Genomic DNA, 71,139 nt, shown 5'->3' with positions numbered 1-71,139 from the left:
AGACACTGGTTTCTGTCCTGTAAGATTATCCTGGGTTTCTCCTCTTACATTTTATGTAGATGGCCAAGTGGGTGGAAGTTCCCTAGAGAAAGTCCTGGACTCCCTCCCAGGTTGAAGTTGCCCGGGCCGTCCTCTGATGCGCAATGATCGTGTCATCTCCTAGCACTCTGCCGATTCCACCTTGGCAGGTCCCATGTTTTCCTTCCTTCTTCCTCTGGGGAAGTGTACCAGAGGCGTTCATGGATTGTAAAAGCCTCACGGTTCTTTTTCTGGTGCGTATTGATAACGTGACCCCACCATTGCTACTTAGTTTATGATCCCTGTCCGCACTGTACCATGAAATCCGTATTTCCTAACACTGCTAATGTGATCTGCACCCGTGATGTGAAACAGTGAGGCCTGGTCCGGCCAAGCGGAACGTGGGCACTTACCCGCTCTGCCACAGGGCCGGCCCTCAATTGGACTTTTGGACCAACCTTTTGCTTGAGCTTGGGAACACGTGGGCCTGTTTGGATTATTCGTGAAGGTGACTAGTAGTAACATGCTGGACGGTAACCTTTTCCGTGGGTGCATGGGTTTAGCAGGCAGCATGTTCTGTGGGTAGTATTCCTCTTCATCTATTTGGAATGGTCTACCTTTCTGTAGCATCAGTACGCATTTTGAGGTGACTTTCCAGCCTTGGAAGTTCACCTTCTCTAATCTCTTTCAGCCCCAATGCTTTATGCCGTCATTCTGGACCCCATTTTGGATTTTTTTTGCTTTTAGGTGAATTTATTGCCGCAACCCTGCATTAGAACATCCTATATCTTTCCGATTTGCATCCTCATCGATGTAGACTTCCGTGTAGCTGACATCATCTTCCCCTGCGTAAGCCTAATAGCAGGCCCTCACCACACACTTGTGCCTCATCATCTGTTTCACCCTCTCACACCTCCCCGCTTTGTCTCTGGGAACCCCCAATCAAATGTCCCGTGCCACCTGTTCCTGACCGCTTGTTTTTGCTTCTCCTACTCTTAAGTGAGGTCCTACGGTACTTGCCTTGCTCCCTGGGGCTTGTTTCACTTCCCTAAAACCCTCACAGCCATTCTGGTGGTCACAAATGGCTGGATTGCATCCTTGGTTCCGGCTGACTGGTATGCCATTGCGTGGCTATAGCCCATCATCCTTCTGCACTCGTCCCTTGCTGGGCTCCAGGGAGGCTTCCAAGCCTTGGGTCGTGGGAGCGACGCTGTGGTGAACTCAGCGGTGCACATGTCTTTATGCAGGAGTGTTTCCGAGTTCTTTGGATCAACACGCCGCAGAGGAATAGCTGGATCATATGGGACATGGATTCTTCAAGTTCTGAGGCAGTTCCACACCGCTTGGCGTAGTGGCTGCACCGGTCTGCACTCCCACCAACGGTGCAGGAGGCTTCCCTTCTCTCCACCTCCTCTCTGACACTTGTGGCTTCCTGTCTGCTTCCTTATAGCCATTCTGACCACAGTGAGCTGCTGTGCCCTTGCAGTTTGCATTTGCATTGGCCTGAGACTTCATGACGGTGAACAAGTGTTCATGCACCCGTTGGCCCTCTTTCCATCTTCTTGGCAGAAATCTCTGTTTCCATCTTCTGCCCAGGGTTTCATTGGCTTGTTGTGTTTTTTTTTCTTGTGGGGACGTGCGAGTTGATTACATCTTTGGGCTTTTCACCCCTTGTCCGATGTGTGGTTTGCAAACATCCTCCCCCAGTCGTTGTGCTATCTTTGCATTCAGTCGATGGTTTCCTTCACTAGGCAGAAGCGTCCGCATTTGACGTGGTCCCGTTGGTTTCTTGTTGACTTGGTTGCCCTGGCCCAGTCGGACTTGCTTCTTCCAAACAGGCGGCTCAGACAGATGGCAAAGAGCACTCTGCCTAGGTCTTCGGCTACAAGGTTCACGGTTTCAAGTCTGCCATTCAAGGCTTTGATCCATTTCAGGTGGTGTGTGTGCCAGGTGTAACATCATGGTGTACTCTCGTTGTGTTCCATGTGGCTGTGCAGGCTTCCCAGCACCGTTTATGGTAGAGGCTCTCCTTTCTCCGCTGTCTCCTCTTGGCTCCCTGGTCGAAAATGGGCTGTCCATGTAGGTTTGAGTTGGGCTCTGGGTTCTCGATTCTGTTGCATGGGTCTGTGTGCCTGGTTTGGGGCCCAGACTGTGCCGTCTCGGTACCTAGTGCTTCGTCCTATATGTTGAAATCGGAAAGTGTGCCACGTCCTGCTTTTTTCGTTTTCCTGAGGATTCCTTTGCCTAGTCAGGGTCTCTTGTTGCTGGCTAGAAACTTTAGGATTCCCTCTTCTGTCTCTGTCGGAAACATTGCTGCAACTTTGACTGGGATTGCATGGAATCCAGAGATTCCTTGCTCTGGTAGGGACGTTTCCAGTGTGTTGATGCTTCCACTCCTACATCCTGGAATCTCCTTCTTTCTCCTTGTGTCTTCTTGAATTTCTTTCCCCCAACGTTGGTTAGTTTTCCATTGCCATGGCTTTCACCTGTTTTGCTAAGTTTCTTCATAGAGATCTCAGCCTTCTCACTGGCATGCAGTTTTTCACTTTTTCTTTTCAGCTTCAGTTTCTCAATGCTTTGCAACTTGGAATCGGTTTTGTTCTGGCAGAAGTGCATCGCTGAGCTCACATCTGCTGGCAATGCTCCTGTCTTTGCTGTGGAAGTCTGGCCCTGTCTAACGTCCCTTCCCGTCTGCCTCTACACTACCTTGGACGCCTGCCCCAGAATGCCTGAAGCAGTGGTGAGCAGGCTCACCCGAGGGTCCACCCGGCCCACCCCGGGCCACCGACCCAGAAGGTGCGGACCTCACCGCTGCGCCACCGGCCGGCCCCTTTCATGTTCCGTTGGCAACCTGCAGTTGAGGGCAATGGGACTTGAATATGCTACTTGAGCCCAACTCTGGGACTGTGTAGATGAGGCCAGGTTGTTTTTCGGGTCCACTGCGATGTCAGAGGATTTGTCAGAATCGTGTCTCTGCTGTCCCGGCAAGCTTCACGGACACACGGTTTCCTGGCCCGCTTGGAGCAGTCTCATAACTCACCCTTCCCACTTAGCCCAGCCTTGACCTTCGCTGCCGTCTTTTGGCTTGTGAATTTCTCTGCCTTTCAAAGGTTCCAGCAGAGTCTGTCTAAAGACGGACATCATCTTTCATTGTGGATCATCCAGGTGTGATTTCTGTTCGAGTTCCATTTTCTGGGACCTTTGTCTCTTTTCCATAGGAGAATCGTCATGGTATTTCTCAGCTATCCCCCTTAGACATGCTTATCAGTCCGTTCCCCTTCCTTCCAAGTGATTCATTTTGCATTTCTGGAATCACCGTATGTTCTCTAGGCCGAGGTGTGAGTGCTTTCGTGACTCTTGGTTGTTGTCTTTGAATTTGCACCGGTCACTTGAAGGAGTCTTTGCTGTCCTAGCCTGGGTCAAACTAAGCACTGGGAACACGTGGTCATCTGGGTTGGTTTGACATCCTGAGGTCAGAAACTCCAAACTCGAGGTGGTCCTGGCATCCCCCTTCACGGACACAATGTTTCCAGGACAAATTAGACGAGTCTGATGAATCCCTCTCTCCAGGAAAGATATTTTTCTGTCTCCTTTCCGGATTTGGGAAGTTTCGAACTTCACCCCTGATCCTGGAACGTTCCCCCAGGTGCCGTCTAGATACGGGCTTCCTTTATTTCTATAGGCTGTGCCATTTGTTTGCCTTACATCCTCAGCCCTGGCCTGTTTATTTTTCTTGAAACAGAATTGTAATGTTCTCATTTTCAGCCCACTTCCTTACATGTGGTGTCAAAACACATAATCCATAATCCTTCTACGGCAAGAGGTAGGGGGAGAGAATTTCGATGGAGGCAAACTGAGCACACTAGCCTGGGAGGGCAGCCTTCACGAAGGAACGAAGCCCTGTGGAAAAGGGTGCTTTTCAGCACCCTTGTAGAGCACTTCCAAACAAAGAGACATAGCCCAAGCGTGACGGGGCTCCATTCCTTCAAGGCTCCCAAGACATCTCTTGGGACACATTAGCATGTACCCGGTGGGCCCCCGTGACGCCAGAGCTATGGAAAGTGAGACTGATCTGCAAAGAATGCCAGGGGCCAAGGAAAGGAGGCATCGAGTCTTCTCTTCAACGTCCTCAAGACCTCATTCTTGACTTTGGCTTATGCTTAAGGCAGAAGGACCACGTAGGTCTGATAAGGCCCAAGTCCGGCCTCTTGCTTCCAATCAAGTTGCAAGCTTGAATCAGCATGGCCTCCCCATACACTTGAATAGATGACAACGTTCTCCTCTCGGGGCTTGTCCCTCTATTCTCGCTTCTTGCCAAGGATTCCTTTCTTACCCCTCGAATCAGCGTCTGTTACATGTCTTCCAGTTTCTGTGTCCGCTTTCTGTTTCTCAAAGCTGTTTCTGGGTATCCCTCCCTTTAATAGCCTAGCCTAGGCCAATCCTCAGTCTGTAACCGTGTGGCCATCTTGGCGGACATGATCCTCGTGATGTCATAAACAACCTCAAAATTCGAAGTTGTCCTGACAACCTGCGTGCACACAGAGTTTCAGAGCCATCTCAGGCCAGTCTGACTCCTCACCCTTTCCTGGTAGGATAGTTTTCCTTTTTCTCGATTTCTTGTCGGTTTCTGTCTTGCCCCTCGAACTTTGGAAGGCCTGCTACATTCTCTCTAGACACTGGTTTCTGTCCTGTAAGATTATCCTGGGTTTCACCTCTTACATTTTATGTAGATGGCCAAGTGGGTGGACGTTCCCCAGAGGAAGTCCTGGACTCCCTCCCAGGTTGAAGTTGCCCGGGCCGTCCTCTGATGCGCAATGATCGTGTCATCTCCTAGCACTCTGCCGATTCCACCTTGGCAGGTCCCATGTTTTCCTTCCTTCTTCCTCTGGGGAAGTGTACCAGAGGCGTTCATGGAATGTAAAAGACTCACGGTTCTTTTTCTGGTGCATATTGATAACGATACCTCACCATTGCTACTTAGTTTATGATCCCTGTCCGCACCGTACCATGAAATCTGTATTTCCTAACACTGCTAATGTGATCTGCACCCGTGATGTGAAACAGTGAGGCCTGGGCCGGCCAAGCGGAACGTGGGCGCTTACCCGCTCCGCCACAGGGCCGGCCCTGAATTGGACTTTTGGACCAACCTTTTGCCTGAGCTTGGGAACACGTGGGCCTGTTTGGATTATTCGTGAAGGTGATTAGTAGTAACATCCTGGACGGTAACCTTTTCCGTGGGTGCATGGGTTTAGCAGGCAGCATGTTCTGTGGCTAGTATTCCTCTTCATCTATTCGGAATCGTCTACCTTTCTGTAGCATCAGTACGCATTTTGAGGTGATTTTCCAGCCTTGGAAGTTCACCTTCTCTAATCTCTTTCAGCCCCAAAGCTTTATGCCGTCATTCTGGACCCCATTTTGGATTTTTTTTTCTTTTAGGTGAATTTATTGCCGCATCCCTGCATTAGAACATCCTATATCTTTCCGATTTGCATCCTCATCGATGTAGACTTCCGTGTAGCTGACATCATCTTCCCCTGCGTAAGCCTAATAGCAGGCCCTCACCACAAACTTGTGCCTCATCATCTGTTTCACCCTCTCACACCTCCCCGCTTTGTCTCTGGGAACCCCCAATCAAATGTCCCGTGCCACCTGTTCCTGACCGCTTGTTTTTGCTTCTCCTACTCTTAAGTGAGGTCCTACGGTACTTGCCTTGCTCCCTGGGGCTTGTTTCACTTCCCTAAAACCCTCACAGCCATTCTGGTGGTCACAAATGGCTGGATTGCATCCTTGGTTCCGGCTGACTGGTATGCCATTGCGTGGCTATAGCCCATCTTCCTTCTGCACTCGTCCCTTGCTGGGCTCCAGGGAGGCTTCCAAGTCTTGGGTAGTAGGAGTGACGCTGTGGTGAACTCAGCGGTGCACATGTCTTTATGCAGGAGTGTTTCCGAGTTCTTTGGATCAACACGCCGCAGAGGAATAGCTGGATCATATGGGACATGGATTCTTCAAGTTCTGAGGCAGTTCCACACTGCTTGGCGTAGTGGCTGCACCGGTCTGCACTCCCACCAACGGTGCAGGAGGCTTCCCTTCTCTCCACCTCCTCTCTGACACTTGTGGCTTCCTGTCTGCTTCCTTATAGCCATTCTGACCACAGTGAGCTGCTGTACCCTTGCAGTTTGCATTTGCATTGGCCTGAGACTTCATGACGGTGAACAAGTGTTCATGCACCCGTTGGCCCTCTTTCCATCTTCTTGGCAGAAATCTCTGTTTCCATCTTCTGCCCAGGTTTTCATTGGCTTGTTGTTTTTTTTTTTCTTCCTGTGGGGACGTGCGAGTTGATTGCATCTTTGGGCTTTTCACCCCTTGTCCGATGTGTGGTTTGCAAACATCCTCCCCCAGTCGTTGTGCTATCTTTGCATTCAGTCGATGGTTTCCTTCACTGGGCAGAAGCGTCCGCATTTGACGTGGTCCCGTTGGTTTCTTGTTGACTTGGTTGCCCTGGCCCAGTCAGACTTGCTTCTTCCAAACAGGCGGCTCAGACAGATGGCAAAGAGCACTCTGCCTAGGTCTTCTGCTACAAGGTTCACGGTTTCAAGTCTGCCATTCAAGGCTTTGATCCATTTCAGGTGGTGTGTGTGCCAGGTGTAACATCATGGTGTACTCTCGTTGTGTTCCATGTGGCTGTGCAGGCTTCCCAGCACCGTTTATGGTAGAGACTCTCCTTTCTCCGCTGTCTCCTCTTGGCTCCCTGGTCGAAAATGGGCTGTCCATGTAGGTTTGAGTTGGGCTCTGGGTTCTCGATTCTGTTGCATGGGTCTGTGTGCCTGTTTTGGGGCCCAGACTGTGCCGTCTCGGTACCTAGTGCTTCGTCCTATATGTTGAAATCGGAAAGTGTGCCACGTCCTGCTTTTTTCGTTTTCCTGAGGATTCCTTTGCCTAGTCAGGGTCTCTTGTTGCTGGCTAGAAACTTTAGGATTCCCTCTTCTGTCTCTGTGGGAAACATTGCTGCAACTTTGACTGGGATTGCATGGAATCCAGAGATTCCTTGCTCTGGTAGGGACGTTTCCAGTGTGTTGATGCTTCCACTCCTACATCCTGGAATCTCCTTCTTTCTCCTTGTGTCTTCTTGAATTTCTTTTCCCCAACGTTGGTTAGTTTTCCATTGCCATGGCTTTCACCTGTTTTGATAAGTTTCTTCATAGAGATCTCATCCTTCTCACCGGCATGCAGTTTTTCACTTTTTCTTTTCAGCTTCAGTTTCTCTATGCTTTGCAACTTGGAATCGGTTTTGTTCTGGCAGAAGTGCATCGCTGAGCTCACATCTGCTGGCAATGCTCCTGTCTTTGCTGTGGAAGTCTGGCCCTGTCTAAGGTCCCTTCCCGTCTGCCTCTACACTACCTCGGACGCCTGCCCCAGAATGCCTGAAGCAGTGGTGAGCAGGCTCACCCGAGGGTCCACCCGGCCCACCCCGGGCCACCGACCCAGAAGGTGCGGACCTCACCGCTGCGCCACCGGCCGGCCCCTTTCATGTTCCGTTGGCAACCTGCAGTTGAGGGCAATGGGACTTGAATATGCTACTTGAGCCCAACTCTGGCACTGTGTAGATGAGGCCAGGTTGTTTTTCGGGTCCACTGCGATGTCAGATGATTTGTCATAATCGTCTCTCTGCTGTCCCGGCAAGCTTCACGGACACACGGTTTCCTGGCCCGCTTGGAGCAGTCTCATAACTCACCCTTCCCACTTAGCCCAGCCTTGACCTTCGCTGCCGTCTTTTGGCTTGTGAATTTCTCTGCCTTTCAAAGGTTCCAGCAGAGTCTGTCTAAAGACGGACATCATCTTTCATTGTGGATCATCCAGGTGTGATTTCTGTTCGAGTTCCATTTTCTGGGACCTTTGTCTCTTTTCCATAGGAGAATCGTCATGGTATTTCTCAGCTATCCCCCTTAGACATGCTTATCAGTCCGTTCCCCTTCCTTCCAAGTGATTCATTTTGCATTTCTGGAATCACCGTATGTTCTCTAGGCCGAGGTGTGAGTGCTTTCGTGACTCTTGGTTGTTGTCTTTGAATTTGCACCGGTCACTTGAAGGAGTCTTTGCTGTCCTAGCCTGGGTCAAACTAAGCACTGGGAACACGTGGTCATCTGGGTTGGTTTGACATCCTGAGGTCAGAAACTCCAAACTCGAGGTGGTCCTGGCATCCCCCTTCACAGACACAATGTTTCCAGGACAAATTAGACGAGTCTGATGAATCCCTCTCTCCAGGAAAGATATTTTTCTGTCTCCTTTCCGGATTTGGGAAGTTTCGAACTTCACCCCTGATCCTGGAACGTGCCCCCACGTGCCGTCTAGATACGGGCTTACTTTATTACTATAGGCTGTGCCATTTGTTTGCCTTACATCCTCAGCCCTGGCCTGTTTATTTTTCTTGAAACAGAATTGTAATGTTCTCATTTTCAGCCCACTTCCTTACATGTGGTGTCAAAACACATAATCCATAATCCTTCTACGGCAAGAGGTAGGGGGAGAGAATTTCGATGGAGGCAAACTGAGCACACTAGCCTGGGTGGGCAGCCTTCACGAAGGAACGGATCCCTGTGGAAAAGGGTGCTTTTCAGCACCCTTGTAGAGCACTTCCAAACAAAGAGACATAGCCCAAGCGTGACGGGGCTCCATTCCTTCAAGGCTTCCAAGACATCTCTTGGGACACATTAGACTGTACCCGGTGGGCCCCCGTGATGCCAGAGCTATGGAAAGTGAGACTGATCTGCAAAGAATGCCAGGGGCCAAGGAAAGGAGGCATCGAGTCTTCTCTTCAACGTCCTCAAGACCTCATTCTTGACTTTGGCTTATGCTTAAGGCAGAAGGACCACGTAGGTCTGATAAGGCCCAAGTCCGGCCTCTTGCTTCCAATCAAGTTGCAAGCTTGAATCAGCATGGCCTCCCCATACACTTGAATAGAGGACAACGTTCTCCTCTCGGGGCTTGTCCCTCTATTCTCGCTTCTTGCCAAGGATTCCTTTCTTACCCCTCGAATCAGCGTCTGTTACACGTCTTCCAGTTCTGTGTCCGCTTTCTGTTTCTGAAAGCTGTTTCTGGGTATCCCTCCCTTTAATAGCCTAGCCTAGGCCAATCCTCAGTCTGTAACCGTACGGCCATCTTGGCGGACATGATCCTCGTGATGTCATAAACAACCTCAAAATTCGAAGTTGTCCTGACAACCTGCGTGCACACAGAGTTTCAGAGCCATCTCAGGCCAGTCTGACTCCTCACCCTTTCCTGGTAGGATAGTTTTCCTTTTTCTCGATTTCTTGTCAGTTTCTGTCTTGCCCCTCGAACTTTGGAAGGCCTGCTACATTCTCTCTAGACACTGGTTTCTGTCCTGTAAGATTATCCTGGGTTTCTCCTCTTACATTTTATGTAGATGGCCAAGTGGGTGGAAGTTCCCTAGAGAAAGTCCTGGACTCCCTCCCAGGTTGAAGTTGCCCGGGCCGTCCTCTGATGCGCAATGATCGTGTCATCTCCTAGCACTCTGCCGATTCCACCTTGGCAGGTCCCATGTTTTCCTTCCTTCTTCCTCTGGGGAAGTGTACCAGAGGCGTTCATGGATTGTAAAAGCCTCACGGTTCTTTTTCTGGTGCGTATTGATAACGTGACCCCACCATTGCTACTTAGTTTATGATCCCTGTCCGCACCGTACCATGAAATCCGTATTTCCTAACACTGCTAATGTGATCTGCACCCGTGATGTGAAACAGTGAGGCCTGGTCCGGCCAAGCGGAACGTGGGCACTTACCCGCTCTGCCACAGGGCCGGCCCTCAATTGGACTTTTGGACCAACCTTTTTCTTGAGCTTGGGAACACGTGGGCCTGTTTGGATTATTCGTGAAGGTGACTAGTAGTAACATCCTGGACGGTAACCTTTTCCGTGGGTGCATGGGTTTAGCAGGCAGCATGTTCTGTGGGTAGTATTCCTCTTCATCTATTTGGAATGGTCTACCTTTCTGTAGCATCAGTACGCATTTTGAGGTGACTTTCCAGCCTTGGAAGTTCACCTTCTCTAATCTCTTTCAGCCCCAAAGCTTTATGCCGTCATTCTGGACCCCATTTTGGATTTTTTTTGCTTTTAGGTGAATTTATTGCCGCAACCCTGCATTAGAACATCCTATATCTTTCCGATTTGCATCCTCATCGATGGAGACTTCCGTGTAGCTGACATCATCTTCCCCTGCGTAAGCCTAATAGCAGGCCCTCACCACACACTTGTGCCTCATCATCTGTTTCACCCTCTCACACCTCCCCGCTTTGTCTCTGGGAACCCCCAATCAAATGTCCCGTGCCACCTGTTCCTCACCGCTTGTTTTTGCTTCTCCTACTCTTAAGTGAGGTCCTACGGTACTTGCCTTGCTCCCTGGGGCTTGTTTCACTTCCCTAAAACCCTCACAGCCATTCTGGTGGTCACAAATGGCTGGATTGCATCCTTGGTTCCGGCTGACTGGTATGCCATTGCGTGGCTATAGCCCATCTTCCTTCTGCACTCGTCCCTTGCTGGGCTCCAGGGAGGCTTCCAAGCCTTGGGTCGTGGGAGCGACGCTGTGGTGAACTCAGCGGTGCACATGTCTTTATGCAGGAGTGTTTCCGAGTTCTTTGGATCAACACGCCGCAGAGGAATAGCTGGATCATATGGGACATGGATTCTTCAAGTTCTGAGGCAGTTCCACACCGCTTGGCGTAGTGGCTGCACCGGTCTGCACTCCCACCAACGGTGCAGGAGGCTTCCCTTCTCTCCACCTCCTCTCTGACACTTGTGGCTTCCTGTCTGCTTCCTTATAGCCATTCTGACCACAGTGAGCTGCTGTGCCCTTGCAGTTTGCATTTGCATTGGCCTGAGACTTCATGACGGTGAACAAGTGTTCATGCACCCGTTGGCCCTCTTTCCATCTTCTTGGCAGAAATCTCTGTTTCCATCTTCTGCCCAGGGTTTCATTGGCTTGTTGTGTTTTTTTTTCTTGTGGGGATGTGTGAGTTGATTACATCTTTGGGCTTTTCACCCCTTGTCTGATGTGTGGTTTGCAAACATCCTCCCCCAGTCGTTGTGCTATCTTTGCATTCAGTCGATGGTTTCCTTCACTGGGCAGAAGCGTCCGCATTTGACGTGGTCCCGTTGGTTTCTTGTTGACTTGGTTGCCCTGGCCCAGTCGGACTTGCTTCTTCCAAACAGGCGGCTCAGACAGATGGCAAAGAGCACTCTGCCTAGGTCTTCGGCTACAAGGTTCACGGTTTCAAGTCTGCCATTCAAGGCTTTGATCCATTTCAGGTGGTGTGTGTGCCAGGTGTAACATCATGGTGTACTCTCGTTGTGTTCCATGTGGCTGTGCAGGCTTCCCAGCACCGTTTATGGTAGAGGCTCTCCTTTCTCCGCTGTCTCCTCTTGGCTCCCTGGTCGAAAATGGGCTGTCCATGTAGGTTTGAGTTGGGCTCTGGGTTCTCGATTCTGTTGCATGGGTCTGTGTGCCTGTTTTGGGGCCCAGACTGTGCCGTCTCGGTACCTAGTGCTTCGTCCTATATGTTGAAATCGGAAAGTGTGCCACGTCCTGCTTTTTTCGTTTTCCTGAGGATTCCTTTGCCTAGTCAGGGTCTCTTGTTGCTGGCTAGAAACTTTAGGATTCCCTCTTCTGTCTCTGTGGGAAACATTGCTGCAACTTTGACTGGGATTGCATGGAATCCAGAGATTCCTTGCTCTGGTAGGGACGTTTCCAGTGTGTTGATGCTTCCACTCCTACATCCTGGAATCTCCTTCTTTCTCCTTGTGTCTTCTTGAATTTCTTTCCCCCAACGTTGGTTAGTTTTCCATTGCCATGGCTTTCACCTGTTCTGCTAAGTTTCTTCATAGAGATCTCAGCCTTCTCACTGGCATGCAGTTTTTCACTTTTTCTTTTCAGCTTCAGTTTCTCTATGCTTTGCAACTTGGAATCGGTTTTGTTCTGGCAGAAGTGCATCGCTGAGCTCACATCTGCTGGCAATGCTCCTGTCTTTGCTGTGGAAGTCTGGCCCTGTCTAACGTCCCTTCCCGTCTGCCTCTACACTACCTCGGACGCCTGCCCCAGAATGCCTGAAGCAGTGGTGAGCAGGCTCACCCGAGGGTCCACCCGGCCCAACCCGGGCCACCGACCCAGAAGGTGCGGACCTCACCGCTGCGCCAGCGGCCAGCCCCTTTCATGTTCCGATGGCAACCTGCAGTTGAGGGCAATGGGACTTGAATATGCTACTTGAGCCCAACTCTGGCACTGTGTAGATGAGGCCAGGTTGTTTTTCGGGTCCACTGCGATGTCAGAGGATTTGTCATAATCGTGTCTCTGCTGTCCCGGCAAGCTTCACGGACACACGGTTTCTTGGCCCGCTTGGAGCAGTCTCATAACTCACCCTTCCCTCTTAGCCCAGCCTTGACCTTCGCTGCCGTCTTTTGGCTTGTGAATTTCACTGCCTTTCAAACGTTCCAGCAGAGTCTGTCTAAAGACGGACATCATCTTTCATTGTGGATCATCCAGGTGTGATTTCTGTTCGAGTTCCATTTTCTGGGACCTTTGTCTCTTTTCCATAGGAGAATCGTCATGGTATTTCTCAGCTATCCTCCTTAGACATGCTTATCAGTCCGTTCCCCTTCTTTCCAAGTGATTCATTTTGCATTTCTGGAATCACCGTATGTTCTCTAGGCCGAGGTGTGAGTGCTTTCGTGACTCTTGGTTGTTGTCTTTGAATTTGCACCGGTCACTTAGAGGAGTCTTTGCTGTCCTAGCCTGGGTCAAACTAAGCACTGGGAACACGTGGTCATCTGGGTTGGTTTGACATCCTGAGGTCAGAAACTCCAAACTCGAGGTGGTCCTGGCATCCCCCTTCACAGACACAATGTTTCCAGGACAAATTAGACGAGTCTGATGAATCCCTCTCTCCAGGAAAGATATTTTTCTGTCTCCTTTCCGGATTTGGGAAGTTTCGAACTTCACCCCTGATCCTGGAACGTGCCCCCACGTGCCGTCTAGATACGGGCTTACTTTATTACTATAGGCTGTGCCATTTGTTTGCCTTACATCCTCAGCCCTGGCCTGTTTATTTTTCTTGAAACAGAATTGTAATGTTCTCATTTTCAGCCCACTTCCTTACATGTGGTGTCAAAACACATAATCCATAATCCTTCTACGGCAAGAGGTAGGGGGAGAGAATTTCGATGGAGGCAAACTGAGCACACTAGCCTGGGTGGGCAGCCTTCACGAAGGAATGGATCCCTGTGGAAAAGGGTGCTTTTCAGCACCCTTGTAGAGCACTTCCAAACAAAGAGACATAGCCCAAGCGTGACGGGGCTCCATTCCTTCAAGGCTTCCAAGACATCTCTTGGGACACATTAGACTGTACCCGGTGGGCCCCCGTGATGCCAGAGCTATGGAAAGTGAGACTGATCTGCAAAGAATGCCAGGGGCCAAGGAAAGGAGGCATCGAGTCTTCTCTTCAACGTCCTCAAGACCTCATTCTTGACTTTGGCTTATGCTTAAGGCAGAAGGACCACGTAGGTCTGATAAGGCCCAAGTCCGGCCTCTTGCTTCCAATCAAGTTGCAAGCTTGAATCAGCATGGCCTCCCCATACACTTGAATAGAGGACAACGTTCTCCTCTCGGGGCTTGTCCCTCTATTCTCGCTTCTTGCCAAGGATTCCTTTCTTACCCCTCGAATCAGCGTCTGTTACACGTCTTCCAGTTCTGTGTCCGCTTTCTGTTTCTCAAAGCTGTTTCTGGGTATCCCTCCCTTTAATAGCCTAGCCTAGGCCAATCCTCAGTCTGTAACCGTACGGCCATCTTGGCGGACATGATCCTCGTGATGTCATAAACAACCTCAAAATTCGAAGTTGTCCTGACAACCTGCGTGCACACAGAGTTTCAGAGCCATCTCAGGCCAGTCTGACTCCTCACCCTTTCCTGGTAGGATAGTTTTCCTTTTTCTCGATTTCTTGTCAGTTTCTGTCTTGCCCCTCGAACTTTGGAAGGCCTGCTACATTCTCTCTAGACACTGGTTTCTGTCCTGTAAGATTATCCTGGGTTTCTCCTCTTACATTTTATGTAGATGGCCAAGTGGGTGGAAGTTCCCCAGAGAAAGTCCTGGACTCCCTCCCAGGTTGAAGTTGCCCGGGCCGTCCTCTGATGCGCAATGATCGTGTCATCTCCTAGCACTCTGCCAATTCCACCTTGGCAGGTCCCATGTTTTCCTTCCTTCTTCCTCTGGGGAAGTGTACCAGAGGCGTTCATGGATTGTAAAAGCCTCACGGTTCTTTTTCTGGTGCGTATTGATAACGTGACCCCACCATTGCTACTTAGTTTATGATCCCTGTCCGCACCGTACCATGAAATCCGTATTTCCTAACACTGCTAATGTGATCTGCACCCGTGATGTGAAACAGTGAGGCCTGGTCCGGCCAAGCGGAACGTGGGCACTTACCCGCTCTGCCACAGGGCCGGCCCTCAATTGGACTTTTGGACCAACCTTTTTCTTGAGCTTGGGAACACGTGGGCCTGTTTGGATTATTCGTGAAGGTGACTAGTAGTAACATCCTGGACGGTAACCTTTTCCGTGGGTGCATGGGTTTAGCAGGCAGCATGTTCTGTGGGTAGTATTCCTCTTCATCTATTTGGAATGGTCTACCTTTCTGTAGCATCAGTACGCATTTTGAGGTGACTTTCCAGCCTTGGAAGTTCACCTTCTCTAATCTCTTTCAGCCCCAAAGCTTTATGCCGTCATTCTGGACCCCATTTTGGATTTTTTTTGCTTTTAGGTGAATTTATTGCCGCAACCCTGCATTAGAACATCCTATATCTTTCCGATTTGCATCCTCATCGATGGAGACTTCCGTGTAGCTGACATCATCTTCCCCTGCGTAAGCCTAATAGCAGGCCCTCACCACACACTTGTGCCTCATCATCTGTTTCACCCTCTCACACCTCCCCGCTTTGTCTCTGGGAACCCCCAATCAAATGTCCTGTGCCACCTGTTCCTGACCGCTTGTTTTGGCTTCTCCTACTCTTAAGTGAGGTCCTACGGTACTTGCCTTGCTCCCTGGGGCTTGTTTCACTGCCCTAAAACCCTCACAGCCATTCTGGTGGTCACAAATGGCTGGATTGCATCCTTGGTTCCGGCTGACTGGTATGCCATTGCGTGGCTATAGCCCATCTTCCTTCTGCACTCGTCCCTTGCTGGGCTCCAGGGAGGCTTCCAAGTCTTGGGTAGTGGGAGCGACGCTGTGGTGAACTCAGCGGTGCACATGTCTTTATGCAGGAGTGTTTCCGAGTTCTTTGGATCGACACGCCGCAGAGGAATAGCTGGAGCATATGGGACATGGATTCTTCAAGTTCTGAGGCAGTTCCACACCGCTTGGCGTAGTGGCTGCACCGGTCTGCACTCCCACCAACGGTGCAGGAGGCTTCCCTTCTCTCCACCTCCTCTCTGACACTTGTGGCTTCCTGCCTGCTTCCTTATAGCCATTCTGACCACAGTGAGCTGCTGTGCCCTTGCAGTTTGCATTTGCATTGGCCTGAGACTTCATGACGGTGAACAAGTGTTCATGCACCCGTTGGCCCTCTTTCCATCTTCTTGGCAGAAATCTCTGTTTCCATCTTCTGCCCAGGTTTTCATTGGCTTGTTGTGTTTTTTTTTCTTGTGGGGATGTGTGAGTTGATTACATCTTTGGGCTTTTCACCCCTTGTCTGATGTGTGGTTTGCAAACATCCTCCCCCAGTCGTTGTGCTATCTTTGCATTCAGTCGATGGTTTCCTTCACTGGGCAGAAGCGTCCGCATTTGACGTGGTCCCGTTGGTTTCTTGTTGACTTGGTTGCCCTGGCCCAGTCGGACTTGCTTCTTCCAAACAGGCGGCTCAGACAGATGGCAAAGAGCACTCTGCCTAGGTCTTCGGCTACAAGGTTCACGGTTTCAAGTCTGCCATTCAAGGCTTTGATCCATTTCAGGTGGTGTTTGTGCCAGGTGTAACATCATGGTGTACTCTCGTTGTGTTCCATGTGGCTGTGCAGGCTTCCCAGCACCGTTTATGGTAGAGGCTCTCCTTTCTCCGCTGTCTCCTCTTGGCTCCCTGGTCGAAAATGGGCTGTCCATGTAGGTTTGAGTTGGGCTCTGGGTTCTCGATTCTGTTGCATGGGTCTGTGTGCCTGTTTTGGGGCCCAGACTGTGCCGTCTCGGTACCTAGTGCTTCGTCCTATATGTTGAAATCGGAAAGTGTGCCACGTCCTGCTTTTTTCGTTTTCCTGAGGATTCCTTTGCCTAGTCAGGGTCTCTTGTTGCTGGCTAGAAACTTTAGGATTCCCTCTTCTGTCTCTGTGGGAAACATTGCTGCAACTTTGACTGGGATTGCATGGAATCCAGAGATTCCTTGCTCTGGTAGGGACGTTTCCAGTGTGTTGATGCTTCCACTCCTACATCCTGGAATCTCCTTCTTTCTCCTTGTGTCTTCTTGAATTTCTTTCCCCCAACGTTGGTTAGTTTTCCATTGCCATGGCTTTCACCTGTTCTGCTAAGTTTCTTCATAGAGATCTCAGCCTTCTCACTGGCATGCAGTTTTTCACTTTTTCTTTTCAGCTTCAGTTTCTCTATGCTTTGCAACTTGGAATCGGTTTTGTTCTGGCAGAAGTGCATCGCTGAGCTCACATCTGCTGGCAATGCTCCTGTCTTTGCTGTGGAAGTCTGGCCCTGTCTAACGTCCCTTCCCGTCTGCCTCTACACTACCTCGGACGCCTGCCCCAGAATGCCTGAAGCAGTGGTGAGCAGGCTCACCCGAGGGTCCACCCGGCCCAACCCGGGCCACCGACCCAGAAGGTGCGGACCTCACCGCTGCGCCACCGGCCGGCCCCTTTCATGTTCCGTTGGCAACCTGCAGTTGAGGGCAATGGGACTTGAATATGCTACTTGAGCCCAACTCTGGCACTGTGTAGATGAGGCCAGGTTGTTTTTCGGGTCCACTGCGATGTCAGAGGATTTGTCATAATCGTGTCTCTGCTGTCCCGGCAAGCTTCACGGACACACGGTTTCTTGGCCCGCTTGGAGCAGTCTCATAACTCACCCTTCCCTCTTAGCCCAGCCTTGACCTTCGCTGCCGTCTTTTGGCTTGTGAATTTCACTGCCTTTCAAAGGTTCCAGCAGAGTCTGTCTAAAGACGGACATCATCTTTCATTGTGGATCATCCAGGTGTGATTTCTGTTCGAGTTCCATTTTCTGGGACCTTTGTCTCTTTTCCATAGGAGAATCGTCATGGTATTTCTCAGCTATCCTCCTTAGACATGCTTATCAGTCCGTTCCCCTTCTTTCCAAGTGATTCATTTTGCATTTCTGGAATCACCGTATGTTCTCTAGGCCGAGGTGTGAGTGCTTTCGTGACTCTTGGTTGTTGTCTTTGAATTTGCACCGGTCACTTGAAGGAGTCTTTGCTGTCCTAGCCTGGGTCAAACTAAGCACTGGGAACACGTGGTCATCTGGGTTGGTTTGACATCCTGAGGTCAGAAACTCCAAACTCGAGGTGGTCCTGGCATCCCCCTTCACGGACACAATGTTTCCAGGACAAATTAGACGAGTCTGATGAATCCCTCTCTCCAGGAAAGATATTTTTCTGTCTCCTTTCCGGATTTGGGAAGTTTCGAACTTCACCCCTGATCCTGGAACGTGCCCCCAGGTGCCGTCTAGATACGGGCTTCCTTTATTTCTATAGGCTGTGCCATTTGTTTGCCTTACATCCTCAGCCCTGGCCTGTTTATTTTTCTTGAAACAGAATTGTAATGTTCTCATTTTCAGCCCACTTCCTTACATGTGGTGTCAAAACACATAATCCATAATCCTTCTACGGCAAGAGGTAGGGGGAGAGAATTTCGATGGAGGCAAACTGAGCACACTAGCCTGGGTGGGCAGCCTTCACGAAGGAACGGATCCCTGTGGAAAAGGGTGCTTTTCAGCACCCTTGTAGAGCACTTCCAAACAAAGAGACATAGCCCAAGCGTGACGGGGCTCCATTCCTTCAAGGCTTCCAAGACATCTCTTGGGACACATTAGCCTGTACCCGGTGGGCCCCCGTGACGCCAGAGCTATGGAAAGTGAGACTGATCTGCAAAGAATGCCAGGGGCCTAGGAAAGGAGGCATCGAGTCTTCTCTTCAACGTCCTCAAGACCTCATTCTTGACTTTGGCTTATGCTTAAGGCAGAAGGACCACGTAGGTCTGATAAGGCCCAAGTCCGGCCTCTTGCTTCCAATCAAGTTGCAAGCTTGAATCAGCATGGCCTCCCCATACACTTGAATAGATGACAACGTTCTCCTCTCGGGGCTTGTCCCTCTATTCTCGCTTCTTGCCAAGGATTCCTTTCTTACCCCTCGAATCAGCGTCTGTTACATGTCTTCCAGTTTCTGTGTCCGCTTTCTGTTTCTCAAAGCTGTTTCTGGGTATCCCTCCCTTTAATAGCCTAGCCTAGGCCAATCCTCAGTCTGTAACCGTGCGGCCATCTTGGCGGACATGATCCTCGTGATGTCATAAACAACCTCAAAATTCGAAGTTTTCCTGACAACCTGCGTGCACACAGAGTATCAGAGCCATCTCAGGCCAGTCTGACTCCTCACCCTTTCCTGGTAGGATAGTTTTCCTTTTTCTCGATTTCTTGTCGGTTTCTGTCTTGCCCCTCGAACTTTGGAAGGCCTGTTACATTCTCTCTAGACACTGGTTTCTGTCCTGTAAGATTATCCTGGGTTTCACCTCTTACATTTTATGTAGATGGCCAAGTGGGTGGACGTTCCCCAGAGAAAGTCCTGGACTCCCTCCCAGGTTGAAGTTGCCCGGGCCATCCTCTGATGCGCAATGATCGTGTGGTCTCCTAGCACTCTGCCGATTCCACCTTGGCAGGTCCCATGTTTTCCTTCCTTGTTCCTCTGGGGAAGTGTACCAGAGGCGTTCATGGATTGTAAAAGCCTCACGGTTCTTTTTCTGGTGCGTATTGGTAAGGTGACCTCACAATTGCTACTTAGTTTATGATCCCTGTCCGCACCGTACCATGAAATCCATATTTCCTAACACTGCTAATGTGATCTGCACCCGTGATGTGAAACAGTGAGGCCTGGGCCGGCCAAGCGGAACGTGGGCACTTACCCGCTCCGCCACAGGGCCGGCCCTGAATTGGACTTTTGGACCAACCTTTTGCCTGAGCTTGGGAACACGTGGGCCTGTTTGGATTATTTGTGAAGGTGATTAGTAGTAACATCCTGGACGGTAACCTTTTCCGTGGGTGCATGGGTTTAGCAGGCAGCATGTTCTGTGGGTAGTATTCCTCTTCATCTATTTGGAATGGTCTACCTTTCTGTAGCATCAGTACGCATTTTGAGGTGACTTTCCAGCCTTGGAAGTTCACCTTCTCTAATCTCTTTCAGCCCCAAAGCTTTATGCCGTCATTCTGGACCCCATTTTGGATTTTTTTTGCTTTCAGGTGAATTTATTGCCGCAACCCTGCATTAGAACATCCTATATCTTTCCGATTTGCATCCTCATCGATGTAGACTTCCGTGTAGCTGACATCATCTTCCCCTGCATAAGCCTAATAGCAGGCCCTCACCACACACTTGTGCCTCATCATCTGTTTCACCCTCTCACACCTCCCCGCTTTGTCTCTGGGAACCCCCAATCAAATGTCCCGTGCCACCTGTTCCTGACCGCTTGTTTTTGCTTCTCCTACTCTTAAGTGAGGTCCTACGGTACTTGCCTTGCTCCCTGGGGCTTGTTTCACTTCCCTAAAACCCTCACAGGCATTCTGGTGGTCACAAATGGCTGGATTGCATCCTTGGTTCCGGCTGACTGGTATGCCATTGCGTGGCTATAGCCCATCTTCCTTCTGCACTCGTCCCTTGCTGGGCTCCAGGGAGGCTTCCAAGCCTTGGGTCGTGGGAGCGACGCTGTGGTGAACTCAGCGGTGCACATGTCTTTATGCAGGAGTGTTCCGAGTTCTTTGGATCAACACGCCGCAGAGGAATAGCTGGATCATATGGGACATGGATTCTTCAAGTTCTGAGGCAGTTCCACACTGCTTGGCGTAGTGGCTGCACCGGTCTGCACTCCCACCAACGGTGCAGGAGGCTTCCCTTCTCTCCACCTCCTCTCTGACACTTGTGGCTTCCTGTCTGCTTCCTTATAGCCATTCTGACCACAGTGAGCTGCTGTGCCCTTGCAGTTTGCATTTGCATTGGCCTGAAACTTCATGACGGTGAACAAGTGTTCATGCACCCGTTGGCCCTCTTTCCATCTTCTTGGCAGAAATCTCTGTTTCCATCTTCTGCCCAGGTTTTCATTGGCTTGTTGTGTTTTTTTTTCTTGTGGGGATGTGTGAGTTGATTACATCTTTGGGCTTTTCACCCCTTGTCCGATGTGTGGTTTGCAAACATCCTCCCCCAGTCGTTGTGCTATCTTTGCATTCAGTCGATGGTTTCCTTCACTGGGCAGAAGCATCAGCATTTGACGTGGTCCTGTTGGTTTCTTGTTGACTTGGTTGCCCTGGCCCAGTCGGACTTGCTTCTTCCAAACAGGCGGCTCAGACAGATGGCAAAGAGCACTCTGCCTAGGTCTTCGGCTACAAGGTTCACGGTTTCAAGTCTGCCATTCAAGGCTTTGATCCATTTCAGGTGGTGTGTGTGCCAGGTGTAACATCATGGTGTACTCTCGTTGTGTTCCATGTGGCTGTGCAGGCTTCCCAGCACCGTTTATGGTAGAGGCTCTCCTTTCTCCGCTGTCTCCTCTTGGCTCCCTGGTCGAAAATGGGCTGTCCATGTAGGTTTGAGTTGGGCTCTGGGTTCTCGATTCTGTTGCATGGGTCTGTGTGCCTGTTTTGGGGCCCAGACTGTGCCGTCTCGGTACCTAGTGCTTCGTCCTATATGTTGAAATCGGAAAGTGTGCCACGTCCTGCTTTTTCCGTTTTCCTGAGGATTCCTTTGCCTAGTCAGGGTCTCTTGTTGCTGGCTAGAAACTTTAGGATTCCCTCTTCTGTCTCTGTGGGAAACATTGCTGCAACTTTGACTGGGATTGCATGGAATCCAGAGATTCCTTGCTCTGGTAGGGACGTTTCCAGTGTGTTGATGCTTCCACTCCTAGATCCTGGTATCTCCTTCTTTCTCCTTGTGTCTTCTTGAATTTCTGTCCCCCAACGTTGGTTAGTTTTCCATTGCCATGGCTTTCACCTGTTCTGCTAAGTTTCTTCATAGAGATCTCAGCCTTCTCACTGGCATGCAGTTTTTCACTTTTTCTTTTCAGCTTCAGTTTCTCTATGCTTTGCAACTTGGAATCGGTTTTGTTCTGGCAGAAGTGCATCGCTGAGCTCACATCTGCTGGCAATGCTCCTGTCTTTGCTGTGGAAGTCTGGCCCTGTCTAACGTCCCTTCCCGTCTGCCTCTACACTACCTCGGACGCCTGCCCCAGAATGCCTGAAGCAGTGGTGAGCAGGCTCACCCGAGGGTCCACCCGGCCCACCCCGGGCCACCGACCCAGAAGGTGCGGACCTCACCGCTGCGCCACCGGCCGGCCCCTTTCATGTTCCGTTGGCAACCTGCAGTTGAGGGCAATGGGACTTGAATATGCTACTTGAGCCCAACTCTGGCACTGTGTAGATGAGGCCAGGTTGTTTTTCGGGTCCACTGCGATGTCAGAGGATTTGTCAGAATCGTGTCTCTGCTGTCCCGGCAAGCTTCACGGACACACGGTTTCTTGGCCCGCTTGGAGCAGTCTCATAACTCACCCTTCCCTCTTAGCCCAGCCTTGACCTTCGCTGCCGTCTTTTGGCTTGTGAATTTCACTGCCTTTCAAAGGTTCCAGCAGAGTCTGTCGAAAGACGGACATCATCTTTCATTGTGGATCATCCAGGTGTGATTTCTGTTCGAGTTCCATTTTCTGGGACCTTGGTCTCTTTTCCATAGGAGAATCGTCATGGTATTTCTCAGCTATCCCCCTTAGACATGCTTATCAGTCCGTTCCCCTTCCTTCCAAGTGATTCATTTTGCATTTCTGGAATCACCGTATGTTCTCTAGGCCGAGGTGTGAGTGCTTTCGTGACTCTTGGTTGTTGTCTTTGAATTTGCACCGGTCACTTAGAGGAGTCTTTGCTGTCCTAGCCTGGGTCAAACTAAGCACTGGGAACTCGTGGTCATCTGGGTTGGTTTGACATCCTGAGGTCAGAAACTCCAAACTCGAGGTGGTCCTGGCATCCCCCTTCACGGACACAATGTTTCCAGGACAAATTAGACGAGTCAGATGAATCCCTCTCTCCAGGAAAGATATTTTTCTGTCTCCTTTCCGGATTTGGGAAGTTTCGAACTTCACCCCTGATCCTGGAACGTGCCCCCAGGTGCCGTCTAGGTACGGGCTTACTTTATTTCTAAAGGCTGTGCCATTTGTTTGCCTTACATCCTCAGCCCTGGCCTGTTTATTTTTCTTGAAACAGAATTGTAATGTTCTCATTTTCAGCCCACTTCCTTACATGTGGTGTCAAAACACATAATCCATAATCCTTCTACGGCAAGAGGTAGGGGGAGAGAATTTCGATGGAGGCAAACTGAGCACACTAGCCTGGGAGGGCAGCCTTCACGAAGGAACGAAGCCCTGTGGAAAAGGGTGCTTTTCAGCACCCTTGTAGAGCACTTCCAAACAAAGAGACATAGCCCAAGCGTGACTGGACTCCATTCCTTCAAGGGTTCCAAGACATCTCTTGGGACACATTAGCATGAACCCGGTGGTCCCCCGTGACGCCAGAGCTATGGAAAGTGAGACTGATCTGCAAAGAATGCCAGGGGCCTAGGAAAGGAGGCATCGAGTCTTCTCTTCAACGTCCTCAAGACCTCATTCTTGACTTTGGCTTATGCTTAAGGCAGAAGGACCACGTAGGTCTGATAAGGCCTAAGTCCGGCCTCTTGCTTCCAATCAAGTTGCAAGCTTGAATCAGCATGGCCTCCCCATACACTTGAATAGATGACAGCGTTCTCCTCTCGGGGCTTGTCCCTCTGTTCTCGCTTCTTGCCAAGGATTCCTTTCTTACCCCTCGAATCAGCGTCTGTTACATGTCTTCCAGTTTCTGTGTCCGCTTTCTGTTTCTCAAAGCTGTTTCTGGGTATCCCTCCCTTTAATAGCCTAGCCTAGGCCAATCCTCAGTCTGTAACCGTGTGGCCATCTTGGCGGACATGATCCTCGTGATGTCATAAACAACCTCAAAATTCGAAGTTGTCCTGACAACCTGCGTGCACACAGAGTATCAGAGCCATCTCAGGCCAGTCTGACTCCTCACCCTTTCCTGGTAGGATAGTTTTCCTTTTTCTCGATTTCTTGTCGGTTTCTGTCTTGCCCCTCGAACTTTGGAAGGCCTGTTACATTCTCTCTAGACACTGGTTTCTGTCCTGTAAGATTATCCTGGGTTTCACCTCTTACATTTTATGTAGATGGCCAAGTGGGTGGACGTTCCCCAGAGAAAGTCCTGCACTCCCTCCCAGGTTGAAGTTGCCCGGGCCATCCTCTGATGCGCAATGATCGTGTGGTCTCCTAGCACTCTGCCGATTCCACCTTGGCAGGTCCCATGTTTTCCTTCCTTGTTCCTCTGGGGAAGTGTACCAGAGGCGTTCATGGATTGTAAAAGCCTCACGGTTCTTTTTCTGGTGCGTATTGGTAAGGTGACCTCACAATTGCTACTTAGTTTATGATCCCTGTCCGCACCGTACCATGAAATCCATATTTCCTAACACTGCTAATGTGATCTGCACCCGTGATGTGAAACAGTGAGGCCTGGGCCGGCCAAGCGGAACGTGGGCACTTACCCGCTCCGCCACAGGGCCGGCCCTGAATTGGACTTTTGGACCAACCTTTTGCCTGAGCTTGGGAACACGTGGGCCTGTTTGGATTATTCGTGAAGGTGATTAGTAGTAACATCCTGGACGGTAACCTTTTCCGTGGGTGCATGGGTTTAGCAGGCAGCATGTTCTGTGGGTAGTATTCCTCTTCATCTATTTGGAATGGTCTACCTTTCTGTAGCATCAGTACGCATTTTGAGGTGACTTTCCAGCCTTGGAAGTTCACCTTCTCTAATCTCTTTCAGCCCCAAAGCTTTATGCCGTCATTCTGGACCCCATTTTGGATTTTTTTTGCTTTTAGGTGAATTTATTGCCGCAACCCTGCATTAGAACATCCTATATCTTTCCGATTTGCATCCTCATCGACGTAGACTTCCGTGTAGCTGACATCATCATCCCCTGCGTAAGCCTAATAGCAGGCCCTCACCACACAATTGTGCCTCATCATCGGTTTCACCCTCTCACACCTCCCCGCTTTGTCTCTGGGAACCCCCAATCAAATGTCCCGTGCCACCTGTTCCTGACCGCTTGTTTTTGCTTCTCCTACTCTTAAGTGAGGACCTACGGTACTTGCCTTGCTCCCTGGGGCTTGTTTCACATCCCTAAGACCCTCACAGGCATTCTGGTGGTCACAAATGGCTGGATTGCATCCTTGGTTCCGGCTGACTGGTATGCCATTGCGTGGCTATAGCCCATCTTCCTTCTGCACTCGTCCCTTGCTGGGCTCCAGGGAGGCTTCCAAGCCTTGGGTCGTGGGAGCGACGCTGTGGTGAACTCAGCGGTGCACATGTCTTTATGCAGGAGTGTTCCGAGTTCTTTGGATCAACACGCCGCAGAGGAATAGCTGGATCATATGGGACATGGATTCTTCAAGTTCTGAGGCAGTTCCACACCGCTTGGCGTAGTGGCTGCACCGGTCTGCACTCCCACCAACGGTGCAGGAGGCTTCCCTTCTCTCCACCTCCTCTCTGACATTGTGGCTTCCTGTCTGCTTCCTTATAGCCATTCTGACCACAGTGAGCTGCTGTGCCCTTGCAGTTTGCATTTGCAGTGGCCTGAGACTTCATGACGGTGAACACGTGTTCATGCACCCGTTGGCCCTCTTTCCATCTTCTTGGCAGAAATCTCTGTTTCCATCTTCTGCCCAGGTTTTCATTGGCTTGTTGTGTTTTTTTTTCTTGTGGGGATGTGTGAGTTGATTACATCTTTGGGCTTTTCACCCCTTGTCCGATGTGTGGTTTGCAAACATCCTCCCCCAGTCGTTGTGCTATCTTTGCATTCAGTCGATGGTTTCCTTCACTGGGCAGAAGCGTCCGCATTTGACGTGGTCCCGTTGGTTTCTTGTTGACTTGGTTGCCCTGGCCCAGTCGGACTTGCTTCTTCCAAACAGGCGGCTCAGACAGATGGCAAAGAGCACTCTGCCTAGGTCTTCTGCTACAAGGTTCACGGTTTCAAGTCTGCCATTCAAGGCTTTGATCCATTTCAGGTGGTGTGTGTGCCAGGTGTAACATCATGGTGTACTCTCGTTGTGTTCCATGTGGCTGTGCAGGCTTCCCAGCACCGTTTATGGTAGAGGCTCTCCTTTCTCCGCTGTCTCCTCTTGGCTCCCTGGTCGAAAATGGGCTGTCCATGTAGGTTTGAGTTGGGCTCTGGGTTCTCGATTCTGTTGCATGGGTCTGTGTGCCTGTTTTGGGGCCCAGACTGTGCCGTCTCGGTACCTAGTGCTTCGTCCTATATGTTGAAATCGGAAAGTGTGCCACGTCCTGCTTTTTCCGTTTTCCTGAGGATTCCTTTGCCTAGTCAGGGTCTCTTGTTGCTGGCTAGAAACTTTAGGATTCCCTCTTCTGTCTCTGTGGGAAACATTGCTGCAACTTTGACTGGGATTGCATGGAATCCAGAGATTCCTTGCTCTGGTAGGGACGTTTCCAGTGTGTTGATGCTTCCACTCCTACATCCTGGAATCTCCTTCTTTCTCCTTGTGTCTTCTTGAATTTCTTTCCCCCAACGTTGGTTAGTTTTGCATTGCCATGGCTTTCACCTGTTTTGCTAAGTTTCTTCATAGAGATCTCATCCTTCTCACTGGCATGCAGTTTTTCACTTTTTCTTTTCAGCTTCAGTTTCTCTATGCTTTGCAACTTGGAATCGGTTTTGTTCTGGCAGAAGTGCATCGCTGAGCTCACATCTGCTGGCAATGCTCCTGTCTTTGCTGTGGAAGTCTGGCCCTGTCTAACGTCCCTTCCCGTCTGCCTCTACACTACCTCGGACGCCTGCCCAAGAATGCCTGAAGCAGTGGTGAGGAGGCTCACCCGAGGGTCCACCCGGCCCACCCCGGGCCACCGACCCAGAAGGTGCGGAACTCACCGCTGTGCCACCGGCCGGCCCCTTTCATGTTCCATTGGCAACCTGCAGTTGAGGGCAATGGGACTTGAATATGCTACTTGAGCCCAACTCTGGCACTGTGTAGATGAGGCCAGGTTGTTTTTCGGGTCCACTGCGATGTCAGAGGATTTGTCAGAATCGTGTCTCTGCTGTCCCGGCAAGCTTCACGGACACACGGTTTCCTGGCCCGCTTGGAGCAGTCTCATAACTCACCCTTCCCTCTTAGCCCAGCCTTGACCTTCGCTGCCGTCTTTTGGCTTGTGAATTTCACTGCCTTTCAAAGGTTCCAGCAGAGTCTGTCTAAAGACGGACATCATCTTTCATTGTGGATCATCCAGGTGTGATTTCTGTTCGAGTTCCATTTTCTGGGACCTTTGTCTCTTTTCCATAGGAGAATCGTCATGGTATTTCTCAGCTATCCTCCTTAGACATGCTTATCAGTCCGTTCCCCTTCCTTCCAAGTGATTCATTTTGCATTTCTGGAATCACCGTATGTTCTCTAGGCCGAGGTGTGAGTGCTTTCGTGACTCTTGGTTGTTGTCTTTGAATTTGCACCGGTCACTTGAAGGAGTCTTTGCTGTCCTAGCCTGGGTCAAACTAAGCACTGGGAACACGTGGTCATCTGGGTTGGTTTGACATCCTGAGGTCAGAAACTCCAAACTCGAGGTGGTCCTGGCATACCCCTTCACGGACACAATGTTTCCAGGACAAATTAGACGAGTCTGATGAATCCCTCTCTCCAGGAAAGATATTTTTCTGTCTCCTTTCTGGATTTGGGAAGGTTCGAACTTCACCCCTGATCCTGGAACGTGCCCCCAGGTGCCGTCTAGATACGGGCTTACTTTATTTCTATAGGCTGTGCCATTTGTTTGCCTTACATCCTCAGCCCTGGCCTGTTTATTTTTCTTGAAACAGAATTGTAATGTTCTCATTTTCAGCCCACTTCCTTACATGTGGTGTCAAAACACATAATCCATAATCCTTCTACGGCAAGAGGTAGGGGGAGAGAATTTCGATGGAGGCAAACTGAGCACACTAGCCTGGGAGGGCAGCCTTCACGAAGGAACGGATCCCTGTGGAAAAGGGTGCTTTTCAGCACCCTTGTAGAGCACTTCCAAACAAGAGACATAGCCCAAGCGTGACGGGGCTCCATTCCTTCAAGGCTTCCAAGACATCTCTTGGGACACATTAGCCTGTACCCGGTGGGCCCCCGTGACGCCAGAGCTATGGAAAGTGAGACTGATCTGCAAAGAATGCCAGGGGCCTAGGAAAGGAGGCATCGAGTCTTCTCTTCAACGTCCTCAAGACCTCATTCTTGACTTTGGCTTATGCTTAAGGCAGAAGGACCACGTAGGTCTGATAAGGCCCAAGTCCGGCCTCTTGCTTCCAATCAAGTTGCAAGCTTGAATCAGCATGGCCTCCCCATACACTTGAATAGATGACAACGTTCTCCTCTCGGGGCTTGTCCCTCTATTCTCGCTTCTTGCCAAGGATTCCTTTCTTACCCCTCGAATCAGCGTCTGTTTTATGTCTTCCAGTTTCTGTGTCCGCTTTCTGTTTCTCAAAGCTGTTTCTGGGTATCCCTCCCTTTAATAGCCTAGCCTAGGCCAATCCTCAGTCTGTAACCGTGCGGCCATCTTAGCGGACATGATCCTCGGGATGTCATAAACAACCTCAAAATTCGAAGTTGTCCTGACAACCTGCGTGCACACAGAGTTTCAGAGCCATCTCAGGCCAGTCTGACTCCTCACCCTTTCCTGGTAGGATAGTTTTCCTTTTTCTCGATTTCTTGTCGGTTTCTGTCTTGCCCCTCGATCTTTGGAAGGCCTGCTCCATTCTCTCTAGACACTGGTTTCTGTCCTGTAAGATTATCCTGGGTTTTACCTCTTACATTTTATGTAGATGGCCAAGTGGGTGGACGTTCCCCAGAGAAAGTCCTGCACTCCCTCCCAGGTTGAAGTTGCCCGGGCAGTCCTCTGATGTGCAATGATCGTGTCATCTCCTAGCACTCTGCCGATTCCACCTTGGCAGGTCCCATGTTTTCCTTCCTTCTTCCTCTGGGGAAGTGTACCAGAGGCGTTCATGGATTGTAAAAGCCTCACGGTTGTTTTTCTGGTGCGTATTGATAAGTTGACCTCACAATTGCTACTTAGTTTATGATCCCTGTCCGCACCGTACCATGAAATCTATATTTCCTAACACTGCTAATGTGATCTGCACCCGTGATGTGAAACAGTGAGGCCTGGGCCGGCCAAGCGGAACGTGGGCACTTACCCGCTCCGCCACAGGGCCGGCCCTGAATTGGACTTTTGGACCAACCTTTTGCCTGAGCTTGGGAACACGTGGGCCTGTTTGGATTATTCGTGAAGGTGATTAGTAGTAACATCCTGGACGGTAACCTTTTCCGTGGGTGCATGGGTTTAGCAGGCAGCATGTTCTGTGGGTAGTATTCCTCTTCATCTATTCGGAATCGTCTACCTTTCTGTAGCATCAGTACGCATTTTGAGGTGATTTTCCAGCCTTGGAAGTTCACCTTCTCTAATCTCTTTCAGCCCCAAAGCTTTATGCCGTCATTCTGGACCCCATTTTGGATTTTTTTTGCTTTCAGGTGAATTTATTGCCGCAACCCTGCATTAGAACATCCTATATCTTTCCGATTTGCATCCTCATCGACGTAGACATCCGTGTAGCTGACAGCATCTTCCCCTGCATAAGCCTAATAGCAGGCCCTCACCACACACTTGTGCCTCATCATCTGTTTCACCCTCTCACACCTCCCCGCTTTGTCTCTGGGAACCCCCAATCAAATGTCCCGTGCCACCTGTTCCTCACCGCTTGTTTTTGCTTCTCCTCTTAAGTGAGGTCCTACGGTACTTGCCTTGCTCCCTGGCGCTTGTTTCACTTCCATAAAACCCTCACAGCCATTCTGGTGGTCACAAATGGCTGGATTGCATCCTTGGTTCCGGCTGACTGGTATGCCATTGCGTGGCTATAGCCCATCTTCCTTCTGCACTCGTCCCTTGCTGGGCTCCAGGGAGGCTTCCAAGCCTTGGGTCGTGGGAGCGACGCTGTGGTGAACTCAGCGGTGCACATGTCTTTATGCAGGAGTGTTTCCGAGTTCTTTGGATCAACACGCCGCAGAGGAATAGCTGGATCATATGGGACATGGATTCTTCAAGTTCTGAGGCAGTTCCACACCGCTTGGCGTAATGGCTGCACCGGTCTGCACTCCCACCAACGGTGCAGGAGGCTTCCCTTCTCTCCACCTCCTCTCTGACACTTGTGGCTTCCTGTCTGCTTCCTTATAGCCATTCTGACCACAGTGAGCTGCTGTGCCCTTGCAGTTTGCATTTGCATTGGCCTGAGACTTCATGACGGTGAACAAGTGTTCATGCACCCGTTGGCCCTCTTTCGATCTTCTTGGCAGAAATCTCTGTTTCCATCTTCTGCCCAGGTTTTCATTGGCTTGTTGTGTTTTTTCTTCTTGTGGGGATGTGTGAGTTGATTGCATCTTTGGGCTTTTCACCCCTTGTCCGATGTGTGGTTTGCAAACATCCTCCCCCAGTCGTTGTGCTATCTTTGCATTCAGTCGATGGTTTCCTTCACTGGGCAGAAGCGTCCGCATTTGACGTGGTCCCGTTGGTTTCTTGTTGACTTGGTTGCCCTGGCCCAGTCGGACTTGCTTCTTCCAAACAGGCGGCTCACACAGATGGCAAAGAGCACTCTGCCTAGGTCTTCTGCTACAAGGTTCACGGTTTCAAGTCTGCCATTCAAGGCTTTGATCCATTTCAGGTGGTGTGTGTGCCAGGTGTAACATCATGGTGTACTCTCGTTGTGTTCCATGTGGCTGTGCAGGCTTCCCAGCACCGTTTATGGTTGAGGCTCTCCTTTCTCCGCTGTCTCCTCTTGGCTCCCTGGTCGAAAATGGGCTGTCCATGTAGGTTTGAGTTGGGCTCTGGGTTCTCGATTCTGTTGCATGGGTCTGTGTGCCTGTTTTGGGGCCCAGACTGTGCCGTCTCGGTACCTAGTGCTTCGTCCTATATGTTGAAATCGGAAAGTGTGCCACGTCCTGCTTTTTCCGTTTTCCTGAGGATTCCTTTGCCTAGTCAGGGTCTCTTGTTGCTGGCTAGAAACTTTAGGATTCCCTCTTCTGTCTCTGTGGGAAACATTGCTGCAACTTTGACTGGGATTGCATGGAATCCAGAGATTCCTTGCTCTGGTAGGGACGTTTCCAGTGTGTTGATGCTTCCACTCCTAGATCCTGGTATCTCCTTCTTTCTCCTTGTGTCTTCTTGAATTTCTGTCCCCCAACGTTGGTTAGTTTTCCATTGCCATGGCTTTCACCTGTTCTGCTAAGTTTCTTCATAGAGATCTCAGCCTTCTCACTGGCATGCAGTTTTTCACTTTTTCTTTTCAGCTTCAGTTTCTCTATGCTTTGCAACTTGGAATCGGTTTTGTTCTGGCAGAAGTGCATCGCTGAGCTCACATCTGCTGGCAATGCTCCTGTCTTTGCTGTGGAAGTCTGGCCCTGTCTAACGTCCCTTCCCGTCTGCCTCTACACTACCTCGGACGCCTGCCCCAGAATGCCTGAAGCAGTGGTGAGCAGGCTCACCCGAGGGTCCACCCGGCCCACCCCGGGCCACCGACCCAGAAGGTGCGGACCTCACCGCTGCGCCACCGGCCGGCCCCTTTCATGTTCCGTTGGCAACCTGCAGTTGAGGGCAATGGGACTTGAATATGCTACTTGAGCCCAACTCTGGCACTGTGTAGATGAGGCCAGGTTGTTTTTCGGGTCCACTGCGATGTCAGAGGATTTGTCAGAATCGTGTCTCTGCTGTCCCGGCAAGCTTCACGGACACACGGTTTCTTGGCCCGCTTGGAGCAGTCTCATAACTCACCCTTCCCTCTTAGCCCAGCCTTGACCTTCGCTGCCGTCTTTTGGCTTGTGAATTTCACTGCCTTTCAAAGGTTCCAGCAGAGTCTGTCGAAAGACGGACATCATCTTTCATTGTGGATCATCCAGGTGTGATTTCTGTTCGAGTTCCATTTTCTGGGACCTTTGTCTCTTTTCCATAGGAGAATCGTCATGGTATTTCTCAGCTATCCCCCTTAGACATGCTTATCAGTCCGTTCCCCTTCCTTCCAAGTGATTCATTTTGCATTTCTGGAATCACCGTATGTTCTCTAGGTCGAGGTGTGAGTGCTTTCGTGACTCTTGGTTGTTGTCTTTGAATTTGCACCGGTCACTTAGAGGAGTCTTTGCTGTCCTAGCCTGGGTCAAACTAAGCACTGGGAACACGTGGTCATCTGGGTTGGTTTGACATCCTGAGGTCAGAAACTCCAAACTCGAGGTGGTCCTGGCATCCCCCTTCACAGACACAATGTTTCCAGGACAAATTAGACGAGTCAGATGAATCCCTCTCTCCAGGAAAGATATTTTTCTGTCTCCTTTCCGGATTTGGGAAGTTTCGAACTTCACCCCTGATCCTGGAACGTGCCCCCAGGTGCCGTCTAGATACGGGCTTACTTTATTTCTAAAGGCTGTGCCATTTGTTTGCCTTACATCCTCAGCCCTGGCCTGTTTATTTTTCTTGAAACAGAATTGTAATGTTCTCATTTTCAGCCCACTTCCTTACATGTGGTGTCAAAACACATAATCCATAATCCTTCTACGGCAAGAGGTAGGGGGAGAGAATTTCGATGGAGGCAAACTGAGCACACTAGCCTGGGAGGGCAGCCTTCACGAAGGAACGAAGCCCTGTGGAAAAGGGTGCTTTTCAGCACCCTTGTAGAGCACTTCCAAACAAAGAGACATAGCCCAAGCGTGACTGGACTCCATTCCTTCAAGGCTTCCAAGACATCTCTTGGGACACATTAGCATGAACCCGGTGGTCCCCCGTGACGCCAGAGCTATGGAAAGTGAGACTGATCTGCAAAGAATGCCAGGGGCCTAGGAAAGGAGGCATCGAGTCTTCTCTTCAACGTCCTCAAGACCTCATTCTTGACTTTGGCTTATGCTTAAGGCAGAAGGACCACGTAGGTCTGATAAGGCCTAAGTCCGGCCTCTTGCTTCCAATCAAGTTGCAAGCTTGAATCAGCATGGCCTCCCCATACACTTGAATAGATGACAGCGTTCTCCTCTCGGGGCTTGTCCCTCTGTTCTCGCTTCTTGCCAAGGATTCCTTTCTTACCCCTCGAATCAGCGTCTGTTACATGTCTTCCAGTTTCTGTGTCCGCTTTCTGTTTCTCAAAGCTGTTTCTGGGTATCCCTCCCTTTAATAGCCTAGCCTAGGCCAATCCTCAGTCTGTAACCGTGTGGCCATCTTGGCGGACATGATCCTCGTGATGTCATAAACAACCTCAAAATTCGAAGTTGTCCTGACAACCTGCGTGCACACAGAGTATCAGAGCCATCTCAGGCCAGTCTGACTCCTCACCCTTTCCTGGTAGGATAGTTTTCCTTTTTCTCGATTTCTTGTCGGTTTCTGTCTTGCCCCTCGAACTTTGGAAGGCCTGTTACATTCTCTCTAGACACTGGTTTCTGTCCTGTAAGATTATCCTGGGTTTCACCTCTTACATTTTATGTAGATGGCCAAGTGGGTGGACGTTCCCCAGAGAAAGTCCTGGACTCCCTCCCAGGTTGAAGTTGCCTGGGCCATCCTCTGATGCGCAATGATCGTGTGGTCTCCTAGCACTCTGCCGATTCCACCTTGGCAGGTCCCATGTTTTCCTTCCTTGTTCCTCTGGGGAAGTGTACCAGAGGCGTTCATAGATTGTAAAAGCCTCACGGTTCTTTTTCTGGTGCGTATTGGTAAGGTGACCTCACAATTGCTACTTAGTTTATGATCCCTGTCCGCACCGTACCATGAAATCCATATTTCCTAACACTGCTAATGTGATCTGCACCCGTGATGTGAAACAGTGAGGCCTGGGCCGGCCAAGCGGAACGTGGGCACTTACCCGCTCCGCCACAGGGCCGGCCCTGAATTGGACTTTTGGACCAACCTTTTGCCTGAGCTTGGGAACACGTGGGCCTGTTTGGATTATTCGTGAAGGTGATTAGTAGTAACATCCTGGACGGTAACCTTTTCCGTGGGTGCATGGGTTTAGCAGGCAGCATGTTCTGTGGGTAGTATTCCTCTTCATCTATTTGGAATGGTCTACCTTTCTGTAGCATCAGTACGCATTTTGAGGTGACTTTCCAGCCTTGGAAGTTCACCTTCTCTAATCTCTTTCAGCCCCAAAGCTTTATGCCGTCATTCTGGACCCCATTTTGGATTTTTTTTGCTTTTAGGTGAATTTATTGCCGCAACCCTGCATTAGAACATCCTATATCTTTCCGATTTGCATCCTCATCGACGTAGACTTCCGTGTAGCTGACATCATCATCCCCTGCGTAAGCCTAATAGCAGGCCCTCACCACACAATTGTGCCTCATCATCGGTTTCACCCTCTCACACCTCCCCGCTTTGTCTCTGGGAACCCCCAATCAAATGTCCCGTGCCACCTGTTCCTGACCGCTTGTTTTTGCTTCTCCTACTCTTAAGTGAGGACCTACGGTACTTGCCTTGCTCCCTGGGGCTTGTTTCACATCCCTAAGACCCTCACAGGCATTCTGGTGGTGACAAATGGCTGGATTGCATCCTTGGTTCCGGCTGACTGGTATGCCATTGCGTGGCTATAGCCCATCTTCCTTCTGCACTCGTCCCTTGCTGGGCTCCAGGGAGGCTTCCAAGCCTTGGGTCGTGGGAGCGACGCTGTGGTGAACTCAGCGGTGCACATGTCTTTATGCAGGAGTGTTCCGAGTTCTTTGGATCAACACGCCGCAGAGGAATAGCTGGATCATATGGGACATGGATTCTTCAAGTTCTGAGGCAGTTCCACACCGCTTGGCGTAGTGGCTGCACCGGTCTGCACTCCCACCAACGGTGCAGGAGGCTTCCCTTCTCTCCACCTCCTCTCTGACATTGTGGCTTCCTGTCTGCTTCCTTATAGCCATTCTGACCACAGTGAGCTGCTGTGCCCTTGCAGTTTGCATTTGCAGTGGCCTGAGACTTCATGACGGTGAACACGTGTTCATGCACCCGTTGGCCCTCTTTCCATCTTCTTGGCAGAAATCTCTGTTTCCATCTTCTGCCCAGGTTTTCATTGGCTTGTTGTGTTTTTTTTTCTTGTGGGGATGTGTGAGTTGATTACATCTTTGGGCTTTTCACCCCTTGTCCGATGTGTGGTTTGCAAACATCCTCCCCCAGTCGTTGTGCTATCTTTGCATTCAGTCGATGGTTTCCTTCACTGGGCAGAAGCGTCCGCATTTGACGTGGTCCCGTTGGTTTCTTGTTGACTTGGTTGCCCTGGCCCAGTCGGACTTGCTTCTTCCAAACAGGCGGCTCAGACAGATGGCAAAGAGCACTCTGCCTAGGTCTTCTGCTACAAGGTTCACGGTTTCAAGTCTGCCATTCAAGGCTTTGATCCATTTCAGGTGGTGTGTGTGCCAGGTGTAACATCATGGTGTACTCTCGTTGTGTTCCATGTGGCTGTGCAGGCTTCCCAGCACCGTTTATGGTAGAGGCTCTCCTTTCTCCGCTGTCTCCTCTTGGCTCCCTGGTCGAAAATGGGCTGTCCATGTACGTTTGAGTTGGGCTCTGGGTTCTCGATTCTGTTGCATGGGTCTGTGTGCCTGTTTTGGGGCCCAGACTGTGCCGTCTCGGTACCTAGTGCTTCGTCCTATATGTTGAAATCGGAAAGTGTGCCACGTCCTGCTTTTTCCGTTTTCCTGAGGATTCCTTTGCCTAGTCAGGGTCTCTTGTTGCTGGCTAGAAACTTTAGGATTCCCTCTTCTGTCTCTGTGGGAAACATTGCTGCAACTTTGACTGGGATTGCATGGAATCCAGAGATTCCTTGCTCTGGTAGGGACGTTTCCAGTGTGTTGATGCTTCCACTCCTACATCCTGGAATCTCCTTCTTTCTCCTTGTGTCTTCTTGAATTTCTTTCCCCCAACGTTGGTTAGTTTTGCATTGCCATGGCTTTCACCTGTTTTGCTAAGTTTCTTCATAGAGATCTCATCCTTCTCACTGGCATGCAGTTTTTCACTTTTTCTTTTCAGCTTCAGTTTCTCTATGCTTTGCAACTTGGAATCGGTTTTGTTCTGGCAGAAGTGCATCGCTGAGCTCACATCTGCTGGCAATGCTCCTGTCTTTGCTGTGGAAGTCTGGCCCTGTCTAACGTCCCTTCCCGTCTGCCTCTACACTACCTCGGACGCCTGCCCAAGAATGCCTGAAGCAGTGGTGAGGAGGCTCACCCGAGGGTCCACCCGGCCCACCCCGGGCCACCGACCCAGAAGGTGCGGAACTCACCGCTGTGCCACCGGCCGGCCCCTTTCATGTTTCATTGGCAACCTGCAGTTGAGGGCAATGGGACTTGAATATGCTACTTGAGCCCAACTCTGGCACTGTGTAGATGAGGCCAGGTTGTTTTTCGGGTCCACTGCGATGTCAGAGGATTTGTCAGAATCGTGTCTCTGCTGTCCCGGCAAGCTTCACGGACACACGGTTTCCTGGCCCGCTTGGAGCAGTCTCATAACTCACCCTTCCCTCTTAGCCCAGCCTTGACCTTCGCTGCCGTCTTTTGGCTTGTGAATTTCACTGCCTTTCAAAGGTTCCAGCAGAGTCTGTCTAAAGACGGACATCATCTTTCATTGTGGATCATCCAGGTGTGATTTCTGTTCGAGTTCCATTTTCTGGGACCTTTGTCTCTTTTCCATAGGAGAATCGTCATGGTATTTCTCAGCTATCCCCCTTAGACATGCTTATCAGTCCGTTCCCCTTCATTCCAAGTGATTCATTTTGCATTTCTGGAATCACCGTATGTTCTCTAGGCCGAGGTGTGAGTGCTTTCGTGACTCTTGGTTGTTGTCTTTGAATTTGCACTGGTCACTTGAAGGAGTCTTTGCTGTCCTAGCCTGGGTCAAACTAAGCACTGGGAACACGTGGTCATCTGGGTTGGTTTGACATCCTGAGGTCAGAAACTCCAAACTCGAGGTGGTCCTGGCATACCCCTTCACGGACACAATGTTTCCAGGACAAATTAGACGAGTCTGATGAATCCCTCTCTCCAGGAAAGATATTTTTCTGTCTCCTTTCTGGATTTGGGAAGGTTCGAACTTCACCCCTGATCCTGGAACGTGCCCCCAGGTGCCGTCTAGATACGGGCTTACTTTATTTCTATAGGCTGTGCCATTTGTTTGCCTTACATCCTCAGCCCTGGCCTGTTTATTTTTCTTGAAACAGAATTGTAATGTTCTCATTTTCAGCCCACTTCCTTACATGTGGTGTCAAAACACATAATCCATAATCCTTCTACGGCAAGAGGTAGGGGGAGAGAATTTCGATGGAGGCAAACTGAGCACACTAGCCTGGGAGGGCAGCCTTCACGAAGGAACGGATCCCTGTGGAAAAGGGTGCTTTTCAGCACCCTTGTAGAGCACTTCCAAACAAGAGACATAGCCCAAGCGTGACGGGGCTCCATTCCTTCAAGGCTTCCAAGACATCTCTTGGGACACATTAGCCTGTACCCGGTGGGCCCCCGTGACGCCAGAGCTATGGAAAGTGAGACTGATCTGCAAAGAATGCCAGGGGCCTAGGAAAGGAGGCATCGAGTCTTCTCTTCAACGTCCTCAAGACCTCATTCTTGACTTTGGCTTATGCTTAAGGCAGAAGGACCACGTAGGTCTGATAAGGCCCAAGTCCGGCCTCTTGCTTCCAATCAAGTTGCAAGCTTGAATCAGCATGGCCTCCCCATACACTTGAATAGATGACAACGTTCTCCTCTCGGGGCTTGTCCCTCTATTCTCGCTTCTTGCCAAGGATTCCTTTCTTACCCCTCGAATCAGCGTCTGTTTTATGTCTTCCAGTTTCTGTGTCCGCTTTCTGTTTCTCAAAGCTGTTTCTGGGTATCCCTCCCTTTAATAGCCTAGCCTAGGCCAATCCTCAGTCTGTAACCGTGCGGCCATCTTAGCGGACATGATCCTCGGGATGTCATAAACAACCTCAAAATTCGAAGTTGTCCTGACAACCTGCGTGCACACAGAGTTTCAGAGCCATCTCAGGCCAGTCTGACTCCTCACCCTTTCCTGGTAGGATAGTTTTCCTTTTTCTCGATTTCTTGTCGGTTTCTGTCTTGCCCCTCGATCTTTGGAAGGCCTGCTACATTCTCTCTAGACACTGGTTTCTGTCCTGTAAGATTATCCTGGGTTTTACCTCTTACATTTTATGTAGATGGCCAAGTGGGTGGACGTTCCCCAGAGAAAGTCCTGCACTCCCTCCCAGGTTGAAGTTGCCCGGGCAGTCCTCTGATGTGCAATGATCGTGTCATCTCCTAGCACTCTGCCGATTCCACCTTGGCAGGTCCCATGTTTTCCTTCCTTCTTCCTCTGGGGAAGTGTACCAGAGGCGTTCATGGATTGTAAAAGCCTCACGGTTGTTTTTCTGGTGCGTATTGATAAGTTGACCTCACAATTGCTACTTAGTTTATGATCCCTGTCCGCACCGTACCATGAAATCTATATTTCCTAACACTGCTAATGTGATCTGCACCCGTGATGTGAAACAGTGAGGCCTGGGCCGGCCAAGCGGAACGTGGGCACTTACCCGCTCCGCCACAGGGCCGGCCCTGAATTGGACTTTTGGACCAACCTTTTGCCTGAGCTTGGGAACACGTGGGCCTGTTTGGATTATTCGTGAAGGTGATTAGTAGTAACATCCTGGACGGTAACCTTTTCCGTGGGTGCATGGGTTTAGCAGGCAGCATGTTCTGTGGGTAGTATTCCTCTTCATCTATTCGGAATCGTCTACCTTTCTGTAGCATCAGTACGCATTTTGAGGTGATTTTCCAGCCTTGGAAGTTCACCTTCTCTAATCTCTTTCAGCCCCAAAGCTTTATGCCGTCATTCTGGACCCCATTTTGGATTTTTTTTGCTTTCAGGTGAATTTATTGCCGCAACCCTGCATTAGAACATCCTATATCTTTCCGATTTGCATCCTCATCGATGTAGACTTCCGTGTAGCTGACATCATCTTCTCCTGCATAAGCCTAATAGCAGGCCCTCACCACACACTTGTGCCTCATCATCTGTTTCACCCTCTCACACCTCCCCGCTTTGTCTCTGGGAACCCCCAATCAAATGTCCCGTGCCACCTGTTCCTCACCGCTTGTTTTTGCTTCTCCTCTTAAGTGAGGTCCTACGGTACTTGCCTTGCTCCCTGGCGCTTGTTTCACTTCCCTAAAACCCTCACAGCCATTCTGGTGGTCACAAATGGCTGGATTGCATCCTTGGTTCCGGCTGACTGGTATGCCATTGAGTGGCTATAGCCCATCTTCCTTCTGCACTCGTCCCCTGCTGGGCTCCAGGGAGGCTTCCAAGCCTTGGGTCGTGGGAGCGACGCTGTGGTGAACTCAGCGGTGCACATGTCTTTATGCAGGAGTGTTTCCGAGTTCTTTGGATCAACACGCCGCAGAGGAATAGCTGGATCATATGGGACATGGATTCTTCAAGTTCTGAGGCAGTTCCACACCGCTTGGCGTAATGGCTGCACCGGTCTGCACTCCCACCAATGGTGCAGGAGGCTTCCCTTCTCTCCACCTCCTCTCTGACACTTGTGGCTTCCTGTCTGCTTCTTTATAGCCATTCTGACCACAGTGAGCTGCTGTGCCCTTGCAGTTTGCATTTGCATTGGCCTGAAACTTCATGACGGTGAACAAGTGTTCATGCACCCGTTGGCCCTCTTTCGATCTTCTTGGCAGAAATCTCTGTTTCCATCTTCTGCCCAGGTTTTCATTGGCTTGTTGTGTTTTTTCTTCTTGTGGGGATGTGTGAGTTGATTGCATCTTTGGGCTTTTCACCCCTTGTCCGATGTGTGGTTTGCAAACATCCTCCCCCAGTCGTTGTGCTATCTTTGCATTCAGTCGATGGTTTCCTTCACTGGGCAGAAGCGTCCGCATTTGACGTGGTCCCGTTGGTTTCTTGTTGACTTGGTTGCCCTGGCCCAGTCGGACTTGCTTCTTCCAAACAGGCGGCTCAGACAGATGGCAAAGAGCACTCTGCCTAGGTCTTCTGCTACAAGGTTCACGGTTTCAAGTCTGCCATTCAAGGCTTTGATCCATTTCAGGTGGTGTGTGTGCCAGGTGTAACATCATGGTGTACTCTCGTTGTGTTCCATGTGGCTGTGCAGGCTTCCCAGCACCGTTTATGGTAGAGGCTCTCCTTTCTCCGCTGTCTCCTCTTGGCTCCCTGGTCGAAAATGGGCTGTCCATGTAGGTTTGAGTTGGGCTCTGGGTTCTCGATTCTGTTGCATGGGTCTGTGTGCCTGTTTTGGGGCCCAGACTGTGCCGTCTCGGTACCTAGTGCTTCGTCCTATATGTTGAAATCGGAAAGTGTGCCACGTCCTGCTTTTTCCGTTTTCCTGAGGATTCCTTTGCCTAGTCAGGGTCTCTTGTTGCTGGCTAGAAACTTTAGGATTCCCTCTTCTGTCTCTGTGGGAAACATTGCTGCAACTTTGACTGGGATTGCATGGAATCCAGAGATTCCTTGCTCTGGTAGGGACGTTTCCAGTGTGTTGATGCTTCCACTCCTAGATCCTGGTATCTCCTTCTTTCTCCTTGTGTCTTCTTGAATTTCTTTCCCCCAACGTTGGTTAGTTTTCCATTGCCATGGCTTTCACCTGTTCTGCTAAGTTTCTTCATAGAGATCTCAGCCTTCTCACTGGCATGCAGTTTTTCACTTTTTCTTTTCAGCTTCAGTTTCTCTATGCTTTGCAACTTGGAATCGGTTTTGTTCTGGCAGAAGTGCATCGCTGAGCTCACATCTGCTGGCAATGCTCCTGTCTTTGCTGTGGAAGTCTGGCCCTGTCTAACGTCCCTTCCCGTCTGCCTCTACACTACCTCGGACGCCTGCCCCAGAATGCCTGAAGCAGTGGTGAGCAGGCTCACCCGAGGGTCCACCCGGCCCACCCCGGGCCACCGACCCAGAAGGTGCGGACCTCACCGCTGCGCCACCGGCCGGCCCCTTTCATGTTCCGTTGGCAACCTGCAGTTGAGGGCAATGGGACTTGAATATGCTACTTGAGCCCAACTCTGGCACTGTGTAGATGAGGCCAGGTTGTTTTTCGGGTCCACTGCGATGTCAGAGGATTTGTCATAATCGTGTCTCTGCTGTCCCGGCAAGCTTCACGGACACACGGTTTCTTGGCCCACTTGGAGCAGTCTCATAACTCACCCTTCCCTCTTAGCCCAGCCTTGACCTTCGCTGCCGTCTTTTGGCTTGTGAATTTCACTGCCTTTCAAAGGTTCCAGCAGAGTCTGTCTAAAGACGGACATCATCTTTCATTGTGGATCATCCAGGTGTGATTTCTGTTCGAGTTCCATTTTCTGGGACCTTTGTCTCTTTTCCATAGGAGAATCGTCATGGTATTTCTCAGCTATCCCCCTTAGACATGCTTATCAGTCCGTTCCCCTTCATTCCAAGTGATTCATTTTGCATTTCTGGAATCACCGTATGTTCTCTAGGCCGAGGTGTGAGTGCTTTCGTGACTCTTGGTTGTTGTCTTTGAATTTGCACCGGTCACTTAGAGGAGTCTTTGCTGTCCTAGCCTGGGTCAAACTAAGCACTGGGAACACGTGGTCATCTGGGTTGGTTTGACATCCTGAGGTCAGAAACTCCAAACTCGAGGTGGTCCTGGCATCCCCCTTCACAGACACAATGTTTCCAGGACAAATTAGACGAGTCAGATGAATCCCTCTCTCCAGGAAAGATATTTTTCTGTCTCCTTTCCTTATTTGGGAAGTTTCGAACTTCACCCCTGATCCTGGAACGTGCCCCCAGGTGCCGTCTAGATACGGGCTTACTTTATTTCTAAAGGCTGTGCCATTTGTTTGCCTTACATCCTCAGCCCTGGCCTGTTTATTTTTCTTGAAACAGAATTGTAATGTTCTCATTTTCAGCCCACTTCCTTACATGTGGTGTCAAAACACATAATCCATAATCCTTCTACGGCAAGAGGTAGGGGGAGAGAATTTCGATGGAGGCAAACTGAGCACACTAGCCTGGGAGGGCAGCCTTCACGAAGGAACGGATCCCTGTGGAAAAGGGTGCTTTTCAGCACCCTTGTAGAGCACTTCCAAACAAGAGACATAGCCCAAGCGTGACGGGGCTCCATTCCTTCAAGGCTTCCAAGACATCTCTTGGGACACATTAGCCTGTACCCGGTGGGCCCCCGTGACGCCAGAGCTATGGAAAGTGAGACTGATCTGCAAAGAATGCCAGGGGCCTAGGAAAGGAGGCATCGAGTCTTCTCTTCAACGTCCTCAAGACCTCATTCTTGACTTTGGCTTATGCTTAAGGCAGAAGGACCACGTAGGTCTGATAAGGCCCAAGTCCGGCCTCTTGCTTCCAATCAAGTTGCAAGCTTGAATCAGCATGGCCTCCCCATACACTTGAATAGATGACAACGTTCTCCTCTCGGGGCTTGTCCCTCTATTCTCGCTTCTTGCCAAGGATTCCTTTCTTACCCCTCGAATCAGCGTCTGTTTTATGTCTTCCAGTTTCTGTGTCCGCTTTCTGTTTCTCAAAGCTGTTTCTGGGTATCCCTCCCTTTAATAGCCTAGCCTAGGCCAATCCTCAGTCTGTAACCGTGCGGCCATCTTAGCGGACATGATCCTCGGGATGTCATAAACAACCTCAAAATTCGAAGTTGTCCTGACAACCTGCGTGCACACAGAGTTTCAGAGCCATCTCAGGCCAGTCTGACTCCTCACCCTTTCCTGGTAGGATAGTTTTCCTTTTTCTCGATTTCTTGTCGGTTTCTGTCTTGCCCCTCGATCTTTGGAAGGCCTGCTCCATTCTCTCTAGACACTGGTTTCTGTCCTGTAAGATTATCCTGGGTTTTACCTCTTACATTTTATGTAGATGGCCAAGTGGGTGGACGTTCCCCAGAGAAAGTCCTGCACTCCCTCCCAGGTTGAAGTTGCCCGGGCAGTCCTCTGATGTGCAATGATCGTGTCATCTCCTAGCACTCTGCCGATTCCACCTTGGCAGGTCCCATGTTTTCCTTCCTTCTTCCTCTGGGGAAGTGTACCAGAGGCGTTCATGGATTGTAAAAGCCTCACGGTTGTTTTTCTGGTGCGTATTGATAAGTTGACCTCACAATTGCTACTTAGTTTATGATCCCTGTCCGCACCGTACCATGAAATCTATATTTCCTAACACTGCTAATGTGATCTGCACCCGTGATGTGAAACAGTGAGGCCTGGGCCGGCCAAGCGGAACGTGGGCACTTACCCGCTCCGCCACAGGGCCGGCCCTGAATTGGACTTTTGGACCAACCTTTTGCCTGAGCTTGGGAACACGTGGGCCTGTTTGGATTATTCGTGAAGGTGATTAGTAGTAACATCCTGGACGGTAACCTTTTCCGTGGGTGCATGGGTTTAGCAGGCAGCATGTTCTGTGGGTAGTATTCCTCTTCATCTATTCGGAATCGTCTACCTTTCTGTAGCATCAGTACGCATTTTGAGGTGATTTTCCAGCCTTGGAAGTTCACCTTCTCTAATCTCTTTCAGCCCCAAAGCTTTATGCCGTCATTCTGGACCCCATTTTGGATTTTTTTTGCTTTCAGGTGAATTTATTGCCGCAACCCTGCATTAGAACATCCTATATCTTTCCGATTTGCATCCTCATCGACGTAGACATCCGTGTAGCTGACAGCATCTTCCCCTGCATAAGCCTAATAGCAGGCCCTCACCACACACTTGTGCCTCATCATCTGTTTCACCCTCTCACACCTCCCCGCTTTGTCTCTGGGAACCCCCAATCAAATGTCCCGTGCCACCTGTTCCTCACCGCTTGTTTTTGCTTCTCCTCTTAAGTGAGGTCCTACGGTACTTGCCTTGCTCCCTGGCGCTTGTTTCACTTCCATAAAACCCTCACAGCCATTCTGGTGGTCACAAATGGCTGGATTGCATCCTTGGTTCCGGCTGACTGGTATGCCATTGCGTGGCTATAGCCCATCTTCCTTCTGCACTCGTCCCTTGCTGGGCTCCAGGGAGGCTTCCAAGCCTTGGGTCGTGGGAGCGACGCTGTGGTGAACTCAGCGGTGCACATGTCTTTATGCAGGAGTGTTTCCGAGTTCTTTGGATCAACACGCCGCAGAGGAATAGCTGGATCATATGGGACATGGATTCTTCAAGTTCTGAGGCAGTTCCACACCGCTTGGCGTAATGGCTGCACCGGTCTGCACTCCCACCAACGGTGCAGGAGGCTTCCCTTCTCTCCACCTCCTCTCTGACACTTGTGGCTTCCTGTCTGCTTCCTTATAGCCATTCTGACCACAGTGAGCTGCTGTGCCCTTGCAGTTTGCATTTGCATTGGCCTGAGACTTCATGACGGTGAACAAGTGTTCATGCACCCGTTGGCCCTCTTTCGATCTTCTTGGCAGAAATCTCTGTTTCCATCTTCTGCCCAGGTTTTCATTGGCTTGTTGTGTTTTTTCTTCTTGTGGGGATGTGTGAGTTGATTGCATCTTTGGGCTTTTCACCCCTTGTCCGATGTGTGGTTTGCAAACATCCTCCCCCAGTCGTTGTGCTATCTTTGCATTCAGTCGATGGTTTCCTTCACTGGGCAGAAGCGTCCGCATTTGACGTGGTCCCGTTGGTTTCTTGTTGACTTGGTTGCCCTGGCCCAGTCGGACTTGCTTCTTCCAAACAGGCGGCTCAGACAGATGGCAAAGAGCACTCTGCCTAGGTCTTCTGCTACAAGGTTCACGGTTTCAAGTCTGCCATTCAAGGCTTTGATCCATTTCAGGTGGTGTGTGTGCCAGGTGTAACATCATGGTGTACTCTCGTTGTGTTCCATGTGGCTGTGCAGGCTTCCCAGCACCGTTTATGGTAGAGGCTCTCCTTTCTCCGCTGTCTCCTCTTGGCTCCCTGGTCGAAAATGGGCTGTCCATGTAGGTTTGAGTTGGGCTCTGGGTTCTCGATTCTGTTGCATGGGTCTGTGTGCCTGTTTTGGGGCCCAGACTGTGCCGTCTCGGTACCTAGTGCTTCGTCCTATATGTTGAAATCGGAAAGTGTGCCACGTCCTGCTTTTTCCGTTTTCCTGAGGATTCCTTTGCCTAGTCAGGGTCTCTTGTTGCTGGCTAGAAACTTTAGGATTCCCTCTTCTGTCTCTGTGGGAAACATTGCTGCAACTTTGACTGGGATTGCATGGAATCCAGAGATTCCTTGCTCTGGTAGGGACGTTTCCAGTGTGTTGATGCTTCCACTCCTAGATCCTGGTATCTCCTTCTTTCTCCTTGTGTCTTCTTGAATTTCTGTCCCCCAACGTTGGTTAGTTTTCCATTGCCATGGCTTTCACCTGTTCTGCTAAGTTTCTTCATAGAGATCTCAGCCTTCTCACTGGCATGCAGTTTTTCACTTTTTCTTTTCAGCTTCAGTTTCTCTATGCTTTGCAACTTGGAATCGGTTTTGTTCTGGCAGAAGTGCATCGCTGAGCTCACATCTGCTGGCAATGCTCCTGTCTTTGCTGTGGAAGTCTGGCCCTGTCTAACGTCCCTTCCCGTCTGCCTCTACACTACCTCGGACGCCTGCCCCAGAATGCCTGAAGCAGTGGTGAGCAGGCTCACCCGAGGGTCCACCCGGCCCACCCCGGGCCACCGACCCAGAAGGTGCGGACCTCACCGCTGCGCCACCGGCCGGCCCCTTTCATGTTCCGTTGGCAACCTGCAGTTGAGGGCAATGGGACTTGAATATGCTACTTGAGCCCAACTCTGGCACTGTGTAGATGAGGCCAGGTTGTTTTTCGGGTCCACTGCGATGTCAGAGGATTTGTCAGAATCGTGTCTCTGCTGTCCCGGCAAGCTTCACGGACACACGGTTTCTTGGCCCGCTTGGAGCAGTCTCATAACTCACCCTTTCCTCTTAGCCCAGCCTTGACCTTCGCTGCCGTCTTTTGGCTTGTGAATTTCACTGCCTTTCAAAGGTTCCAGCAGAGTCTGTCGAAAGACGGACATCATCTTTCATTGTGGATCATCCAGGTGTGATTTCTGTTCGAGTTCCATTTTCTGGGACCTTTGTCTCTTTTCCATAGGAGAATCGTCATGGTATTTCTCAGCTATCCCCCTTAGACATGCTTATCAGTCCGTTCCCCTTCCTTCCAAGTGATTCATTTTGCATTTCTGGAATCACCGTATGTTCTCTAGGCCGAGGTGTGAGTGCTTTCGTGACTCTTGGTTGTTGTCTTTGAATTTGCACCGGTCACTTAGAGGAGTCTTTGCTGTCCTAGCCTGGGTCAAACTAAGCACTGGGAACTCGTGGTCATCTGGGTTGGTTTGACATCCTGAGGTCAGAAACTCCAAACTCGAGGTGGTCCTGGCATCCCCCTTCACAGACACAATGTTTCCAGGACAAATTAGACGAGTCAGATGAATCCCTCTCTCCAGGAAAGATATTTTTCTGTCTCCTTTCCGGATTTGGGAAGTTTCGAACTTCACCCCTGATCCTGGAACGTGCCCCCAGGTGCCGTCTAGATACGGGCTTACTTTATTTCTAAAGGCTGTGCCATTTGTTTGCCTTACATCCTCAGCCCTGGCCTGTTTATTTTTCTTGAAACAGAATTGTAATATTCTCATTTTCAGCCCACTTCCTTACATGTGGTGTCAAAACACATAATCCATAATCCTTCTACGGCAAGAGGTAGGGGGAGAGAATTTCGATGGAGGCAAACTGAGCACACTAGCCTGGGAGGGCAGCCTTCACGAAGGAACGAAGCCCTGTGGAAAAGGGTGCTTTTCAGCACCCTTGTAGAGCACTTCCAAACAAAGAGACATAGCCCAAGCGTGACTGGACTCCATTCCTTCAAGGCTTCCAAGACATCTCTTGGGACACATTAGCATGAACCCGGTGGTCCCCCGTGACGCCAGAGCTATGGAAAGTGAGACTGATCTGCAAAGAATGCCAGGGGCCTAGGAAAGGAGGCATCGAGTCTTCTCTTCAACGTCCTCAAGACCTCATTCTTGACTTTGGCTTATGCTTAAGGCAGAAGGACCACGTAGGTCTGATAAGGCCTAAGTCCGGCCTCTTGCTTCCAATCAAGTTGCAAGCTTGAATCAGCATGGCCTCCCCATACACTTGAATAGATGACAGCGTTCTCCTCTCGGGGCTTGTCCCTCTGTTCTCGCTTCTTGCCAAGGATTCCTTTCTTACCCCTCGAATCAGCGTCTGTTACATGTCTTCCAGTTTCTGTGTCCGCTTTCTGTTTCTCAAAGCTGTTTCTGGGTATCCCTCCCTTTAATAGCCTAGCCTAGGCCAATCCTCAGTCTGTAACCGTGTGGCCATCTTGGCGGACATGATCCTCGTGATGTCATAAACAACCTCAAAATTCGAAGTTGTCCTGACAACCTGCGTGCACACAGAGTATCAGAGCCATCTCAGGCCAGTCTGACTCCTCACCCTTTCCTGGTAGGATAGTTTTCCTTTTTCTCGATTTCTTGTCGGTTTCTGTCTTGCCCCTCGAACTTTGGAAGGCCTGTTACATTCTCTCTAGACACTGGTTTCTGTCCTGTAAGATTATCCTGGGTTTCACCTCTTACATTTTATGTAGATGGCCAAGTGGGTGGACGTTCCCCAGAGAAAGTCCTGGACTCCCTCCCAGGTTGAAGTTGCCTGGGCCATCCTCTGATGCGCAATGATCGTGTGGTCTCCTAGCACTCTGCCGATTCCACCTTGGCAGGTCCCATGTTTTCCTTCCTTGTTCCTCTGGGGAAGTGTACCAGAGGCGTTCATAGATTGTAAAAGCCTCACGGTTCTTTTTCTGGTGCGTATTGGTAAGGTGACCTCACAATTGCTACTTAGTTTATGATCCCTGTCCGCACCGTACCATGAAATCCATATTTCCTAACACTGCTAATGTGATCTGCACCCGTGATGTGAAACAGTGAGGCCTGGGCCGGCCAAGCGGAACGTGGGCACTTACCCGCTCCGCCACAGGGCCGGCCCTGAATTGGACTTTTGGACCAACCTTTTGCCTGAGCTTGGGAACACGTGGGCCTGTTTGGATTATTCGTGAAGGTGATTAGTAGTAACATCCTGGACGGTAACCTTTTCCGTGGGTGCATGGGTTTAGCAGGCAGCATGTTCTGTGGGTAGTATTCCTCTTCATCTATTTGGAATGGTCTACCTTTCTGTAGCATCAGTACGCATTTTGAGGTGACTTTCCAGCCTTGGAAGTTCACCTTCTCTAATCTCTTTCAGCCCCAAAGCTTTATGCCGTCATTCTGGACCCCATTTTGGATTTTTTTTGCTTTTAGGTGAATTTATTGCCGCAACCCTGCATTAGAACATCCTATATCTTTCCGATTTGCATCCTCATCGACGTAGACTTCCGTGTAGCTGACATCATCATCCCCTGCGTAAGCCTAATAGCAGGCCCTCACCACACAATTGTGCCTCATCATCGGTTTCACCCTCTCACACCTCCCCGCTTTGTCTCTGGGAACCCCCAATCAAATGTCCCGTGCCACCTGTTCCTGACCGCTTGTTTTTGCTTCTCCTACTCTTAAGTGAGGACCTACGGTACTTGCCTTGCTCCCTGGGGCTTGTTTCACATCCCTAAGACCCTCACAGGCATTCTGGTGGTGACAAATGGCTGGATTGCATCCTTGGTTCCGGCTGACTGGTATGCCATTGCGTGGCTATAGCCCATCTTCCTTCTGCACTCGTCCCTTGCTGGGCTCCAGGGAGGCTTCCAAGCCTTGGGTCGTGGGAGCGACGCTGTGGTGAACTCAGCGGTGCACATGTCTTTATGCAGGAGTGTTCCGAGTTCTTTGGATCAACACGCCGCAGAGGAATAGCTGGATCATATGGGACATGGATTCTTCAAGTTCTGAGGCAGTTCCACACCGCTTGGCGTAGTGGCTGCACCGGTCTGCACTCCCACCAACGGTGCAGGAGGCTTCCCTTCTCTCCACCTCCTCTCTGACATTGTGGCTTCCTGTCTGCTTCCTTATAGCCATTCTGACCACAGTGAGCTGCTGTGCCCTTGCAGTTTGCATTTGCAGTGGCCTGAGACTTCATGACGGTGAACACGTGTTCATGCACCCGTTGGCCCTCTTTCCATCTTCTTGGCAGAAATCTCTGTTTCCATCTTCTGCCCAGGTTTTCATTGGCTTGTTGTGTTTTTTTTTCTTGTGGGGATGTGTGAGTTGATTACATCTTTGGGCTTTTCACCCCTTGTCCGATGTGTGGTTTGCAAACATCCTCCCCCAGTCGTTGTGCTATCTTTGCATTCAGTCGATGGTTTCCTTCACTGGGCAGAAGCGTCCGCATTTGACGTGGTCCCGTTGGTTTCTTGTTGACTTGGTTGCCCTGGCCCAGTCGGACTTGCTTCTTCCAAACAGGCGGCTCAGACAGATGGCAAAGAGCACTCTGCCTAGGTCTTCTGCTACAAGGTTCACGGTTTCAAGTCTGCCATTCAAGGCTTTGATCCATTTCAGGTGGTGTGTGTGCCAGGTGTAACATCATGGTGTACTCTCGTTGTGTTCCATGTGGCTGTGCAGGCTTCCCAGCACCGTTTATGGTAGAGGCTCTCCTTTCTCCGCTGTCTCCTCTTGGCTCCCTGGTCGAAAATGGGCTGTCCATGTACGTTTGAGTTGGGCTCTGGGTTCTCGATTCTGTTGCATGGGTCTGTGTGCCTGTTTTGGGGCCCAGACTGTGCCGTCTCGGTACCTAGTGCTTCGTCCTATATGTTGAAATCGGAAAGTGTGCCACGTCCTGCTTTTTCCGTTTTCCTGAGGATTCCTTTGCCTAGTCAGGGTCTCTTGTTGCTGGCTAGAAACTTTAGGATTCCCTCTTCTGTCTCTGTGGGAAACATTGCTGCAACTTTGACTGGGATTGCATGGAATCCAGAGATTCCTTGCTCTGGTAGGGACGTTTCCAGTGTGTTGATGCTTCCACTCCTACATCCTGGAATCTCCTTCTTTCTCCTTGTGTCTTCTTGAATTTCTTTCCCCCAACGTTGGTTAGTTTTCCATTGCCATGGCTTTCACCTGTTTTGCTAAGTTTCTTCATAGAGATCTCATCCTTCTCACTGGCATGCAGTTTTTCACTTTTTCTTTTCAGCTTCAGTTTCTCTATGCTTTGCAACTTGGAATCGGTTTTGTTCTGGCAGAAGTGCATCGCTGAGCTCACATCTGCTGGCAATGCTCCTGTCTTTGCTGTGGAAGTCTGGCCCTGTCTAACGTCCCTTCCCGTCTGCCTCTACACTACCTCGGACGCCTGCCCAAGAATGCCTGAAGCAGTGGTGAGGAGGCTCACCCGAGGGTCCACCCGGCCCACCCCGGGCCACCGACCCAGAAGGTGCGGAACTCACCGCTGTGCCACCGGCCGGCCCCTTTCATGTTTCATTGGCAACCTGCAGTTGAGGGCAATGGGACTTGAATATGCTACTTGAGCCCAACTCTGGCACTGTGTAGATGAGGCCAGGTTGTTTTTCGGGTCCACTGCGATGTCAGAGGATTTGTCAGAATCGTGTCTCTGCTGTCCCGGCAAGCTTCACGGACACACGGTTTCCTGGCCCGCTTGGAGCAGTCTCATAACTCACCCTTCCCTCTTAGCCCAGCCTTGACCTTCGCTGCCGTCTTTTGGCTTGTGAATTTCACTGCCTTTCAAAGGTTCCAGCAGAGTCTGTCTAAAGACGGACATCATCTTTCATTGTGGATCATCCAGGTGTGATTTCTGTTCGAGTTCCATTTTCTGGGACCTTTGTCTCTTTTCCATAGGAGAATCGTCATGGTATTTCTCAGCTATCCCCCTTAGACATGCTTATCAGTCCGTTCCCCTTCATTCCAAGTGATTCATTTTGCATTTCTGGAATCACCGTATGTTCTCTAGGCCGAGGTGTGAGTGCTTTCGTGACTCTTGGTTGTTGTCTTTGAATTTGCACTGGTCACTTGAAGGAGTCTTTGCTGTCCTAGCCTGGGTCAAACTAAGCACTGGGAACACGTGGTCATCTGGGTTGGTTTGACATCCTGAGGTCAGAAACTCCAAACTCGAGGTGGTCCTGGCATACCCCTTCACGGACACAATGTTTCCAGGACAAATTAGACGAGTCTGATGAATCCCTCTCTCCAGGAAAGATATTTTTCTGTCTCCTTTCTGGATTTGGGAAGGTTCGAACTTCACCCCTGATCCCGGAACGTGCCCCCAGGTGCCGTCTAGATACGGGCTTACTTTATTTCTATAGGCTGTGCCATTTGTTTGCCTTACATCCTCAGCCCTGGCCTGTTTATTTTTCTTGAAACAGAATTGTAATGTTCTCATTTTCAGCCCACTTCCTTACATGTGGTGTCAAAACACATAATCCATAATCCTTCTACGGCAAGAGGTAGGGGGAGAGAATTTCGATGGAGGCAAACTGAGCACACTAGCCTGGGAGGGCAGCCTTCACGAAGGAACGGATCCCTGTGGAAAAGGGTGCTTTTCAGCACCCTTGTAGAGCACTTCCAAACAAGAGACATAGCCCAAGCGTGACGGGGCTCCATTCCTTCAAGGCTTCCAAGACATCTCTTGGGACACATTAGCCTGTACCCGGTGGGCCCCCGTGACGCCAGAGCTATGGAAAGTGAGACTGATCTGCAAAGAATGCCAGGGGCCTAGGAAAGGAGGCATCGAGTCTTCTCTTCAACGTCCTCAAGACCTCATTCTTGACTTTGGCTTATGCTTAAGGCAGAAGGACCACGTAGGTCTGATAAGGCCCAAGTCCGGCCTCTTGCTTCCAATCAAGTTGCAAGCTTGAATCAGCATGGCCTCCCCATACACTTGAATAGATGACAACGTTCTCCTCTCGGGGCTTGTCCCTCTATTCTCGCTTCTTGCCAAGGATTCCTTTCTTACCCCTCGAATCAGCGTCTGTTTTATGTCTTCCAGTTTCTGTGTCCGCTTTCTGTTTCTCAAAGCTGTTTCTGGGTATCCCTCCCTTTAATAGCCTAGCCTAGGCCAATCCTCAGTCTGTAACCGTGCGGCCATCTTAGCGGACATGATCCTCGGGATGTCATAAACAACCTCAAAATTCGAAGTTGTCCTGACAACCTGCGTGCACACAGAGTTTCAGAGCCATCTCAGGCCAGTCTGACTCCTCACCCTTTCCTGGTAGGATAGTTTTCCTTTTTCTCGATTTCTTGTCGGTTTCTGTCTTGCCCCTCGATCTTTGGAAGGCCTGCTACATTCTCTCTAGACACTGGTTTCTGTCCTGTAAGATTATCCTGGGTTTTACCTCTTACATTTTATGTAGATGGCCAAGTGGGTGGACGTTCCCCAGAGAAAGTCCTGCACTCCCTCCCAGGTTGAAGTTGCCCGGGCAGTCCTCTGATGTGCAATGATCGTGTCATCTCCTAGCACTCTGCCGATTCCACCTTGGCAGGTCCCATGTTTTCCTTCCTTCTTCCTCTGGGGAAGTGTACCAGAGGCGTTCATGGATTGTAAAAGCCTCACGGTTGTTTTTCTGGTGCGTATTGATAAGTTGACCTCACAATTGCTACTTAGTTTATGATCCCTGTCCGCACCGTACCATGAAATCTATATTTCCTAACACTGCTAATGTGATCTGCACCCGTGATGTGAAACAGTGAGGCCTGGGCCGGCCAAGCGGAACGTGGGCACTTACCCGCTCCGCCACAGGGCCGGCCCTGAATTGGACTTTTGGACCAACCTTTTGCCTGAGCTTGGGAACACGTGGGCCTGTTTGGATTATTCGTGAAGGTGATTAGTAGTAACATCCTGGACGGTAACCTTTTCCGTGGGTGCATGGGTTTAGCAGGCAGCATGTTCTGTGGGTAGTATTCCTCTTCATCTATTCGGAATCGTCTACCTTTCTGTAGCATCAGTACGCATTTTGAGGTGATTTTCCAGCCTTGGAAGTTCACCTTCTCTAATCTCTTTCAGCCCCAAAGCTTTATGCCGTCATTCTGGACCCCATTTTGGATTTTTTTTGCTTTCAGGTGAATTTATTGCCGCAACCCTGCATTAGAACATCCTATATCTTTCCGATTTGCATCCTCATCGATGTAGACTTCCGTGTAGCTGACATCATCTTCTCCTGCATAAGCCTAATAGCAGGCCCTCACCACACACTTGTGCCTCATCATCTGTTTCACCCTCTCACACCTCCCCGCTTTGTCTCTGGGAACCCCCAATCAAATGTCCCGTGCCACCTGTTCCTCACCGCTTGTTTTTGCTTCTCCTCTTAAGTGAGGTCCTACGGTACTTGCCTTGCTCCCTGGCGCTTGTTTCACTTCCCTAAAACCCTCACAGCCATTCTGGTGGTCACAAATGGCTGGATTGCATCCTTGGTTCCGGCTGACTGGTATGCCATTGAGTGGCTATAGCCCATCTTCCTTCTGCACTCGTCCCCTGCTGGGCTCCAGGGAGGCTTCCAAGCCTTGGGTCGTGGGAGCGACGCTGTGGTGAACTCAGCGGTGCACATGTCTTTATGCAGGAGTGTTTCCGAGTTCTTTGGATCAACACGCCGCAGAGGAATAGCTGGATCATATGGGACATGGATTCTTCAAGTTCTGAGGCAGTTCCACACCGCTTGGCGTAATGGCTGCACCGGTCTGCACTCCCACCAATGGTGCAGGAGGCTTCCCTTCTCTCCACCTCCTCTCTGACACTTGTGGCTTCCTGTCTGCTTCTTTATAGCCATTCTGACCACAGTGAGCTGCTGTGCCCTTGCAGTTTGCATTTGCATTGGCCTGAAACTTCATGACGGTGAACAAGTGTTCATGCACCCGTTGGCCCTCTTTCGATCTTCTTGGCAGAAATCTCTGTTTCCATCTTCTGCCCAGGTTTTCATTGGCTTGTTGTGTTTTTTCTTCTTGTGGGGATGTGTGAGTTGATTGCATCTTTGGGCTTTTCACCCCTTGTCCGATGTGTGGTTTGCAAACATCCTCCCCCAGTCGTTGTGCTATCTTTGCATTCAGTCGATGGTTTCCTTCACTGGGCAGAAGCGTCCGCATTTGACGTGGTCCCGTTGGTTTCTTGTTGACTTGGTTGCCCTGGCCCAGTCGGACTTGCTTCTTCCAAACAGGCGGCTCAGACAGATGGCAAAGAGCACTCTGCCTAGGTCTTCTGCTACAAGGTTCACGGTTTCAAGTCTGCCATTCAAGGCTTTGATCCATTTCAGGTGGTGTGTGTGCCAGGTGTAACATCATGGTGTACTCTCGTTGTGTTCCATGTGGCTGTGCAGGCTTCCCAGCACCGTTTATGGTAGAGGCTCTCCTTTCTCCGCTGTCTCCTCTTGGCTCCCTGGTCGAAAATGGGCTGTCCATGTAGGTTTGAGTTGGGCTCTGGGTTCTCGATTCTGTTGCATGGGTCTGTGTGCCTGTTTTGGGGCCCAGACTGTGCCGTCTCGGTACCTAGTGCTTCGTCCTATATGTTGAAATCGGAAAGTGTGCCACGTCCTGCTTTTTCCGTTTTCCTGAGGATTCCTTTGCCTAGTCAGGGTCTCTTGTTGCTGGCTAGAAACTTTAGGATTCCCTCTTCTGTCTCTGTGGGAAACATTGCTGCAACTTTGACTGGGATTGCATGGAATCCAGAGATTCCTTGCTCTGGTAGGGACGTTTCCAGTGTGTTGATGCTTCCACTCCTAGATCCTGGTATCTCCTTCTTTCTCCTTGTGTCTTCTTGAATTTCTTTCCCCCAACGTTGGTTAGTTTTCCATTGCCATGGCTTTCACCTGTTCTGCTAAGTTTCTTCATAGAGATCTCAGCCTTCTCACTGGCATGCAGTTTTTCACTTTTTCTTTTCAGCTTCAGTTTCTCTATGCTTTGCAACTTGGAATCGGTTTTGTTCTGGCAGAAGTGCATCGCTGAGCTCACATCTGCTGGCAATGCTCCTGTCTTTGCTGTGGAAGTCTGGCCCTGTCTAACGTCCCTTCCCGTCTGCCTCTACACTACCTCGGACGCCTGCCCCAGAATGCCTGAAGCAGTGGTGAGCAGGCTCACCCGAGGGTCCACCCGGCCCACCCCGGGCCACCGACCCAGAAGGTGCGGACCTCACCGCTGCGCCACCGGCCGGCCCCTTTCATGTTCCGTTGGCAACCTGCAGTTGAGGGCAATGGGACTTGAATATGCTACTTGAGCCCAACTCTGGCACTGTGTAGATGAGGCCAGGTTGTTTTTCGGGTCCACTGCGATGTCAGAGGATTTGTCATAATCGTGTCTCTGCTGTCCCGGCAAGCTTCACGGACACACGGTTTCTTGGCCCGCTTGGAGCAGTCTCATAACTCACCCTTCCCTCTTAGCCCAGCCTTGACCTTCGCTGCCGTCTTTTGGCTTGTGAATTTCACTGCCTTTCAAAGGTTCCAGCAGAGTCTGTCTAAAGACGGACATCATCTTTCATTGTGGATCATCCAGGTGTGATTTCTGTTCGAGTTCCATTTTCTGGGACCTTTGTCTCTTTTCCATAGGAGAATCGTCATGGTATTTCTCAGCTATCCCCCTTAGACATGCTTATCAGTCCGTTCCCCTTCATTCCAAGTGATTCATTTTGCATTTCTGGAATCACCGTATGTTCTCTAGGCCGAGGTGTGAGTGCTTTCGTGACTCTTGGTTGTTGTCTTTGAATTTGCACCGGTCACTTAGAGGAGTCTTTGCTGTCCTAGCCTGGGTCAAACTAAGCACTGGGAACACGTGGTCATCTGGGTTGGTTTGACATCCTGAGGTCAGAAACTCCAAACTCGAGGTGGTCCTGGCATCCCCCTTCACAGACACAATGTTTCCAGGACAAATTAGACGAGTCAGATGAATCCCTCTCTCCAGGAAAGATATTTTTCTGTCTCCTTTCCTTATTTGGGAAGTTTCGAACTTCACCCCTGATCCTGGAACGTGCCCCCAGGTGCCGTCTAGATACGGGCTTACTTTATTTCTAAAGGCTGTGCCATTTGTTTGCCTTACATCCTCAGCCCTGGCCTGTTTATTTTTCTTGAAACAGAATTGTAATGTTCTCATTTTCAGCCCACTTCCTTACATGTGGTGTCAAAACACATAATCCATAATCCTTCTACGGCAAGAGGTAGGGGGAGAGAATTTCGATGGAGGCAAACTGAGCACACTAGCCTGGGAGGGCAGCCTTCACGAAGGAACGGATCCCTGTGGAAAAGGGTGCTTTTCAGCACCCTTGTAGAGCACTTCCAAACAAAGAGACATAGCCCAAGCGTGACGGGGCTCCATTCCTTCAAGGCTTCCAAGACATCTCTTGGGACACATTAGCCTGTACCCGGTGGGCCCCCGTGACGCCAGAGCTATGGAAAGTGAGACTGATCTGCAAAGAATGCCAGGGGCCTAGGAAAGGAGGCATCGAGTCTTCTCTTCAACGTCCTCAAGACCTCATTCTTGACTTTGGCTTATGCTTAAGGCAGAAGGACCACGTAGGTCTGATAAGGCCCAAGTCCGGCCTCTTGCTTCCAATCAAGTTGCAAGCTTGAATCAGCATGGCCTCCCCATACACTTGAATAGATGACAACGTTCTCCTCTCGGGGCTTGTCCCTCTATTCTCGCTTCTTGCCAAGGATTCCTTTCTTACCCCTCGAATCAGCGTCTGTTTTATGTCTTCCAGTTTCTGTGTCCGCTTTGTGTTTCTCAAAGCTGTTTCTGGGTATCCCTCCCTTTAATAGCCTAGCCTAGGCCAATCCTCAGTCTGTAACCGTGCGGCCATCTTAGCGGACATGATCTTCGGGATGTCATAAACAACCTCAAAATTCGAAGTTGTCCTGACAACCTGCGTGCACACAGAGTTTCAGAGCCATCTCAGGCCAGTCTGACTCCTCACCCTTTCCTGGTAGGATAGTTTTCCTTTTTCTCGATTTCTTGTCGGTTTCTGTCTTGCCCCTCGATCTTTGGAAGGCCTGCTACATTCTCTCTAGACACTGGTTTCTGTCCTGTAAGATTATCCTGGGTTTTACCTCTTACATTTTATGTAGATGGCCAAGTGGGTGGACGTTCCCCAGAGAAAGTCCTGCACTCCCTCCCAGGTTGAAGTTGCCCGGGCAGTCCTCTGATGCGCAATGATCGCGTCATCTCCTAGCACTCTGCCGATTCCACCTTGGCAGGTCCCATGTTTTCCTTCCTTCTTCCTCTGGGGAAGTGTACCAGAGGCGTTCATGGATTGTAAAAGCCTCACGGTTCTTTTTCTGGTGGGTATTGATAAGGTGACCTCACCATTGCTACTTAGTTTATGATCCCTGTCCGCACCGTACCATGAAATCTATATTTCCTAACACTGCTAATGTGATCTGCACCCGTGATGTGAAACAGTGAGGCCTGGGCCAGCCAAGCGGAACGTGGGCACTTACCCGCTCCGCCACAGGGCCGGCCCTGAATTGGACTTTTGGACCAACCTTTTGCCTGAGCTTGGGAACACGTGGGCCTGTTTAGATTATTCGTGAAGGTGATTAGTAGTAACATCCTGGACGGTAACCTTTTCCGTGGGTGCATGGGTTTAGCAGGCAGCATGTTCTGTGGGTAGTATTCCTCTTCATCTATTTGGAATGGTCTACCTTTCTGTAGCATCAGTATGCATTTTGAGGTGACTTTCCAGCCTTGGAAGTTCACCTTCTCTAATCTCTTTCAGCCCCAAAGCTTTATGCCGTCATTCTGGACCCCATTTTGGATTTTTTTTGCTTTCAGGTGAATTTATTGCCGCAACCCTGCATTAGAACATCCTATATCTTTCCGATTTGCATCCTCATCGATGTAGACTTCCGTGTAGCTGACATCATCTTCCCCTGCATAAGCCTAATAGCAGGCCCTCACCACACACTTGTGCCTCATCATCTGTTTCACCCTCTCACACCTCCCCGCTTTGTCTCTGGGAACCCCCAATCAAATGTCCCGTGCCACCTGTTCCTGACCGCTTGTTTTTGCTTCTCCTCTTAAGTGAGGTCCTACGGTACTTGCCTTGCTCCCTGGGGCTTGTTTCACTTCCCTAAAACCCTCACAGCCATTCTGGTGGTCACAAATGGCTGGATTGCATCCTTGGTTCCGGCTGACTGGTATGCCATTGCGTGGCTATAGCCCATCTTCCTTCTGCACTCGTCCCCTGCTGGGCTCCAGGGAGGCTTCCAAGCCTTGGGTCGTGGGAGCGACGCTGTGGTGAACTCAGCGGTGCACATGTCTTTATGCAGGAGTGTTTCCGAGTTCTTTGGATCAACACGCCGCAGAGGAATAGCTGGATCATATGGGACATGGATTCTTCAAGTTCTGAGGCAGTTCCACACCGCTTGGCGTAATGGCTGCACCGGTCTGCACTCCCACCAATGGTGCAGGAGGCTTCCCTTCTCTCCACCTCCTCTCTGACACTTGTGGCTTCCTGTCTGCTTCTTTATAGCCATTCTGACCACAGTGAGCTGCTGTGCCCTTGCAGTTTGCATTTGCATTGGCCTGAGACTTCATGACGGTGAACAAGTGTTCATGCACCCGTTGGCCCTCTTTCGATCTTCTTGGCAGAAATCTCTGTTTCCATCTTCTGCCCAGGTTTTCATTGGCTTGTTGTGTTTTTTCTTCTTGTGGGGATGTGTGAGTTGATTGCATCTTTGGGCTTTTCACCCCTTGTCCGATGTGTGGTTTGCAAACATCCTCCCCCAGTCGTTGTGCTATCTTTGCATTCAGTCGATGGTTTCCTTCACTGGGCAGAAGCGTCCGCATTTGACGTGGTCCCGTTGGTTTCTTGTTGACTTGGTTGCCCTGGCCCAGTCGGACTTGCTTCTTCCAAACAGGCGGCTCAGACAGATGGCAAAGAGCACTCTGCCTAGGTCTTCTGCTACAAGGTTCACGGTTTCAAGTCTGCCATTCAAGGCTTTGATCCATTTCAGGTGGTGTGTGTGCCAGGTGTAACATCATGGTGTACTCTCGTTGTGTTCCATGTGGCTGTGCAGGCTTCCCAGCACCGTTTATGGTAGAGGCTCTCCTTTCTCCGCTGTCTCCTCTTGGCTCCCTGGTCGAAAATGGGCTGTCCATGTAGGTTTGAGTTGGGCTCTGGGTTCTCGATTCTGTTGCATGGGTCTGTGTGCCTGTTTTGGGGCCCAGACTGTGCCGTCTCGGTACCTAGTGCTTCGTCCTATATGTTGAAATCGGAAAGTGTGCCACGTCCTGCTTTTTCCGTTTTCCTGAGGATTCCTTTGCCTAGTCAGGGTCTCTTGTTGCTGGCTAGAAACTTTAGGATTCCCTCTTCTGTCTCTGTGGGAAACATTGCTGCAACTTTGACTGGGATTGCATGGAATCCAGAGATTCCTTGCTCTGGTAGGGACGTTTCCAGTGTGTTGATGCTTCCACTCCTAGATCCTGGTATCTCCTTCTTTCTCCTTGTGTCTTCTTGAATTTCTTTCCCCCAACGTTGGTTAGTTTTCCATTGCCATGGCTTTCACCTGTTCTGCTAAGTTTCTTCATAGAGATCTCAGCCTTCTCACTGGCATGCAGTTTTTCACTTTTTCTTTTCAGCTTCAGTTTCTCTATGCTTTGCAACTTGGAATCGGTTTTGTTCTGGCAGAAGTGCATCGCTGAGCTCACATCTGCTGGCAATGCTCCTGTCTTTGCTGTGGAAGTCTGGCCCTGTCTAACGTCCCTTCCCGTCTGCCTCTACACTACCTCGGACGCCTGCCCCAGAATGCCTGAAGCAGTGGTGAGCAGGCTCACCCGAGGGTCCACCCGGCCCACCCCGGGCCACCGACCCAGAAGGTGCGGACCTCACCGCTGCGCCACCGGCCGGCCCCTTTCATGTTCCGTTGGCAACCTGCAGTTGAGGGCAATGGGACTTGAATATGCTACTTGAGCCCAACTCTGGCACTGTGTAGATGAGGCCAGGTTGTTTTTCGGGTCCACTGTGATGTCAGAGGATTTGTCATAATCGTGTCTCTGCTGTCCCGGCAAGCTTCACGGACACACGGTTTCTTGGCCCGCTTGGAGCAGTCTCATAACTCACCCTTCCCTCTTAGCCCAGCCTTGACCTTCGCTGCCGTCTTTTGGCTTGTGAATTTCACTGCCTTTCAAAGGTTCCAGCAGAGTCTGTCTAAAGACGGACATCATCTTTCATTGTGGATCATCCAGGTGTGATTTCTGTTCGAGTTCCATTTTCTGGGACCTTTGTCTCTTTTCCATAGGAGAATCGTCATGGTATTTCTCAGCTATCCCCCTTAGACATGCTTATCAGTCCGTTCCCCTTCCTTCCAAGTGATTCATTTTGCATTTCTGGAATCACCGTATGTTCTCTAGGCCGAGGTGTGAGTGCTTTCGTGACTCTTGGTTGTTGTCTTTGAATTTGCACCGGTCACTTAGAGGAGTCTTTGCTGTCCTAGCCTGGGTCAAACTAAGCACTGGGAACACGTGGTCATCTGGGTTGGTTTGACATCCTGAGGTCAGAAACTCCAAACTCGAGGTGGTCCTGGCATACCCCTTCACAGACACAATGTTTCCAGGACAAATTAGACGAGTCAGATGAATCCCTCTCTCCAGGAAAGATATTTTTCTGTCTCCTTTCCGGATTTGGGAAGTTTCGAACTTCACCCCTGATCCTGGAACGTGCCCCCAGGTGCCGTCTATATACGGGCTTACTTTATTTCTGAAGGCTGTGCCATTTGTTTGCCTTACATCCTCAGCCCTGGCCTGTTTATTTTTCTTGAAACAGAATTGTAATGTTCTCATTTTCAGCCCACTTCCTTACATGTGGTGTCAAAACACATAATCCATAATCCTTCTACGGGAAGAGGTAGGGGGAGAGAATTTCGATGGAGGCAAACTGAGCACACTAGCCTGGGAGGGCAGCCTTCACGAAGGAACGGATCCCTGTGGAAAAGGGTGCTTTTCAGCACCCTTGTAGAGCACTTCCAAACAAGAGACATAGCCCAAGCGTGACGGGGCTCCATTCCTTCAAGGCTTCCAAGACATCTCTTGGGACACATTAGCCTGTACCCGGTGGGCCCCCGTGACGCCAGAGCTATGGAAAGTGAGACTGATCTGCAAAGAATGCCAGGGGCCTAGGAAAGGAGGCATCGAGTCTTCTCTTCAACGTCCTCAAGACCTCATTCTTGACTTTGGCTTATGCTTAAGGCAGAAGGACCACGTAGGTCTGATAAGGCCCAAGTCCGGCCTCTTGCTTCCAATCAAGTTGCAAGCTTGAATCAGCATGGCCTCCCCATACACTTGAATAGATGACAACGTTCTCCTCTCGGGGCTTGTCCCTCTATTCTCGCTTCTTGCCAAGGATTCCTTTCTTACCCCTCGAATCAGCGTCTGTTTTATGTCTTCCAGTTTCTGTGTCCGCTTTCTGTTTCTCAAAGCTGTTTCTGGGTATCCCTCCCTTTAATAGCCTAGCCTAGGCCAATCCTCAGTCTGTAACCGTGCGGCCATCTTAGCGGACATGATCCTCGGGATGTCATAAACAACCTCAAAATTCGAAGTTGTCCTGACAACCTGCGTGCACACAGAGTTTCAGAGCCATCTCAGGCCAGTCTGACTCCTCACCCTTTCCTGGTAGGATAGTTTTCCTTTTTCTCGATTTCTTGTCGGTTTCTGTCTTGCCCCTCGATCTTTGGAAGGCCTGCTACATTCTCTCTAGACACTGGTTTCCGTCCTGTAAGATTATCCTGGGTTTTACCTCTTACATTTTATGTAGATGGCCAAGTGGGTGGACGTTCCCCAGAGAAAGTCCTGCACTCCCTCCCAGGTTGAAGTTGCCCGGGCAGTCCTCTGATGTGCAATGATCGTGTCATCTCCTAGCACTCTGCCGATTCCACCTTGGCAGGTCCCATGTTTTCCTTCCTTCTTCCTCTGGGGAAGTGTACCAGAGGCGTTCATGGATTGTAAAAGCCTCACGGTTGTTTTTCTGGTGCGTATTGATAAGTTGACCTCACAATTGCTACTTAGTTTATGATCCCTGTCCGCACCGTACCATGAAATCTATATTTCCTAACACTGCTAATGTGATCTGCACCCGTGATGTGAAACAGTGAGGCCTGGGCCGGCCAAGCGGAACGTGGGCACTTACCCGCTCCGCCACAGGGCCGGCCCTGAATTGGACTTTTGGACCAACCTTTTGCCTGAGCTTGGGAACACGTGGGCCTGTTTGGATTATTCGTGAAGGTGATTAGTAGTAACATCCTGGACGGTAACCTTTTCCGTGGGTGCATGGGTTTAGCAGGCAGCATGTTCTGTGGGTAGTATTCCTCTTCATCTATTCGGAATCGTCTACCTTTCTGTAGCATCAGTACGCATTTTGAGGTGATTTTCCAGCCTTGGAAGTTCACCTTCTCTAATCTCTTTCAGCCCCAAAGCTTTATGCCGTCATTCTGGACCCCATTTTGGATTTTTTTTGCTTTCAGGTGAATTTATTGCCGCAACCCTGCATTAGAACATCCTATATCTTTCCGATTTGCATCCTCATCGATGTAGACTTCCGTGTAGCTGACATCATCTTCTCCTGCATAAGCCTAATAGCAGGCCCTCACCACACACTTGTGCCTCATCATCTGTTTCACCCTCTCACACCTCCCCGCTTTGTCTCTGGGAACCCCCAATCAAATGTCCCGTGCCACCTGTTCCTCACCGCTTGTTTTTGCTTCTCCTCTTAAGTGAGGTCCTACGGTACTTGCCTTGCTCCCTGGCGCTTGTTTCACTTCCCTAAAACCCTCACAGCCATTCTGGTGGTCACAAATGGCTGGATTGCATCCTTGGTTCCGGCTGACTGGTATGCCATTGAGTGGCTATAGCCCATCTTCCTTCTGCACTCGTCCCCTGCTGGGCTCCAGGGAGGCTTCCAAGCCTTGGGTCGTGGGAGCGACGCTGTGGTGAACTCAGCGGTGCACATGTCTTTATGCAGGAGTGTTTCCGAGTTCTTTGGATCAACACGCCGCAGAGGAATAGCTGGATCATATGGGACATGGATTCTTCAAGTTCTGAGGCAGTTCCACACCGCTTGGCGTAATGGCTGCACCGGTCTGCACTCCCACCAATGGTGCAGGAGGCTTCCCTTCTCTCCACCTCCTCTCTGACACTTGTGGCTTCCTGTCTGCTTCTTTATAGCCATTCTGACCACAGTGAGCTGCTGTGCCCTTGCAGTTTGCATTTGCATTGGCCTGAAACTTCATGACGGTGAACAAGTGTTCATGCACCCGTTGGCCCTCTTTCGATCTTCTTGGCAGAAATCTCTGTTTCCATCTTCTGCCCAGGTTTTCATTGGCTTGTTGTGTTTTTTCTTCTTGTGGGGATGTGTGAGTTGATTGCATCTTTGGGCTTTTCACCCCTTGTCCGATGTGTGGTTTGCAAACATCCTCCCCCAGTCGTTGTGCTATCTTTGCATTCAGTCGATGGTTTCCTTCACTGGGCAGAAGCGTCCGCATTTGACGTGGTCCCGTTGGTTTCTTGTTGACTTGGTTGCCCTGGCCCAGTCGGACTTGCTTCTTCCAAACAGGCGGCTCAGACAGATGGCAAAGAGCACTCTGCCTAGGTCTTCTGCTACAAGGTTCACGGTTTCAAGTCTGCCATTCAAGGCTTTGATCCATTTCAGGTGGTGTGTGTGCCAGGTGTAACATCATGGTGTACTCTCGTTGTGTTCCATGTGGCTCTGCAGGCTTCCCAGCACCGTTTATGGTAGAGGCTCTCCTTTCTCCGCTGTCTCCTCTTGGCTCCCTGGTCGAAAATGGGCTGTCCATGTAGGTTTGAGTTGGGCTCTGGGTTCTCGATTCTGTTGCATGGGTCTGTGTGCCTGTTTTGGGGCCCAGACTGTGCCGTCTCGGTACCTAGTGCTTCGTCCTATATGTTGAAATCGGAAAGTGTGCCACGTCCTGCTTTTTCCGTTTTCCTGAGGATTCCTTTGCCTAGTCAGGGTCTCTTGTTGCTGGCTAGAAACTTTAGGATTCCCTCTTCTGTCTCTGTGGGAAACATTGCTGCAACTTTGACTGGGATTGCATGGAATCCAGAGATTCCTTGCTCTGGTAGGGACGTTTCCAGTGTGTTGATGCTTCCACTCCTAGATCCTGGTATCTCCTTCTTTCTCCTTGTGTCTTCTTGAATTTCTTTCCCCCAACGTTGGTTAGTTTTCCATTGCCATGGCTTTCACCTGTTCTGCTAAGTTTCTTCATAGAGATCTCAGCCTTCTCACTGGCATGCAGTTTTTCACTTTTTCTTTTCAGCTTCAGTTTCTCTATGCTTTGCAACTTGGAATCGGTTTTGTTCTGGCAGAAGTGCATCGCTGAGCTCACATCTGCTGGCAATGCTCCTGTCTTTGCTGTGGAAGTCTGGCCCTGTCTAACGTCCCTTCCCGTCTGCCTCTACACTACCTCGGACGCCTGCCCCAGAATGCCTGAAGCAGTGGTGAGCAGGCTCACCCGAGGGTCCACCCGGCCCACCCCGGGCCACCGACCCAGAAGGTGCGGACCTCACCGCTGCGCCACCGGCCGGCCCCTTTCATGTTCCGTTGGCAACCTGCAGTTGAGGGCAATGGGACTTGAATATGCTACTTGAGCCCAACTCTGGCACTGTGTAGATGAGGCCAGGTTGTTTTTCGGGTCCACTGCGATGTCAGAGGATTTGTCATAATCGTGTCTCTGCTGTCCCGGCAAGCTTCACGGACACACGGTTTCTTGGCCCGCTTGGAGCAGTCTCATAACTCACCCTTCCCTCTTAGCCCAGCCTTGACCTTCGCTGCCGTCTTTTGGCTTGTGAATTTCACTGCCTTTCAAAGGTTCCAGCAGAGTCTGTCTAAAGACGGACATCATCTTTCATTGTGGATCATCCAGGTGTGATTTCTGTTCGAGTTCCATTTTCTGGGACCTTTGTCTCTTTTCCATAGGAGAATCGTCATGGTATTTCTCAGCTATCCCCCTTAGACATGCTTATCAGTCCGTTCCCCTTCCTTCCAAGTGATTCATTTTGCATTTCTGGAATCACCGTATGTTCTCTAGGCCGAGGTGTGAGTGCTTTCGTGACTCTTGGTTGTTGTCTTTGAATTTGCACCGGTCACTTAGAGGAGTCTTTGCTGTCCTAGCCTGGGTCAAACTAAGCACTGGGAACACGTGGTCATCTGGGTTGGTTTGACATCCTGAGGTCAGAAACTCCAAACTCGAGGTGGTCCTGGCATCCCCCTTCACAGACACAATGTTTCCAGGACAAATTAGACGAGTCAGATGAATCCCTCTCTCCAGGAAAGATATTTTTCTGTCTCCTTTCCGGATTTGGGAAGTTTCGAACTTCACCCCTGATCCTGGAACGTGCCCCCAGGTGCCGTCTAGATACGGGCTTACTTTATTTCTGAAGGCTGTGCCATTTGTTTGCCTTACATCCTCAGCCCTGGCCTGTTAATTTTTCTTGAAACAGAATTGTAATGTTCTCATTTTCAGCCCACTTCCTTACATGTGGTGTCAAAACACATAATCCATAATCCTTCTACGGGAAGAGGTAGGGGGAGAGAATTTCGATGGAGGCAAACTGAGCACACTAGCCTGGGAGGGCAGCCTTCACGAAGGAACGGATCCCTGTGGAAAAGGGTGCTTTTCAGCACCCTTGTAGAGCACTTCCAAACAAGAGACATAGCCCAAGCGTGACGGGGCTCCATTCCTTCAAGGCTTCCAAGACATCTCTTGGGACACATTAGCCTGTACCCGGTGGGCCCCCGTGACGCCAGAGCTATGGAAAGTGAGACTGATCTGCAAAGAATGCCAGGGGCCTAGGAAAGGAGGCATCGAGTCTTCTCTTCAACGTCCTCAAGACCTCATTCTTGACTTTGGCTTATGCTTAAGGCAGAAGGACCACGTAGGTCTGATAAGGCCCAAGTCCGGCCTCTTGCTTCCAATCAAGTTGCAAGCTTGAATCAGCATGGCCTCCCCATACACTTGAATAGATGACAACGTTCTCCTCTCGGGGCTTGTCCCTCTATTCTCGCTTCTTGCCAAGGATTCCTTTCTTACCCCTCGAATCAGCGTCTGTTTTATGTCTTCCAGTTTCTGTGTCCGCTTTCTGTTTCTCAAAGCTGTTTCTGGGTATCCCTCCCTTTAATAGCCTAGCCTAGGCCAATCCTCAGTCTGTAACCGTGCGGCCATCTTAGCGGACATGATCCTCGGGATGTCATAAACAACCTCAAAATTCGAAGTTGTCCTGACAACCTGCGTGCACACAGAGTATCAGAGCCATCTCAGGCCAGTCTGACTCCTCACCCTTTCCTGGTAGGATAGTTTTCCTTTTTCTCGATTTCTTGTCGGTTTCTGTCTTGCCCCTCGAACTTTGGAAGGCCTGTTACATTCTCTCTAGACACTGGTTTCTGTCCTGTAAGATTATCCTGGGTTTCACCTCTTACATTTTATGTAGATGGCCAAGTGGGTGGACGTTCCCCAGAGAAAGTCCTGCACTCCCTCCCAGGTTGAAGTTGCCCGCGCCATCCTCTGATGCGCAATGATCGTGTGGTCTCCTAGCACTCTGCCGATTCCACCTTGGCAGGTCCCATGTTTTCCTTCCTTGTTCCTCTGGGGAAGTGTACCAGAGGCGTTCATGGATTGTAAAAGCCTCACGGTTCTTTTTCTGGTGCGTATTGGTAAGGTGACCTCACAATTGCTACTTAGTTTATGATCCCTGTCCGCACCGTACCATGAAATCCATATTTCCTAACACTGCTAATGTGATCTGCACCCGTGATGTGAAACAGTGAGGCCTGGGCCGGCCAAGCGGAACGTGGGCACTTACCCGCTCCGCCACAGGGCCGGCCCTGAATTGGACTTTTGGACCAACCTTTTGCCTGAGCTTGGGAACACGTGGGCCTGTTTGGATTATTCGTGAAGGTGATTAGTAGTAACATCCTGGACGGTAACCTTTTCCGTGGGTGCATGGGTTTAGCAGGCAGCATGTTCTGTGGGTAGTATTCCTCTTCATCTATTTGGAATGGTCTACCTTTCTGTAGCATCAGTACGCATTTTGAGGTGACTTTCCAGCCTTGGAAGTTCACCTTCTCTAATCTCTTTCAGCCCCAAAGCTTTATGCCGTCATTCTGGACCCCATTTTGGATTTTTTTTGCTTTTAGGTGAATTTATTGCCGCAACCCTGCATTAGAACATCCTATATCTTTCCGATTTGCATCCTCATCGACGTAGACTTCCGTGTAGCTGACATCATCATCCCCTGCGTAAGCCTAATAGCAGGCCCTCACCACACAATTGTGCCTCATCATCGGTTTCACCCTCTCACACCTCCCCGCTTTGTCTCTGGGAACCCCCAATCAAATGTCCCGTGCCACCTGTTCCTGACCGCTTGTTTTTGCTTCTCCTACTCTTAAGTGAGGACCTACGGTACTTGCCTTGCTCCCTGGGGCTTGTTTCACATCCCTAAGACCCTCACAGGCATTCTGGTGGTGACAAATGGCTGGATTGCATCCTTGGTTCCGGCTGACTGGTATGCCATTGCGTGGCTATAGCCCATCTTCCTTCTGCACTCGTCCCTTGCTGGGCTCCAGGGAGGCTTCCAAGCCTTGGGTCGTGGGAGCGACGCTGTGGTGAACTCAGCGGTGCACATGTCTTTATGCAGGAGTGTTCCGAGTTCTTTGGATCAACACGCCGCAGAGGAATAGCTGGATCATATGGGACATGGATTCTTCAAGTTCTGAGGCAGTTCCACACCGCTTGGCGTAGTGGCTGCACCGGTCTGCACTCCCACCAACGGTGCAGGAGGCTTCCCTTCTCTCCACCTCCTCTCTGACATTGTGGCTTCCTGTCTGCTTCCTTATAGCCATTCTGACCACAGTGAGCTGCTGTGCCCTTGCAGTTTGCATTTGCAGTGGCCTGAGACTTCATGACGGTGAACACGTGTTCATGCACCCGTTGGCCCTCTTTCCATCTTCTTGGCAGAAATCTCTGTTTCCATCTTCTGCCCAGGTTTTCATTGGCTTGTTGTGTTTTTTTTTCTTGTGGGGATGTGTGAGTTGATTACATCTTTGGGCTTTTCACCCCTTGTCCGATGTGTGGTTTGCAAACATCCTCCCCCAGTCGTTGTGCTATCTTTGCATTCAGTCGATGGTTTCCTTCACTGGGCAGAAGCGTCCGCATTTGACGTGGTCCCGTTGGTTTCTTGTTGACTTGGTTGCCCTGGCCCAGTCGGACTTGCTTCTTCCAAACAGGCGGCTCAGACAGATGGCAAAGAGCACTCTGCCTAGGTCTTCTGCTACAAGGTTCACGGTTTCAAGTCTGCCATTCAAGGCTTTGATCCATTTCAGGTGGTGTGTGTGCCAGGTGTAACATCATGGTGTACTCTCGTTGTGTTCCATGTGGCTGTGCAGGCTTCCCAGCACCGTTTATGGTAGAGGCTCTCCTTTCTCCGCTGTCTCCTCTTGGCTCCCTGGTCGAAAATGGGCTGTCCATGTACGTTTGAGTTGGGCTCTGGGTTCTCGATTCTGTTGCATGGGTCTGTGTGCCTGTTTTGGGGCCCAGACTGTGCCGTCTCGGTACCTAGTGCTTCGTCCTATATGTTGAAATCGGAAAGTGTGCCACGTCCTGCTTTTTCCGTTTTCCTGAGGATTCCTTTGCCTAGTCAGGGTCTCTTGTTGCTGGCTAGAAACTTTAGGATTCCCTCTTCTGTCTCTGTGGGAAACATTGCTGCAACTTTGACTGGGATTGCATGGAATCCAGAGATTCCTTGCTCTGGTAGGGACGTTTCCAGTGTGTTGATGCTTCCACTCCTACATCCTGGAATCTCCTTCTTTCTCCTTGTGTCTTCTTGAATTTCTTTCCCCCAACGTTGGTTAGTTTTGCATTGCCATGGCTTTCACCTGTTTTGCTAAGTTTCTTCATAGAGATCTCATCCTTCTCACTGGCATGCAGTTTTTCACTTTTTCTTTTCAGCTTCAGTTTCTCTATGCTTTGCAACTTGGAATCGGTTTTGTTCTGGCAGAAGTGCATCGCTGAGCTCACATCTGCTGGCAATGCTCCTGTCTTTGCTGTGGAAGTCTGGCCCTGTCTAACGTCCCTTCCCGTCTGCCTCTACACTACCTCGGACGCCTGCCCAAGAATGCCTGAAGCAGTGGTGAGGAGGCTCACCCGAGGGTCCACCCGGCCCACCCCGGGCCACCGACCCAGAAGGTGCGGAACTCACCGCTGTGCCACCGGCCGGCCCCTTTCATGTTCCATTGGCAACCTGCAGTTGAGGGCAATGGGACTTGAATATGCTACTTGAGCCCAACTCTGGCACTGTGTAGATGAGGCCAGGTTGTTTTTCGGGTCCACTGCGATGTCAGAGGATTTGTCAGAATCGTGTCTCTGCTGTCCCGGCAAGCTTCACGGACACACGGTTTCTTGGCCCGCTTGGAGCAGTCTCATAACTCACCCTTCCCTCTTAGCCCAGCCTTGACCTTCGCTGCCGTCTTTTGGCTTGTGAATTTCACTGCCTTTCAAAGGTTCCAGCAGAGTCTGTCTAAAGACGGACATCATCTTTCATTGTGGATCATCCAGGTGTGATTTCTGTTCGAGTTCCATTTTCTGGGACCTTTGTCTCTTTTCCATAGGAGAATCGTCATGGTATTTCTCAGCTATCCCCCTTAGACATGCTTATCAGTCCGTTCCCCTTCATTCCAAGTGATTCATTTTGCATTTCTGGAATCACCGTATGTTCTCTAGGCCGAGGTGTGAGTGCTTTCGTGACTCTTGGTTGTTGTCTTTGAATTTGCACCGGTCACTTGAAGGAGTCTTTGCTGTCCTAGCCTGGGTCAAACTAAGCACTGGGAACACGTGGTCATCTGGGTTGGTTTGACATCCTGAGGTCAGAAACTCCAAACTCGAGGTGGTCCTGGCATACCCCTTCACAGACACAATGTTTCCAGGACAAATTAGACGAGTCTGATGAATCCCTCTCTCCAGGAAAGATATTTTTCTGTCTCCTTTCTGGATTTGGGAAGGTTCGAACTTCACCCCTGATCCTGGAACGTGCCCCCAGGTGCCGTCTAGATACGGGCTTACTTTATTTCTATAGGCTGTGCCATTTGTTTGCCTTACATCCTCAGCCCTGGCCTGTTTATTTTTCTTGAAACAGAATTGTAATGTTCTCATTTTCAGCCCACTTCCTTACATGTGGTGTCAAAACACATAATCCATAATCCTTCTACGGGAAGAGGTAGGGGGAGAGAATTTCGATGGAGGCAAACTGAGCACACTAGCCTGGGAGGGCAGCCTTCACGAAGGAACGGATCCCTGTGGAAAAGGGTGCTTTTCAGCACCCTTGTAGAGCACTTCCAAACAAGAGACATAGCCCAAGCGTGACGGGGCTCCATTCCTTCAAGGCTTCCAAGACATCTCTTGGGACACATTAGCCTGTACCCGGTGGGCCCCCGTGACGCCAGAGCTATGGAAAGTGAGACTGATCTGCAAAGAATGCCAGGGGCCTAGGAAAGGAGGCATCGAGTCTTCTCTTCAACGTCCTCAAGACCTCATTCTTGACTTTGGCTTATGCTTAAGGCAGAAGGACCACGTAGGTCTGATAAGGCCCAAGTCCGGCCTCTTGCTTCCAATCAAGTTGCAAGCTTGAATCAGCATGGCCTCCCCATACACTTGAATAGATGACAACGTTCTCCTCTCGGGGCTTGTCCCTCTATTCTCGCTTCTTGCCAAGGATTCCTTTCTTACCCCTCGAATCAGCGTCTGTTTTATGTCTTCCAGTTTCTGTGTCCGCTTTCTGTTTCTCAAAGCTGTTTCTGGGTATCCCTCCCTTTAATAGCCTAGCCTAGGCCAATCCTCAGTCTGTAACCGTGCGGCCATCTTAGCGGACATGATCCTCGGGATGTCATAAACAACCTCAAAATTCGAAGTTGTCCTGACAACCTGCGTGCACACAGAGTTTCAGAGCCATCTCAGGCCAGTCTGACTCCTCACCCTTTCCTGGTAGGATAGTTTTCCTTTTTCTCGATTTCTTGTCGGTTTCTGTCTTGCCCCTCGATCTTTGGAAGGCCTGCTACATTCTCTCTAGACACTGGTTTCTGTCCTGTAAGATTATCCTGGGTTTTACCTCTTACATTTTATGTAGATGGCCAAGTGGGTGGACGTTCCCCAGAGAAAGTCCTGCACTCCCTCCCAGGTTGAAGTTGCCCGGGCAGTCCTCTGATGTGCAATGATCGTGTCATCTCCTAGCACTCTGCCGATTCCACCTTGGCAGGTCCCATGTTTTCCTTCCTTCTTCCTCTGGGGAAGTGTACCAGAGGCGTTCATGGATTGTAAAAGCCTCACGGTTGTTTTTCTGGTGCGTATTGATAAGTTGACCTCACAATTGCTACTTAGTTTATGATCCCTGTCCGCACCGTACCATGAAATCTATATTTCCTAACACTGCTAATGTGATCTGCACCCGTGATGTGAAACAGTGAGGCCTGGGCCGGCCAAGCGGAACGTGGGCACTTACCCGCTCCGCCACAGGGCCGGCCCTGAATTGGACTTTTGGACCAACCTTTTGCCTGAGCTTGGGAACACGTGGGCCTGTTTGGATTATTCGTGAAGGTGATTAGTAGTAACATCCTGGACGGTAACCTTTTCCGTGGGTGCATGGGTTTAGCAGGCAGCATGTTCTGTGGGTAGTATTCCTCTTCATCTATTCGGAATCGTCTACCTTTCTGTAGCATCAGTACGCATTTTGAGGTGATTTTCCAGCCTTGGAAGTTCACCTTCTCTAATCTCTTTCAGCCCCAAAGCTTTATGCCGTCATTCTGGACCCCATTTTGGATTTTTTTTGCTTTCAGGTGAATTTATTGCCGCAACCCTGCATTAGAACATCCTATATCTTTCCGATTTGCATCCTCATCGACGTAGAC

This window comes from Equus asinus, chromosome 27, assembly GCF_041296235.1.
Source record: "Equus asinus isolate D_3611 breed Donkey chromosome 27, EquAss-T2T_v2, whole genome shotgun sequence".
Taxonomy (NCBI): domain Eukaryota; kingdom Metazoa; phylum Chordata; class Mammalia; order Perissodactyla; family Equidae; genus Equus; species Equus asinus.
Note: the sequence above shows the minus strand (reverse complement) of the source record.